The sequence below is a fragment of the Chiloscyllium punctatum genome, chromosome 37, assembly GCF_047496795.1.
Source record: "Chiloscyllium punctatum isolate Juve2018m chromosome 37, sChiPun1.3, whole genome shotgun sequence".
Taxonomy (NCBI): domain Eukaryota; kingdom Metazoa; phylum Chordata; class Chondrichthyes; order Orectolobiformes; family Hemiscylliidae; genus Chiloscyllium; species Chiloscyllium punctatum.
In genome coordinates this window covers 67,092,245-67,164,333 of record NC_092775.1, presented here as the reverse complement: position 1 = coordinate 67,164,333, position 72,089 = coordinate 67,092,245, and positions in this window count along the sequence as shown.

Sequence of the window (72,089 nt, the reverse complement as noted above, 5' to 3'; positions counted from 1 at the left end):
CATGTCTCATTGGACATTTTGGCAAAGAACACAAAACATAGAAGTGTGCAGCATAGGAATGGGCCAAACCACGATGTTGTAGCGAATAAGATGCCAAATTAAGCTTGGTTCATATCCCTCCATTTCTAGTATATTCATGTGCTTACCTAAAAGCCCCTTCAATGTCCTTATCGTATCTGCCTCTACCACCAGCCCTGGCAGCACATTCCAGACACCCAACACTGCGTAAAATAAACTTGCTTTGAATATTCCCCCATAACCTTAAATGCATGCCCTCCAGTATAAGACATTTCAACTCTGGGAAAAAGATTCTGACTGTTAACCCTATCTATGCATCTCATAATTTTATAGACTTCTACCAAGTTTTCACTCAGTCTGTACCACTCCAGAGAAAACAATCCTAGTTTTTCTAGCTTTCCTTATAGCTCTAATCCAAGCAGCATCCTGAATACTGAGATGTTCTAGGCTTTGGAATGGTAATTGATTGGATGCTGAATTGGCCAATCAAGGGTAGGTCACCAAACACAAAGAATGCTAGTGAAAGATAAAAAAAAATTCTGACTGAGTTTTGAAGCCAAGAATGCGTTTTTAAAAAGGTCTGTATTGTGTTGTGACACTCTCTCTGTTTGGTTTCCATTGAAGTTGTTGCTTTGTTCGTTATTCTGATAAGAAAATACATCTCTGTAAGAAGTTACTGAATAATCCTGGAAGGCTACTGAACCCATTTGTGCAAATGGCTGACATTAGAATTCAAGCAAGACCTACTTACTTACCTGTGAACCATTCCATTAACCAAAGATTTCTGAAGGTCTGAAACCCATCATAAAACCCATCATATTTCACTGAAAACTGCAATTTCTTTTTCTTCTTTTAATTTACCCCCTTCACTGTGTCTGTTGGTCAATGTATGGTTGAGAGTTCTGGGTAAAGAACATTGGGCTTAGATCACAGATATTAAGTAGATTGCCTTGTTATTTATCTATGTTCTACTGAAGTTACATTATCACTAGTAAATAGTTAATTTCTGTTTAACTTATGAACTTGATGTCTAGTATTTGTTATTCTTGAAATCTGCTTGGGAACAATTGAGTAATTTTGAGGATCATTGAATATTTTAATTTCACTCTGTTGTGAATCCAGTATTAGTGAGTCTGATCCAGTCTGGCTTGCTATCCTTGTATCACAAGAGAAAGGTCACCCAGCATTCTACTGTCAATACTGTTACTTATGCCATGTGTCATTCACCTTTCTTGCTCTATTCTTAATGATTTACATTAACTTTTAGGCAAGAAATGGCTCAATTCTCAAATTTGCATCCTTGTTATAAATAACCTTTGTAGCCTCCTTAGTTCTCTTCTCACCCCATCTGGATTCAATTAATTCCAGATTCTTGGGCATCTATGATCATAATCATTCCACCATCAGAGGTTATGCCTTCACTGGTTAGTCCCTAAACTCTGGAATTTATTCTCTAAGCCTTTCCACTTTATTTTGCTTTTCACCTTTAAGACCAAATGTTTAATTATCTGCTCTGATGTCACCTCAGGGGGTTCAGTATTTAGCTTTGCTTTATATGAACCATCTTGGGACATTTTATTACATCAAAATAGTATGGAGGGGATGGTGTAATATTAATATCACAGCACTGGTAGTTCAGAGTTCTAGGTCAATGCTGTGGAGATACAGGCTCAAATACCACCACATAAACAGCTAAATCTGATTAACAAGTCTGGGATATAAAGCTAATAACATTTATTCTTGATTTTTGTAGCCATAACACCTATTCTTGATTTTTGTAAAAACTCATCGTTGTTCACAATGTAATTTTGGGAAGGAAACCTGCCTTTTGTATCCAGTCTGACCTGCATGTGACTCCAGGCCAAATCAATGTAGTTCTCTGTGAGCCATTGAGCTCAAGCAGAATGAGGAATGGACAACAAATGGTGGCTCTGCTGGTGAAGACCACATCTCATGTAAGAAGAAAGAATGTTCTTTTAAGTGCTTATCCGCATGCTCTATAGATAAAGAGGAGCCTGCAGATGTACTGTACTTGGATTGCTGCTAGGCATTTGATGAAGTGCTGCATGAACATTTATTGTGGGGGATGTGGTGGGATTAATGTACCAACATGAATAGAGACTGACTGACTGGCAGAAAATGGAGAGTAGGCATAGGTGAATCTTTGTCAGATTGACAAGATGTGCTGTGGCCTCAATGTTTTACAATTTACATCAATGATGTAGAGAAGAGGAGTGAAGGCATGCTATTTAAATTCACAGAAGCTACCAAGATAAGAAGGAAAGCATGTTGTGAAAACTTCATGGAATTATAAGAGGACACGTTGAGTGAGTAGGGAAAAAGATCTGGCACATGGAATGTAATGTGGGAAAGTGTGAAGTTTTTCACTTTGGGAGGAAGACTGAAAAGTACATTGATAACGTGGAGAATAACTACAGAATTTTGAGGTGCAGATGGATTCAGATGTTCTGTGCATGAGTCATGAAAAGTTTGCATACATGTATAGCACATGATCATGAACGCTCATGGAATTTTTTTTATTGTGAGAAGAACTTAATCTAAACTAAGGACCTTATGCTTCAGTTGTGCAAAACATTGGTGAGACCACATTTTGAATACTGTATGCAGTTTTGATCTCCTTATTTTAGGAAAGAAGTAAATACATCAAAGATGGTTAACAGGAAGTTCACTAGATTATTACCTGGAATGAATGCGTTGGCTTATGAGAATATACCTGACCATTTAGACTTGTTTGCATTGGACTTTACTGAAGTTACTTATTTGAAGTTTATAGAATCCTGAATGGTCTTTAAAAAAATGGTCCATTTGTGGTTCACTCCAGAACTAGAAACCACTATGTTAAAATTCAGGGTTGCACTTTCAGGATCAGAGATGAGGAGAATTTATATCTCACAGAAGGTTTTGTGATTATGGAACTCTGTCTTAGAATGCAGTCAAGATGGGGTCATAGAATATTTCTAAAGCAGGGGAGAATGGGTTCATAAACAAACAAAACCAGAAGAGTCACTGGACTGGAAACATTAACTCTGCTGTCTTTGCAAATACTAGCGGGCATGCTGAGTTTCTCCAGCAATTTCTGTTTCAGATCTCCAGCATCCACAGTTATTTATTCTATTTTAGTGTTTAATTCACTGCTACATCTCTTCCAGAAATGCCCACTCTGCTCCTCTTTCTAATAGGATTTCCATAGCACTGAAGAAGGGTCACTGGAAACATTAACTCTGTGTTCTCTTCACAGATGCTACCAGACCTGCTGAATTTCTCCAGCAATTTCTGTTTTTGTTTGTTTCAGATCTCCAGCATCTTCTTTGTTTTACTTCAGGAGTGATATTCTTGTCAGGGAGACATATGAAGGGTCTTTCAGGGTATATTGTAACGTGGAATTCAAAGCACAAATAGCTCAGACGAGCTCCTTTTGAGCATGGGGCAAGTTCAAATATGGAATACTTATGCTCTTATTTTGCATGTTCACAAAGTAATCATGTTGGTTTCCTATGGTAAATAGCAAGCAACTGTATGCAAAAAGGAGTAGAGGCATGGAAGGATTCTGCCCATTTCCACCAGGCATTCCAATTTCACAGTGAATTTTAAGTAACTAATTAAAATTCCTGATAGCTGCTGTTGTGGAAGCTACATAAATAATATATAAACTTATGGAACGTAATCTGTGCTCTGTGGAATGTGTGATGCACTAAAACTGCCCAGTGAAAAAAAAACATCAATTACAGTCTACTGCTGTTAATTCTGAATTGGTTGCATAGAAAAATATCCAGTGCTTCAAATTAAGCTATGTAATTAGAACTAGATTGACTATTCTATGTTAGAAAAAAAACACCTCTATTAATGGATCTTTGGAATTAAGTGACTGAAGTAAAAGGACTAGACTGCAGATATTCAATTACAAAGAAATTTAATGCAAATCATCTGAAGAGGTATCATCATCTTAATAGTAAATTGTCAAATAGGACTAATTTCTAGCATGGTCTCTATGAAAATAAGCCTTGATTGCAATTTTAACTGACTGTACTAGATCAGGTGGAGCTGGAATTGCTAACATTTTCCTTGAGGTTTCAATTTGCTTTCAACTGTCTTTCCCTGTCAAGCAGCTTTTTCCCTTGTCTTGGATATTTTTACAATCAACAAACAAAACACAGCCACCTGGAGAGCAGATCTTTTGTAATCTCTTCCAACAATGAGGTAACTTCAAACAAAGAAGGACAATGTCTTATTACAACGTTTCGAACACCATAATTTTAGTGACAATTCATACTAAATCCGGAGTGAGATTGTCTACTGGTTCCACCTCAACACAGACAGGATAGAGATGAACAATCCCTTTCTCAGAAAACAGAAACAACAGCTGAAATATATGTTTCACTGTTACTCCGGACACATATTGGTTAAAAGTTGGTGTCATACAACAGAGCGAGGTATTGGACAGTTTGATCAACATAATGGATTTTAGACAAGTTCTTAATAGAAAACAGGAAAGTGGAGAAGCTGAGAGGTTTTGTGATGGAATTCTAGAACATACACTGCAAAACTAGTGGCTACTGGTGGGGTATACAAAACACAAGAATTGAAAGAGACTGCTGAAGCATTGGAGCTGATTTTTGTAGAAAAGAGATAAAAGCTCTGAAAGATTTGAAATAAAAAAGGATGAAAACATTAAACAAGGAGACTGGGAGTGATGGATGTTTTAGATTTGATATAGGGTGAGGACATGGGGAACAGCAGTTTGGATGATCATTATGTGGCACCGAGGATAGGAGACTGGGCAATGGAGCAATGAAATATTCAAACCTTGCAGTAAGTTGACCTCTTGAACTCAGTCCTCAACTACTACTCTTGGCTAGAACCTCAAGCCTGGACTTAACGAGGCTTCTGATATGTTCAGTCCCAATAATGGCCCACCATGCTTCTCTAGAAACTCATTCCAAGAAAAGTGTGGAAGTATCACCTTAAAGGAATTAATGCTACCTCTGGCAGTAAATTATTGAGGGTCAGCCACCAGTGCAATGCATGGTTCAACTATCACCCTGGATGTTTTAGATTGTTGAGAACCATGGTCTTCTGCACATTCTAGTGCTCAGGTATATAAGTCAGCCATTCAGCCCCCTCTAAGCTTGATTTTCTGCTGCGTTGCAATCTCATACAGATCTCATACAACTCATCTTTTATCTGAAGGAAGGGAGCTCTACATTTGTGTGAAGAAATTCTGCTGAAGGCTCCCTCTGAAATTTGGAGCTGTATTTCTTTTGCAGCACAGAATTGTCAGCGGATATATCATTTTGTGGCCTGTCAACTTTCATCTGATAATGGTGCTGTGAAACTGCTTTTGGAAATTCTTCCCATGTTAAGTATGCTAAATAAATGTATCAAGACAAATTCTACTCCAGGGTTGTGTATCTAGTTCCCCAGAGTTCTACTATAGGAGATGCCATACCAGTCAATACACATTTATGATTTTTAAACATTATCATATTTACTACAAACATTTTCAAAGTGCACATCTCCAGATCCACAATTACACATTTCAAGGTTCTTTAGATATGATCAAATGATGTTGTGAAAGGCAGTGACACAGATAGCAATCTTACTATGTACGCAGACAGTGTCAGGTCACAGTTACTGGCCTTGAGAGCCGAGGCATTTAAATCCTGCCCTTCTTCTGTCATTTTCAATTACACTTCGGAACAGCCATTTCATACTTCTCATGAATCTGGCTTGATAAATCCTCCAAGTATTTGTGGTGGGGCATTCAGGTGATGCAGAGAATGATACAAGTTACTGCGAGTAGCTGGATTTTGAATTCCACATTGAAAAGTAATGTATTCGTACAATGAGGAAATCCATATTAAAGATGATCTGCCCAAGTGTTACTGAGAATCTTAGAATTATTGTGGTGCAGAATGCAGGCTATTCATCCTGATGTGTCTGAACTAGCTCTCTGAGCATTTTGGGTTAGTGCCAATCTCCTTTCTTTTCCCCAAACCCTGCATATTGTTTTTATTTAAATAATTATCTGATGCCTTGTTTGAATTGAAATGCAATCCTGTAGAAGTGTTCTTCTCAGTCTGAATTGGTCATGTGACATCTACCATGAATCACACACATGGTAAGCAGACCCCAGAAAGCTCTTGTGTTGATTTTGTGTACACTTGAAACACGGTAAAGTAGGACTCACATGAACGTTGCAGAGTTGGAAGAAAGCACAGTTACTGACAAGGAAATATGGGTGCGTGTAGAGCTGTGAGATAAACACTGAGATAAACAAAGCCTCAGTCAAAGCACTGACAAAAGAGAAAATAGCTGCAACTTTCTCCCGCCAGTTCCTGTTCAAAAGGTAAGAGAATATGAAGCAAAATATCTTCTAAGGTCAATGGGAAAATTATGAAATAGCAATGGATTTGTTTAGTAAATCAGTTACATGGCACTGTTGGGAAGAGACTGTTTTCAAAATATATTCCATCCTAAATCTCTCTGAAGAGCAGAAAATGCATATAACTGAAACTTCAAAGGCTTTAGAGGCACCCTTTGAGCCCCAAGTGAATGTTATAATTTAATGGCATGTATTCAATATTCAGAAAATAAGTGAAAGGTCCATTGATCGATACATAACATCATTAATTCAGCTTGCAAAAACCTGTGAATTAGCACAATTAAAGAATGATATCATCAAAGACAGGTTTAGTAAGAGGCGTAATGACTGAGAAGTGAAAGTATACCTGGAGTCATAGAGTCATAGAGATGTACAGCATGCAAACAGACCCTTCAGTCCAACCTGTCCACGCCGACCAGATATCCCAACCCAATCTACTCACACCTGCCAGCACCCGGCCCATATCCCTCCAAACCATTCCTATTCATATACCTATCCAAATGCCTCAAATATTACAATTGTACCAGCCTCCACCACATTCTCTGGCAGCTCATTTCATACACGTACCACCCTCTGCGTGAAAAAGTTGCCCCTTAGGTCTCTTTTATATCTTTCCCCTCTCACCCTAAACCTATGCCCTCTAGTTCTGGACTCCCCGATACCAGGTAAAAGAATTTGTCTATTTATCCTATCCATGCCCCTCATGATTTTGTAAATGTCTGTAAGGTCACCCATCAGCCTCCGATTCTCCCAGGAAAACAGCCCCAGCCTGTTCAGCCTCTCTCTATAGCTCATATCCTGCAACCCTGGCAACATCCTTATAAATCTTTTCTGAACCCTTTCAAGTTTCAAAACATCTTTCCGATAGGAAGGAGACCAAAATTGCACGCAATATTCCAACGGTGGCCTAACCAATGTCCTGTACAGCCCCAACATGATCTCCCAACTCCTGTACTCAATACTCTGACCAATAAAGGAAAGCATACCAAACGCCTTCTTCACTATCCTATCTACCTGCGACTCCACTTTCAAGGAGCTATGAACCTGCATTCCAATTTCTCTTTGTTCAGCAACACTCCCTGGGACCTTACCATTAAGTGTATAAGTCCTGCTAAGATTTGTTTTCCCAAAATGCAGCACCTCGCATTTATCTGAATTAAACTCCATCTGCCACGTCTCAGCCAATTGGCCCATCTGGTGCAGATCCTGTTGTAATCTGATGTAATCCTCTTCACTGTCCACTACACCTCCAATTTTGGTGTCATCTGCAAACTTTCTTACTGTATCTCTTATGCTCACATCCAAACCATTTGTGTAAATGACAAAAAGTAGAGGGCCCAGCACCGATCCTTGTGGCACTCCACTGGTCACAGCCCTCCAGTCTGAAAAACAACCCTCCACCAGCACCTTCTGCCTTCTACCTTTGAGCCAGTTCTGTATCCAAATGGCTAGTTCTCCCTGTATTCCATGAGATCTAACCTTGTCGATCGCTTTACTGAAGTCCATATAGATCACATCTACTGCTCTGCCCTCCTCAATCCTCTTTGTTACTTCTTCACAAAACTCAATCATGTTTGTGAGACATGATTTCCCACACACAAAGCCATGTTGACTATCCCTAATCAGTCTTTGCCTTTCCAAATACATGTACATCCTGTCCCTCAGGAATCCCTCCAACAACTTGCCCACCACTGAGATCAGGCTCACTGGTCTATAGTTCCTTGGCCTGTCTTTACCGCCCTTCTTAAACAGTGGCACCACGTTTACCAACCTCCAGTCTTCCGGCACCTCACCTGTGACTATCGATGATACAAATATCTCAGCAAGAGGCCCAGCAATCACTTCTCTTCCCACAGAGGTCTCGGGTTCACCTGTTCAGGTCTTGGGGATTTATCCACCTTTCACTGTTTCAATGTACAAAGATGTTGCCAGGGTTGGACAGTTTGAACGGTTGGACGGTTGGACGGGAGAGGCTGAATAGGCTGGGGATGTTTTCCCTGGAGTGTTAGAGGCTGAGGGGTGACTTTATAGAGGTTTCTAAAATCATGCAATCACTTCCCAGAGTTCTCAGGTATACCTGATCGGGTCCTGGGGATTTATCCGTCTTTAACCATTTCAAGACATCCAGCACTTCCTCCTCTGTAATCTGGACATTTTGCAAGATGTGACCATCTATTTCCCTACAGTCTATATCTTCCATATCCTTTTCCACAGTAAATACTGATGCAAAATATTCATTTAGTATCTCCCCCATTTTCTGTGGCTCCACACATAGGCCGCCTTGCTGATCTTTGAGGGGCCCTATTCTCTCCCTAGTTACCCTTTTGTCCTTAATATATTTGTAAAAACAAATTGGATTCTCCTGAATTCTATTTGCCAAAGCTATCTCATGTCCCCATTTTGCCCTCCTGATTTCCCTCTTAAGTATACTCCTACTTCCTTTATACTCTTCGAAGGATTCACTCGATCTATCCTGTCTATACCTGACATACCTTCTTTTTCTTCACCAAACCCTCAATTTCTTTAGTCATCCAGCGTTCCCTATACCTACCAGCCTTATTTATCTGGTATAACAACAGGAATATACTTTCTCTGGATTCTTGTTATCTCATTTCTGAAGGCTTCCCATTTTCCAGCCGTCCCTTTACCTGCGAACATCTGCCACCAATCAGCTTTTGAAAGTTCTTGCCTAATATCGTCAAAATTGGCCTTTCTCCAATTTTGAACTTCAACTTTTAGATCTGGTCTATCCTTTTCCATCACTATTTTAAAACGAATAGAATTATGGTCGCTGGCCCCAAAGTGCTCCCCCACTGACACCTCAGTCACCTGCCCTGCCTTATTTCCCAAGAATAGGTCAAGGTTTGCACTATCTCTAGTAGGTACCTCCACATACTGAATCAGAAAATTGTCTTGTACGCACTTAAGAAATTCCTCTCCATCTAAACCTTTAACACTAAACCTTTAATTGGCAGTCCCAGTCAATGTTTGGAAAGTTAAAATCCCTGATCATAACCACCCTATTATTCTTACAGATAGCTGAGATCTCCTTACAAGTTTGTTTCTCAATTTCTTTCTGACTATGAGGAGGTCTATAATACAGTCCCAATAAGGTGATCATCCCTTTCTTATTTCTCAGTTCCACCCAAATAACTTCCTTGGATGTATTTCTGGGAATATTCTCCCTCAGCACAGCTGTAATGCTATCCCTTATCAAAAATGCCACTCCCCCTCCTCTCTTGCCTCCCTTTCTATCCTTCCTGTAGCATTTGTATCCTGCAACATTAAGCTGCCAGTCCTGCTCATCCCTGAGCCATGTTTCTGTAATTGCTATGATATCCCAGTCCCATATTCCTAACCATGCCCTGAGTTCATCTGCCTTCCCGGTTAGGTCCCTTGCATTGAAATAAATGCAGTTTAATTTATTAGTCCTACCTTGTCCCTGCCTCCTCTGATGTTTGATTCACTTCTGTTCTCAAGTGTACCAGTCTCAGATCGATCTCTTTCCTCACTATCTCCCTGGGTCCCCCCCCCCCCCCCCCACCTTACTAGTTTAAATCCTCCTGAGTAGTTCTAGCAAATTTCCCTGCCAGTATATTAGTCCCCTTACAATTTAGGTGCAATCTGTCCTTCAAGTACATGTCATTTCTACCCCAAAAGAGATTCCAATGATCCAAAAATGTGAATCCTTCTCCCATACACCAACTCCTCAGCCATGCATTCATCTGCTCTATCTTCCCATTCCTGCCCTCACTAGCTCGTAGCACTGGGAGTAATACAGATACTACTACCCTTGAGGACCTCCTTTTTAAACTTCTGCCTAACTCTCTGTAATCTCCCTTCAGAGTCTCAACCTTTTCCCTTCCCATATCGTTGGTTCCAATGTGGACAATGACCTCTTGCTGGCCCTTCTCCCCTGTCAGAAATTTCTGTACCCTCTCTGAGACATCATTGATCCTGGCACCAGGGAAACAACACACCATTCTGCTTTTTCTGTGCTGGCCACAGAAACATCTGCCTGTACCTCTGACTACAGAATCCCCAAACACAATTGATCTCTTGGAAGCCGACGTACCCCTCGTTGCATTAGAGCCAGTCTCAATACCAGAAACTTGGCTGGTCGTGCTGCGTTCCCCTGAGAAACCATCACCCCCTACATTTTCCAAAAAAGCATACCTGTTTGAAATAGGTATATCCACAAAAGACTTCTCTCTAGGTGCCAACCTCTCTTACCCTTCCTGGAGTTAACCCACCTATGTGACTGTATCTGAGACTTTTCCCCCCTTCCTATAACTGCCATACTGTTGCTGTTGCAAATTCCTCATCGCTTCTATCTGTCTCTCCAATCGATCTACTCGATCTGATAAGTTTCACATCCAACAGCATTTATGGCAGATATAATCCGCAGTAACCCTTAAACTCTCTTTAAACTCCCACATCTGACAAGAAGCACATATCACCATAAAGGCCATTTTTGCTCCTTCACAATCTACAGACCCAGAAAATAACACCGTCTTATTCCTCTACAAAACACTGCACCAGGTTTAATTAATAGTAATGGCTTATATTTTAAGTTTAATCAAGTGACTTATCTCCAAAAACATAATCAAGAACGAACCCACTGTACTCACTAATACAGCCTTTCTCTTGGACAGACTTAAAACAACAATTAACTTATCTGATTCTGTGTTGTGAACTTCGCCCAAACCAGATCCTCCAAGATTAGTTGTGAAATTCTCAGTTTGTTAATTTTCCCAGATGCACTCCGGTGTCCAGCAACACATGAATTCAAAAACAGCAAAGACAGTAACTGTGCAGGTGTTTTCTTTCTTTCTTTCTTTCTCTCCCTATGTCTGTCTGTCTGTCTCTCTCTCTCTCCTGCACCATCCTCACTCTGTGCTTCCTTTGTCTGCTCTTCTCCCTTTTAAAACTGCTGTTGTTTTGACTTTTTTTCCAAAGTTCCAGAACAATGCAACAGCATATAAAACAGTAATCGCTGCTCCTGGAATTCAAGAAAAATACCTCCAGCACCTAGAAATACCTCAAAAAAAAGCAGCTCTTACAGCTAGAAATTTTTCCTGTCCTCCATCTTGGATTACCCAGAATCCTCTTCCTGAAAGAATATAACCTTACACTCAGGAGAGCAACTGTCAGGTGAAGAAATGCTAAAGTTGTGAATCAGCAGTTAAGTCGCATTCATGACAGGACAAACCAGGTCTTGCATTTCGCAACATGACGAAGCAACTTGCCATTATCTGGAAGTCATTACTCCAGCAGGTAAGTGTCTTGCTCAAATTATATAAATTACCCAGCAAAATGCTTCTCTCCAGGTGTTGCTAGAAATGGTAACAAGAGGATGGCTCAAGAGGACAACCACCTGATGAAGGAGCAGCACTCCAAAATAAACCTGTTGGACTATAACCTGGTGTCGTGTGATTTTTTTAACTAGGGACTAGACCATTTGACATCAATGATTACTGCTGAGATTGACTAATGCCGAAAAGCACACTTCAGCCGTTCTGGTATTCCCAAAGTTGTCATGAGTGACAAATGCCATCAGTTCATGAGTGAAGAATTCAGTTGCTTCATGAAAGATTGAGAAATCCAACACCACTCGTTCAATCATCTCTACTCTATCCTGGGTCAAACAGTAAAGCTGAAGAAGCAGTGAAAAGGAACGATAAAGAAATAAAACAAATCTCACACAGATGTACACAAAGCAATGCTCGAGTGGAGAAACATATCTATTAAAGATGATGTGGTCACTTGGATAACTCAAAATGTAGACAGCAATACTTCTTCCTACTTTTGCATAAAAAACGTTGTTTGATTGAAATGTGATCATGTGCAAATATTCCTTCTCATCTGCCATAGTTATGTGACCTCTACCAAGAAGCTCATATATTGCAAGCAGATATCTTAAGTTCACTTCAATAAAGTCCTCACATTGAACACACTTGTGTTTTGCACACTTGAAACAGCCCTCTTCAATGCTGCAATTGAATCTGCATCCATCACACTTTCAGGCATTGCATTCTGTACCTTAACCACTTGCTTTGTGATTTTGCTTTCTGTCACTTCCCATTTGTTTTCTTCTTTGCAACTGTGGTCTCTGGCTCGAGAGCCATTCACAAGTGGGAGCAGATTTTCCCTATCAATTCTGCCCACACCCTTCATGATTTTGAATACTTCTTTCAAATCTCTTTTAAACCTTCTCCTCTCTAAGGAAAACAGCCCCAACTTGTTCAAACATTTTTCATAACAGAAGTGTCTCATCACTGGAACCATTCTTTTGATCTCTTCTGCCTTTCAATGCATTCACATCCATCCTATAGTATGCCTCTCAGAGCTGTACACAATATTTCAGCTGAGACTTAATCAGTATCTTATATGATTTCAATATAACCTCACTGCTATTGTTTTCTATGCCACTATTAAGGAAGGCTAGAATACTGTCTGCCTTCTTAAAAAGTCTCTCTACCTGTCCTAGGAGATGGTGAGGACTGCAGCTGCTGGACAAGTCAGAGTCGATAAATTATGGTGCTAGAAGAAAAGCACAACATATCAAGGAAGCATCTGAGGAGCAACAGAGTTGGCATATTGGCCATAACTCTTCATCAGGACTGGGAAGGGGAAAGGGGGTGCCAAGAAATAAATAGGGGGTGGTGGGGTGGGGCTAAGGTAAAGGTAGGTGGAATGGTGATAGGTGGGCAAAGGTAGGAAATGATTGTGATAGGTCAGGTCGGGGGGGGCGGAGCTGAGTTGGAGATTTGAATCTGGGATAGGGTGGGGGAGGGGAGATTTGGAAACTGGTGATTTCAAAGTTGAGGCCGTGTGGTTGTAGGGTCCCAAGGGAAGATGAGGTGTTCCTCCTCCAGTTTGCGGGTATCCTTGTGTAGGCAGTGGACGAGGCCCAGAATGGATATGACCTTGGGGAAGTGGGAGTGAGAGTTGAAATGGATGGCCAGAGGAAGGTGGGGTTGGTTGGTGCTCACAGACCAGAGATGTTCCCTGAACCGTTCCGTGAGTTTTCACTCAGTCTCTCCAATGTAGAGGAGATCACATTGAGAGCAATGGATGCAGTAAATGAAGTTTGAGGATGTACGGGTAAATCTCTGCTAGATATGGAATGATCCTTAGGGGTACTGGATGGATGCGAGGGGGTTAGGGGCATGAGCACAGGTTTTGCACCTCCATCTTTATCTGTAGACTCTGTGATTTTGCTTCTTATGGCTACAAATAGTATGAAACTGGCTGATGACAGTGTGATAATTTTATTTTCTAATAAACAGTTAGATTAATTTGCTCAACACGTCAACCAAACATTTTGGACATTGTCACCTACAGGAGGGTTCTATCAGTTGCAAACAAGTTCAATCCCCCTTTGGTACATTCCTTGAAGCAATTCCTAAAAGTACCAGCATCAAGTCCTCATCTCCTCTCAATTCTTCAGTCACACTAGAAAAGTGTTGCCCTAAACTTTGCTTGAATTTACCTCTTAAGTTTGAGATCACTGACCATTTAAGAGCTTCGTATGTATCCAGACCCCTCATTATCACTGATTCACTGCAAGCAGTCGAATTTGCTTGAGAATTGGGAAGCATTTTTCAAGTAAGTTGACATCCAGATGGGGCAGCAGTGCTAATCACTGAGCCACCATGGTATCCATTGATATACCAGCTGGATGCCACATAATTGTCTAAAATGTATGTCTAGTACAATTAGAATCAGAATTTGCAAGCTAGTAAGTAATTTAATGGAACTTTAATCAAGCTTTTGTTTTTATGAGACTTCTGAATCTTATGTATGTCATAATTGTAAAAAGGCACACATTAAACAAATGGATATATTGAAATGCTATCACCACAAACCATGCACTTTTCTGACATTCTTCACTGGCAGCTTTCACTTTAGAAAATCATGCACTTGTACCAAATCACTGAATATAGAACTCAGCAACTTTGCAATTTCACAATGTCTATTGAGTAAAATGAAGACAAACAAAATCTGACAAGTCCTTTTCTCCTTTTTCTGCCACATTTCTCCCATGAGAATTATTTCTCTCTGCCTTTAGATCTCAGCTCCCTGTGAAGTCTTTCAAAAAGTTAAATATATTCCTGGTGGGTAATTTCCTTTTCATATTACTAAAGCTATCTCTAAGCTCCCTAGGACAAGTGAGCTGGCGGGAAAAAAAAAGGATAGCGAAAGATTTGTCCAATTCTGTTACCAGTCCAAATTTTAAGGTTATCCAATATATCATTTTAAAAAGGATTCATTTCACACATGATGTGTTAGATTAAATGGACCTTTTTTCTCAAGTAGTGTGAATCAGATTTTGCCCAGGAGAGTTAGATGGTTCTTCCTCACTCCCCAGTAGGGGGATTTAGGTGCAAATTTTATTCATGTTAGCTCAGCTGTCAGCTCAAATTTTATTGATGGACTATTCTGTGCTTTATCCATTAAAGAATGGCAACATCTCCTGTAAACTGGAATCTCATTTAGTTGGAGAGCAATAACAAGATAAAAATAGAGAAGCTTTTCTATGTCGCACTAAAGCTGCAAATCAGATACATTCCCACAGGAGGCATGCACTGACTCTATCGTTCTTTCTGTGAGTAAAGAAGCACAAATTAAAATGATTCTTGTAGGGGCATATGACAAACTGAATATTAATATTGCTAAAGTAGAACAAGCTGACTATAAAGGTGATACCTGGAAGCAAAAAGATAAGAATGGATAATGGGAAACTGAAGAAAAGTGGCCAGAAAGCAAAGGGAAAAGTACTAAAGGATTTTGATAACTCTTAAAATGGAAGAAATTACAGTGTAAACTACATTAGAAGAGAGATTCTGCAGAGGACAAATGAATGGTCTTGATACTAAATTAATATTTTGCCTTTGTTTTTACAGATAACTGTAGAAGTGGAAATGACAGAGCATAAGAGTAGGAGCGGTAATCAAATCATGATATAGCAAGAAAAGAAATTATTAGAACTCAGAGATAAAATGCACTGAAGACCTAAACATATATGTCATAATAAATTGATCTCAGAAACCCAAGTGAGGTGTATTAACACAATGATAGCATCAAAGAGCTGATCAAGGCAAAGAGAAAACAACAGCATACAAACTAGATAAAACGTTTCAAACAAGAAAGCAAAGTGTCAGACCAAGGCACACTAGTACACAGCAATGCCATAGTCAACAATCAGATTTCATTCAATTCAATAAGGGGTCTGTCTGAAGGATGGTCTTTAGTTCATCATCTGCTGATTCCTGCATCCCAAGCAATTTTTCTCATGGCAGCTTTTGTCAGTCATGCTTTTGTCATTGCCTCCACTCTTAGGGCAGCTCGGTATAAGAGGCAGGTCCCAGGTCTACCTCAACCAAAATGGCAATCATACCTGTTGCTGTTTTCCTAAACCATATTCTAGCCATCTAAGCTGACCAGCACTCCAGAGTAGTCTGATAGTTGATGTGATAAGACAGAAACAGCTGACCTGAACTGGTACGGAAAGAACACTGATATAACATGATGAGTATGTAAGAATTAGCTCTCAGCTATAGAATGAAGATGGAAAACAATTATCTAAAGCACCATAAATTAATGGCATATTAATGTATGCAGGACTTTTTAAAACACCAGCAGTATGGGGTAATGTTATAGAATTTATAGGTAAATGCAACAAGAACTCACACAGCATCTTTAGTGAAATGCACTATGCAGAAATGTACTCAGGCATTTCATAGGAGCATTAACTATCAGGTAAAATTTACATAAGCTACTTAAGTAAGTAACTTAATTTTATATACGTTACATAAGTTACATAAGGAGCCATTTGGACTTACAGCTAAAGATTTTGTCAACAGAGTTGATTTTCAGATGTTGTTTATGTGGACTTTCAGAAAGCTTTTGACAAATTCTGAGACTGTTAGCTAAGGTGGAAGCCCAAAACATTGAGGCTGAATTATTGACATAGATAGGAAATTGATTGAAAGGCAGAAAACCAAGAGTTGGAATAATGGGTGAACGTTTAAATTGGCAGGATGTGACTAGTCGTGTCCCACAGGGGTCTGTGTTGGTGACTCAAACAAACTTGGATAATGGCTTTAAAAAGTCAAAGACCCAAATTTGCTGATGACACAAAATTGGGCAGCATTGTCTACAATCTATGGCGATGTTGACAGCATAAAATTACAGTAGGACAGTGATAGATTAGATGAATGGTCAAAGCTTTGGCAGATGGATTTTAATATAAACAAATTAGACATAATTTATTTTGGACCAACAAAGGATAGATCAGGGTGTCTTTTAGAATACAAAAAGTTAAGTACAGTGGATGTCCCCAATAAGATTTGGGGTTCAGGTGCATAGCTCTTTAAAATGGCACAGCCAAGTACAGAAAATAGTCAGAAAAGCTAACGGATTGCTATCATTTGTTTCTAAAGGGCTGCAGTATAGGGATGTAGATGTTATGCTGCAATTATACAAAACCCTAATTAGACCCCACTTAGAGTACTATGAGCAAACCTGGGTACCACATCTTTGGAAGAGATGAGAATTTCCATCAATTTTTTGTTGAGAGGTTTCAAGTTCAGAGTCTAGGCAGATGAGGGGACAACCACCAGTAAGCTCCTTCATCCAAATGTAGCGTTGTGATCAGTTAACCTATCTAGGTTTAGATTCCAAAGTCCAATTGTGCTATACTAGCCAATGTTTCAAAATAAAATTATTGCTAATCTTCATTAAACTCAGCAGCAATAGACTAGTTTTACAACATTTATAAATACTCTGCAAAGAGTTTAAAACTTTTTACAGTTTTGCTGACAAGCAAAATCTAACAGATGAGGTGTATCATGAGGTACACACAGGGGGTTTATAAAGATATATTTATATGTTGAATTTTCTGGAGATTTGCTGATGTTACAGTTGTACCAAAGTAGATTCAACCATATATGCAAGTTTTGCTAGTTTCAGGAGCTTGTTCAGCTGAGAAGACAGATATTTTAAGTTATTTTAATGTCAATGTAATTTCACGCTCAGTCAACATGAGGCCACTTGGAGTAATCTGTTGGGGATAGGGAAACAGATTTGATCTTCACTCTCCTTTTAGAAGGATTACTGTGACACTGTCTCTTTTGCTTTTTGGCCTGATTTACATTGTGAAATTTGCATGATAAGTTGCCCAGGTTAATTGCCCATACATTGCACTAATTACAGTTTAAAAGGGAGCAAAATTGTAGCTGTTCATCCTATTAAGATGTTTTCAGTTTCTCTTCTCCTTATTTCCCAGGTGGGAACTGATTAAACTCATCAATGTGTGGTTGCAAAATTCAAGAATCAGACATTTAGCTGCAGCTACCATTTTGTGCCTTAACCTGAATGTTGCTGGTAATGTCACAACAATTTTTGTTTAAATGAGAGCACTTAGTCTTAGATGAATTTTGAACATTGTTCCTGCATTTAGAATACTAGACATTCCAATAACCATACACAGAGGAGTCATTCATTCGAAATGTCAGTTAGATGATTTCAGAACTCCTTCAGAAATCAGTTTAAATAATTAAGCAGAAATTCACCTGAGGTCCTTCGACAATAACTTCAATACCTCCTTTGTCTAGGAGGACACAGGGAACAGATACAAGATAACCCCGCCACTCACATGAGCCCTCCAATGCACACACCACCCTGACTTTAAAATATATTGCTGTTCCTTCAGTGTCATTGGATCTAAATCTTGGAATTCCCTCCATAATGACAGAATTCCCACAGTATGGAAGCAGGCCAACTGGCCCATTGAGTCCATACCAGCCCTCTAAAGTGCATCCCATCCACTAAAGCTGTCCAAATGTCCCTGAAAATCTTTTATATCTTCCTCACAATGCACCATCCTGCTTACCTTTGTATCAAATGTAAATTTAGAAATACCATAGTTAGTTCACAAGTCCAAACCATCAAAACACAAATTGAAGCACCAAGTACTTGTGGTATCCTATTAGTCTCAATCTGCCACAGTGAGAATGGCCAATTTATTCTGACTATTTTCTGTCCATTAACCAATCCTTCATATGTATCAGTATATTACTGCCCACCTTGTGCTTAACTTTGCTAAACAATCCCCTGTGAGAGACCTTATCCAAAGCCTTCTGAAAATCCAGTTATACTGACTCCTCTTTATCAAATTATCAATAATATTTTCAAAATATTCCAACAAGCTTGTCATAGAGTCATTGAGATGTACAGCACAGAAACAGACCCTTTGGTCCAACTTGTCCATGCTGACCATATATCTGAATCTAATCTGGTCCCATTTGCCAGCACTTGGCCGATATGTCCTATCCACTGTCCTGTACAGCCACAATATGACCTCCCAACTCCTATACTGAATGCTCTCTCCAATAAAGGAAAGCATACTAAATGTCTTCTTCACTATCCTATCTACCTGCGACTCCAGTTGCAAGGAACTATGCACCTGCACTCGAAAGTGTCTTTGTTCAGCAAAACACCCCAGGATCTTTCAGTAAGTGTATAAGCCCTGCTCTGAGTTGCTTTTCCAAAATGTAGCACCTCACATTTATCTAAATTAAACTCCATCTGCCACTCCTCAGCCCATTGGCCTATCTGGTCAAGATCCCATGGTATTCTGAGGTAACCTTCTTCGCTGTGCTCTACATTTCCAATTTTGGAGTCCTCTGCAAACTTACTAACTATGCCTCTTATGTCACATCCAAGTCATTTACATAAATGATGAAAAGCAGTGGACCCAGCACTGGTCTTTCTGGCACTCCACTAATCACAGGCCTCCAGGTCTGAAAAACAATCCTCCACCACCACCCTCTGTCTTCTACCTTCATGCCAGTTCTGTATCCAAATGGCAGTTCTCCATGTATTCCATGAGATCAAACCTTGTTTACCAGTCTACCATGAGGAACCTTGTCAAATGTTTTACTGAACTCCATATAGATCAAATCCACCACTCTGCCCTCATCAATCCTCTTCGTTACTTCTTCAAAAAATGTAATCAAGTTCGTGAGAGATGATTTCCCATGCACAAAGCCATGTTGACTATCCCTAATCAGTCCTTGCCCATATAAATTCATGTAAATCCTGTCTCTCAGGATTCCTTCCAACAACTTGCCCACCACCGATATCAGGCTAACTGACCTATAGTTCCCTTACTTTTCCTTACCACCTTTCTTAAATAGCGGCACTACGTTAGCCAACCTCCAGTCTTCCTTCACCTCACCTGTGACTACCAATAATGCAAATATCTCAGCAAGTGGCCCAGCAATTACTTCCCCAGTTTCCCACAGAGTTTTAGTGTACACCTGCTCAGGTCCTGATGATTCCACTTCCATGTGTTTTAAGACAAACAGCACCTCTTCCATTGTAATATGGACATTTTTTTTGATGTCACCATCTATTTTCCCACATTCTATATCTTCTACGTCCTTCTCCACAGTAAATACTGATGTAAAATACTGGTGTAGTATTTCCCCCATCTCCTGTGGCTCCACACACATAGACAGCCTTGCTGATCTTTAAGGGGCCCCATTCTCTCCCTCATTATCCTTTTGTCCTTAAAATATTTATAAAATTCCTTTAGATTCTCCTTAACTCGATTTGCTAAAGTTATCTCATGTCCACTTTTTGTCCTCCTGATTTCCCTCTTAATTATGCTCCTACTGCCTTTATACTCTTCTCAGGAGTCACACGATCTCTGCTGTCTATACCTGATCTATGCTTCCTTCTTTTTCTTAACCAAAACCTCAATCTCTCTAGTCCAACAAGATTTGCTATTTGTAAATCCATGCTGACAATGCCCAGTCAGATCATTTTTATCCAGTGTCCCTTTATCACATCGCTGATGATATAACACAAAAGCATATGAATTAGAAGCAAGAGTAGGCCATTCAGCCCCAAGCCTCTCACTACATGCTATAAGGTCATGGCTGATCTGCTACAGGTCGCAGCTCCCTTTGGCCCTCAATTCCTCAACATTTCAAAAATCTAACTACCTCCTCATTCAGTGATCCAGTCTCTATAACTTTCCATTCCTGACATTCAGTACTCTCAGAGATTAGGTTCCTTTGCAGCTAATGAGGCGTCCTATTCTATAACTATGCCCCTGAGTTTGAGATTTCCTTCATTAGTGGAAATATCTTTCCAACATCTATCTTGAAAATCTTTTATGTTTCAGTAAGATCACCCTTCATTATTCTAAACCATATTAAATAAGCCCTAATAAATTTTGCCTTCTTGACAAGTCATGGTCATCGAGTCATAGAGATGTGCAGCATGGAAACAGACCCTTCGGTCCAACCCATCCATGCTGACCAGATATCCCAACCCAAGCTAGTCCCACCTGCCAGCACTTGGCCCATATCCCTCCAAACCCTTCCTATTCATGAACCCATCCAAATGCCTCTTAAATGTTGCAATTGTACCAGCCTCCATCACTTCCTCTGGCAGCTCATTCCATGCACATCTTATTCTTCTATAAACACTGCCCCAGGTTAAATTAATAGTTATGGCTTATATTTTAAGTTTAATCAAGAAACATATCCCAAAAACATATAATCAAGAAAGAACCCACTCTACTCATTACTGCAGATTCTCTGTCGGCCACACTTAAAACAATGATTAACTTATCTGACTCTGTGCTGTTTTGTGTTCCTCCAAAATCAATTGTGAATTTGTTAATTTTCCCAGATGCACTCCAATGTCCAGTGATACATGAATTCAAACAGCAAAGGTAGTGACTGTGCAGGTTCTCGTCAACCCTTTCATCCCAGGTGTCAGTTTGTTGAACCTCTAACTGCCTCCAATGTCAATATATTTTTTCCCAATAGGGGAACCACAGCTGTATATAGTACTCAAGGTGTGGCCTCGCCAACACCTTGTAAGAAAGGCCAGCTTTCGATTCCAACATCTCATCAATGAAGACCAAAATTCCATTTACCTTCTTGATTATTTATGGGACCTGCATACTAACCGTTTGTGTTTATGAACAAGAACATCAAGGTCCTTTTGTGTTGCACTTTTTGGAGGTTCTTTCTATTTAAATATTGCTTTTTGGGGGGAGATTCTTCCTATCAAAGAACAGGCACAAGGAAACAGGGCTAGTTTAAATTGTGAAAACTAGGCAGAAAGGACAAGTTGGGCTGAAGGGCCTGATTTCATGCTGTAGACATTTATGAACTCTAAGTGCATGAACTCACACTTTGTCACAGTAAAATCTATTTACCAAGTTTTTGCTCAGCCACCCAAACTATATCCCACAGCAGATTCCTTATTTCCTCATCAGAACATGCCCTCCCACTTATATCTGCGTCTTTAATAAATTTAGATACATTATGCTTTGCCCCATCCTCCACATTAACAACACACATGGTAAAGAATTGAGGTCTTAAGACGCATCATTGCAGCACTTTATTGGTTATGTCTTTCCAGGCTGAAAAATCCAGATTTCTCTTGACTCAGTGTCTTCGGTGTCTTAATTAAATCCTCAATTCTTGCAAATAATCACCCTCATTATTGTGAACTCTCATCTGACGTACTAACCTTTTATATAGAACCTTACTGAATACCTTTGGAAAATCCAAAAACATTATATCTATTCATTCTCTTTTATTAATTCTGATTGTTATATCCTCAAAGAGCTCTATCAAATTTGTCAAACATGATTTCCCTTTCTCAATGCCTTGTTGATGCAATTTGATTCGGTAAGCTTTTCTAAATGCCCTGTTGTTTATGCCTTAGTATAGAACTCAGTATTTTCCTGCTTTCTGTCTCCCTCCTTTTTGAATTAGGGCATCACATTTGCACTTCTCCAATGCAATGGAACCTCCTGGAATCTATTGAGTTTTAGAAACTTTGACACATGCTCCATTATCTCTTCAGCCATTTCCTTTAAAACACTTGGATATATGCCTTCTGGTCCTGGTGACTTATTTCCCTTTTAGTTCACTTCTGTGTAAAATACTTTGTCTTTTGTGATAGAACCTGTTACAAGGTCTTTCCTGTCATTCACTTATTGCTTAACCATTCTCTTCGGGATGTTGAAAATGTCCTTCACTGTGAATGCTGATGCAAAATATTGGCTGATATAATCTACCATTATCGTCTCCCCAGTTACATGTTCCAAAGTTCCCTCTCATACTTTAGCTAATCCCTTTCTTGTTATATGTTTGTAGGTGATCTTCCTGTCTGGTTTTACATTGTTTACCGATTTACTTTAGTTATTAATTTTCTCCCTCTTTATTAGCTTTTATGTCATCTACTGCAGATTCCTCAAAAAATCCCAAACTTCTGGCCAACCATAAGTATTTGTCTCTTCGTTTTCCTTTGTGTTGAATAGATACTCTCTTTGAATGCCTTCATTAAACACAGGTGGTTCATCCTTCTAACTGAGTCCTTCTTTCCAACCAGAATAAATTTGTGCTGAGCATAGTGGAGTACACGCTTAAATATCTTCCTCTGTGCATCTCCTGAATTTCTCCTCAGTCTATTTTCCCAGCCCTCTTTAGCTAACCCCTTCTTCTATCTCTCTCATTGCCCTTGTTTAGATTTAATTCAGAGAACACTGGTTTGAGGCTCCAGTAGCTCTCACTCAAATGGAATCTGGAATCCCACCATGTTGTGATTGCTACCCTGTAATGCATCCTTAACTGTGAGAACTCTTATTAATCTGATCTCATTACACATTACTAGATCTAAAATAACCTGTTCCTAGGTAGATTGTGCATCATACTACCCTAAGAAGCAATCCCTGATGCACTCGACATATTTTTTTCCCCTGTTACCCTTGTCCAACTGTTTTGTCCAATCAATATGCAAATTAAAATAATCCATGAAAATTGTAGTGCCCTTCCTACATTCCTCCATCCTTTATACTTTTCCTACAGTGACTTGATGCCCCAGTTGATTTGGGGCCTGTAGTCAACTTCTACCCATGATGCCTTTCCCTTGCTATTCCTTAATTCCACTCAAACTGATTCCAAATCACAATCTATTGATTCAGCGCTCACTACTGCACAGGAACCTTCTTTTATTAACAAAGTTGCCCATTTCAATCATACCAATCCTTGAGCAACACGTTTACCTCTCTAATCTTATTTACCCGATGTCAACTTGCATGTGACTCAGGTGGTAAACCTGTGTGGGGTTGCTACCTTTGTGGTTCTGCATTTTAATTTAGTCCTGAGCTGTCCTTTCTCCTAGTTCTATGTAAGTTATTGTTGCATATATGGTTCATGAAAACTGAATCCTTCCTCTCCCACTCCGTGTTACTCACCAGCCCAGAAGCAACGTCCTGTGCCTTGACACTAGGAAAGCAACACAACCTTTGGGACACTCTGATTCTCTGTCATCCTGCCTCTGAGTTCCAAAATCTGGAACACTAGAACACAAGCTCTAATGTGTGCTGCACAGTTGGAGGCCAGTACTGTTTTTCATATTAAATATTAAATAGAGGCCCTTGCCTTCACACAGATGACACAAATATACCAACCACTATCTAGAAGAAAATAAATGTTCTTCCTGTTATAAAAATAGAAATTGCTAGAAATGCTTTTCATTGTGGAGACAGAAACAGAGTTAGTACATCAAGATAATGACATTTCATTGCAACTGGTCTTCCAGCCAATACTTATCAATCAACTAACATCTGTAAAACCAGAATATTAGGCTATTAAAACATTGGTGTCTGTGGTACCTTGGTGGGCTGTTATGCAACAGTGATTGAATTTCAAAAATGCATCATTTTTGTTTTGATATCTGTACTAGTTGTGAAAAGTATTATACAAATCAAAGTCTTGCTGTCACTCTCCTTACAGAGACTTTGCTTCTCAAAACAAGTGCTGCTATTCAATTGATAAAGAAAGTGAAGCAACAAGTTTAGATGTATGTGGAGTATGGAATCTGGGCTGAAATCCAGTCGAGACCTTTAGGATGAAAGTTTTCTCTCACTGACGATTGTTGAAAGCAATCCCATTGCAGTCCCTAATGGGAATGTAATTTGTACTGAAGGTACTACACTTCAAAATTCAATCAGAGATAATGGAGGTTAATTATTCTGAGAAACTGAATGAAGACACTTGGGCCACACTTGGTTTTTTTCAATATTTAATGAGAGAAAAATTCATCTAGCTGAGGATAGTGGATTTCCAGCACGATAATTTAGACACAGCAGAAGAATCATAGTAGTGCTGAGGTAGTTCTGGGTGTCATCATATGTGAATTCCAATGCTTTCAAATAATGTCAATGAAGAGTAGCTTGCAGGTAATAAGTAGGAGGGAGTCAAAAATAGATCCTTGGGAGAAAACAAGGGAACTTGCTGGATGCAAAGAAACACCATTTCATAAGACTGGAGCCAGTTGAGAGCAGTCTTACCAACTGGATGCCAACTGGTAGAGGGTGATGTGATCAAACATGTCAAGGTTGCAGACAGGTTGGGAAGAATAAGGGGGAATGACATAAGGTGCCATTTGTGACTTTGATAAAAACCGTGTTGGTGCTGTGGCAGAAAATCTAAAAGAAGCAGCTAGTTAGGCTGGGGAGTATGAGATAAGATGTTTATATTTAGCGCTCCCCCATGAATCTTTTTGGCCTAGAGACAGTTATTCTTGGACAAGTAGAGAGAAAGCCCCAACGTCCTAACTCTAACTCACAACTACTACTGTTACTACAAGCAACAGAAAAGTGTTAAATTCTCCTGGTTAGGTATATCTAACCCAGAAATGGAGATACTTTCAGATCAGCCAAAGCAGAGTCTTTCGGGAAGAAGTTGGTAACTCTCAGACACAGGTGGGAGAATTATGTACATGTTCAACCTGAACCTGTTAATGTCACAAGCATTAGGTTGGTGTACCAGCTCATTCACATTTAATTTTAATGTAGCTTGTGTTTTTCATTGGCTGCATCTATGAGCTTGATATCATGACAACTTATTGCTACTTGAAGTAGCCTATACCTTTAAAGGAGAAATAAAGGATGGTTTTCTAAAGGAAGTTTGAACTTTGAACAACCTTTGAACAGGCAAAAGAATGTACGCCATTTTGTTTCTAATGACGAACCGGAGATCTTAATGAAGAGTTGGAAAGAAGAATCATCTTGTATTCACAATAAAGGAGGCAGCCCTCCAGACAGCTACTCCGGTGGTAGTGCAGATAATATTGCTGGAAGTGAATCCGAGGAGTGCTGTGAGAATACACTGTAGAAAGAAGTTCAATGATCTCACACAAGGGGAGTTCATCCTCAATTGGCAAAGCCTTCCATAAGACCATTGTTTTCAGCCATTGGTCAAATGGCTACACCCTTATCACTCATGCACCTACAATCTCTTCAATCTGTACTCAACTCTAAACTTCATACAATTTACCTCATACTGGTTTTACAGGCCTCACACCTACAAATCATAGCTCACACAGACCATTCAAAGGGGTTTCCCAAACAACTTTGCTGTCCATCAATTTAACCTCCAATAGAATATTAAGGTGATGCGCCAACCCCAAATTCATAACAACTATTAGGAAACAGGCAGGCAAGTACTTGCCTTATTCACTTCCTGTGTTCGCATTCCAGCTTATCATTGAGGGAATAGAATCCCTTTCCATACATGAAAATGGCAGAGTTCATATAAGGTGCACACATGGTGTGATGGCTGCAATTAAAGATAAACTGTGTTGAAAGGCAATCTTGCAATCCATAAACATTGTTGTCCTCACTCTGTATGCTTGTCTCTGCAAAGGAGCAATGAGACAGAACTATTTTGTGTGTGTGAGCATTAGTACATATGGTCTCTTTTTAAATTTCTTAACTCCTTCCCCCATTCTCACTCTTCTAGCGGTTTGTCCAGACTTATGTGCTTTTTCTTCCTTCTCCAGTTGCGAAAGGAAGTGTTACCTGACCACGCCTGTCCGAGACTGACTTGTTTCAGCACTAACTTTTCAGTTAAAGAAAACTTCTTCAGAATGAATGAGTCAGGACGGAGCTGTTTTTGTTGAATCGCACTGCTCAGATGTGTTATGACACACCTCTGGAACAAGTTGGGCTTGAAGCCAGCCCCTTAGTGCCAGATTAGATTAAATTACTTACAGTGTGGAAACAGGCCCTTCAGCCCAACACATCCACACCGACCCGCTGAAGCGCAACCCACCCAGACCCATTCCCCTACATTTACCCCTTCGCCTAACACTAAGGGCAATGAGACAGAGGGAGAGATGATAAGATGTAGGGATACTACCTGCAATAGAGTTAGGGTAACCCTAACCACAAGAGCCTTCGAATCAGAGACTGAAACCAGCACTATTGGTAAGGAGAAAAGGTAGCTTAATTAGTTGTATTAAATATTGTGTTCAGCTGAGCAAGATTAAGACTGGGCATCAGCTGGAGAGCGTGGTTTTCAAAAACAACAGTGTTGGCATTATGTTGGCCCTGTATACTAATTGATGTGATAATCTGCTGCTCTGCATGCTGCCAGTGGCTATGCCAACATGGTAACACACACACTTCCCATTTGAAGTGTGCATACATCTTAGCCACCCCTTTTTTTGAACATTAGAGGACTATGTAGAAAATATAAAGACGGTACGTTCCAGTTTCCGCCAGAGTGACACCAGTGTTATGTCTGAAGAAATGAAATCAACTTTAAGTAAAATTAAACCTGCAAAAATCACACAAGAAGTTATCAGGTAGACATTGTAGTCAGTAATAGCAATCCTTTTGTTATCCTGATGCATTGTACTTGCATTCACGAAAATATAGGCACTAGAAAACTAAAGCAAACTTAACAGGAGACTGATGACAAACGTTTGACCTATAAAATGATTGTGAAAATAAATCTTCCAGAATCATAGTCTTAAATAGAGAAAAAGGAACATGCATTTTGTATTGTGCCTTTCACAAACAAAGGGTGCCCTGAAGCATTTCACAGTCAGTAAAATGTGGTAATTTTCTAATGTAGGCAACACAGAAGGTAATTTGTGCACACCAAGGTTACACAAAAAACAATGGGATGACAACAAGATAATCTATTTCTAGTGTAGTTTGAGAGCTAAAATTTGGTCAGGATACCAGGGAGAACTCCTTTCCCCTTGAAAGCAGTGCCATGGGATCTTTTGGTTAACATACCAGTTATAGATAAGATTTATATAGCAAGTCATTGAAAAAATCATATTTCTGCAGCAGTACCAGTAACAACTCTGAATAGTGAGAACTCTTTTAATTCCCTTCTGTCACATAAACAGCAAGTGACAGATGAATCTTCATATTGCAATGCCGAGGGGAGATGAAATATTCAGGGCATCTCCATTTTATCTGGCTTTGTCTACTCCACTTAATTTCTAATATACTTTGGATCATTCTGGCCCAATTCCATCAGCCTTCTTGCTGGATGGGTTTTATTAAATGTCTGTGGGATAGAATCAACCTGTATTAAGCTTTTTGGTGTTTGATCAAATCGGCATTTTTAACAGTTATGTTTCAATCCATTAACCCAATAAAAATGGTTTGAGGCATTTTGAGTAGTAGTTAAATTAGAGACCATTCTGTGAAGACCTGTGAAGTGATATTTTCCTTCTTTTCTTCTGAAGGCTGGTGCTCTGTTTTCGTTTTATGGGTATGTCAACCTGCAGTATCTTTACAAAGAAATATTTTTCATCTGTTTGCCTAAACAGTCTGTATTTGACCATGGTAGAGTAAGACCAAATTTCTTCATCTAGACATAAATGTTATTCAGCAGGAATCAATCACTTTCAGTTGTACAATTGCTGGTTTGGAAATCAGGAAACTCAGTATAGATTGGAAACAAAAGCTGCTATCTAATAATTTCTTGTCTCAGTATAGCATTGGACGGTAAGTTTATTCACTGGATCAAAGTATTCCATTGAATAACATAGAAACAGCACATTCTCCCAAACAATTTCACTCAATCTGATCACTTTATGAAGTGACTGCATTTTCCCAAAGCCAGGCAATACCTTCCTCATTTGTTGAGTTAAAGGTGAGGTCCTCATCACTGAGTCTGTAAAAAGGATAATGTGCAGCATAGTTTGTGTGTCAGTACCAGCCTATAATGGCCAAAAGAGAAAATGCTGGAAAATCTCAGTAGGTCTGGCAGCATCTGTAAGGAGAGAAAAAAGCTGACGTTTCAGATGCAACAAAGAAATTTAGCTTTGTTATTTAATAAGCTTTAGGGTAAAGATATTTTTTAACATAATCCCTCCAGTCTAGAAACAATGCCATTTGGCCCGAGTCCACACTGACTCTCCAAAGAGCATCCCAGCTAGACCATCCCCCTACCCTATCCCCATATTTCTTATAGCTAACACACCCCACCTACAGATGGGAAACACTGTGGGTAATTTAGCATAGCCAATCTATCTAACTTGCACATCTTTGGGCCTTTTTGCTGAATTTGTTGCATTTGTTCGGTATCTTCCACTTAACTAGAAACATGCAATGCTGTTTATCTAAATTAGTGTCTGCAAATGGGTCATAAGACTTGCCATCATTCAGGACACATAAAAACACACCAATATGGACCTGTCAAACAAATGTAATGAATTTCTCAGGGTGACTTTCTAAAGGCCTTGTTGAGGAAAACAAATATAGTGTAAAATTCAATGTTCTATTCTTGCTGTTTCTCCTGGAGCTAACTGTAAACAACATATCAATGGTTCCACAACCTGTTCTGAAGTCAGAGTGACACTCTGGCAGCAGATCCCGCTTTTGATGATGTGCTAAGCAATTTTGTCAAAGATGTTGCCATTCCAATCTGTTCAGTAAGTTGTTGTTAGGGGCAGCACGGTGGCTCAGTGTTTAGCACTGCTGCCTCACAGCGCCAGGAATCCAGGCTCAATTTTGCCCTCGGATGACTGCACATTCTGCCTGTGGCTGTGTGGGTTTCCTTCAGGTGCTTCAGTTTTCTCCCTTAGTCCAAAGATGTGCAGGTTAGGTGGCTTTGCTATTCTAAATTGCCCAAAGTGTCCAGGGATGTGCAGTCTAGGTGGGTTGGCCACAGAAGGTGCAGGGTTACTGGGATAGGGTAGGAAAGTTGGGTCTGTGTGGGATGCTCTTCAGCGGGTTGGTGTAGATTCAATGGGTCAATTGGCCTACTTCCACACTTTAGGGATTCTATGATTCTTGCGTGCAAGATGTATTATCCCTCTCTTACCTTCCTTATCCCCCTATATCTGTGGAATGTTATGGAAAAGGCAAATACAAAAGGGTTAAAAAGGAAAAACAAAAAAACAATTTTTGTCTCATTTCCTTTGAGGTTTCTCTGTAAGTTTGGTAAATAAAATCACAAAAATTCTGGAAAAACTTTGCAAGGTTTTTATGTGCAATTTGGAGAACCCTCACAGAAATTAAAGGTGTGCATGCTTTACACTAAAATAATCTACTTTGTGCATGGCAGATATAATCTGATCATTGCTATAAACCAGTATCTACTCTGAAATCTTTCATGTGTTGCTGGAAATAATGAATCATTCATTCATATTGGCAATTGAAAGAATTAGAGCTGAAAATGTGTTGCTGGAAAAGCGCAGCAGGTCAGGCAGCATCCAAGGAACAGGAGAATCGACGTTTCAGGCATAAGCCCTTCTTCAGGAATCTGATCTCCAGCATCTGCAGTCCTCACTTTCTCCTCAATTGAAAGAATTAACACAGTATAGTTTATAATGTTTATTAGTCTTTGCTCTTCATAAAACTTTACACGGTTGTTGGCTTTTGAAACCAGTTTCTGAAAATCAGCCATTGACAGCCTGGATTTTTGCACCTCATTTTCAATAAATAAGAATGTCTGCTGCTTCAATTAAAAGCTATAAAAAGTACACACAGTCCTCAGGAAGCTGCTAACTTTGCTTCTTAATGTTTTTTCCCTTCACGTATCTCCCATATTTTTCTGCTGGTGTTTTGCTGCCTTAATTGGCTCTTTTGTCCTTCAGGATGTGGTTCCCAAAGGACATGGTTGCTGCCGGCTCAACCTTATCTACCTCCCTATTGAAGCAGGGATAGCTGAGAGCACAAGCTCTGCACAGATAAGTTTGAATTAATGACATTGGGTGTGCGGAAGATGTACATCAAACGGGCAGAGAAAAGGACCTGCTGCAGAGTCTCCAAAGCATTACATGAGCTTGGTGTGACAGATAACATGAACACCTGCACTGCCACTGGAGATTCTAACCCCGAGTGTGCTTCATTAAGGAACACACCTCATCCTATTAATTAGCTTATATCTACTGTGAACAATGATAGAGGACGTAGGTAAAGACTTTGGGGTGACTTAAATTCCACATGGACCCAAGCAATACAATTATTTCTTTTCACCACATGTATGAAAATAAATGAACAATGGAAATGAGTTCTTTGTTGCTTTTAGCGCAAATGAGGTTTTATTGTTTTTGGAACTTTAATTATTTCCGCCATCAGTAAAATCATCGGAATTATTGCAGAGTGTGGGGAAATGTTTTTTTGTAAAAGGATGTGGAAAGATTAACACACAGTGAACTCATTTTTGCTTAATTCATCTGGACTGTGCAAAGCAAGTTTCGTAATTTGCAGAATAGAGGTAAAAATAGAACAATAAAATTCTGATAATTACAACTAGGAGCTGCAATTTCCATTCCACGATATGTACAAACTGTTCATATCTTCTCTGAAATGATCCTTTATTTTTATCATATCGGATGATAAACATCGGTTTGCTAAAATACACTTTCAGCCAGGGCACAAACATGTAGATATATTCACTTATTTTTATGGAGCTTTGCAAACTATCTATTCTCTCTTTTCCAAGTCCCTTTTTAAAATGTGCTCCACAATATTCTCCAGCAAGATAGTGGGAGTGAGTTGGCACTTTGTTTGAGGAATATTAGGTGGCCTTTTCATTTGGGCACTACAATTCTGCTCCAGAACCAGCCACTAAGAGGGACAATGGAATTCTTCTGATGTGAAATAAAAAGACAAACTGCTGGAACATGAAAGCAAAATCCTGTGGATGCTGGAAATTTGAAACATACACAGGGAATGCTGGAGAAACACAACAGATTTGGCAGCATCTGTGGAGAGAGAAACAAAGTTAACGTTTCTTCAGTCATTTGACTCGAAACATTAATCCTGCTTCCCTCTCCACTGATGCTGCCAGACCTGCTGAGTTTTCAGCATTCTCTGTGTTTGTTAGTAATGCTCATCAGGTGAGGCAGTAAGTATGGAGAAAGGAAGAGAAGCCTGAATGTTTTAGATTGATAACAGATTTAAAAAGAAGGATCAATGACTGGAAATCTTTGTCCTATCTTCTGTTCTCTACACTTCCTGTCAGACCTGCTGGAAGTTTCCAGTATTTATTGTGCGTGACCTTTTGTTGTTCTGTTGAGAGGATACAAAGTACCTATGGTTTCTCAGCTGGGATCAGAAACAAATATAGCAGATTATTAATTTGTGAAACAAGACTTATCCCTCTGGGATTCACTAGGAACTTCACTGCTTAATTTCTGAGATTTCCACCAACAGATTCTTCGCTAATTCTTCAAAATTTTGAATGGTTGCTGTAATACTCATGAAAATTATAAAATGAATTCCAATTGGTCATTTACCATAACTGGAGCCAAGATTCTCATCACTGCCCCAAAAGTGACAAATATATTGGAAATTAAGTGACTCAGGCATATTATATTTTTGCTAATTTCTTCTGGACATTCTGCACCTATACCCTTCAATTTTCCTGTCCCTAAACTAGAGTCATAGAGTCATAGAGATGTACAGCATGTAAACAGACCCTTCGGTCCAACCTGTCCATGCCAACCACATATCCCAACCCAATTTAGTCCCACCTGTCAGCACCCAGCCCATATCCTTCCAAAACCTTCCTATTCATATACCCATCCAAATGCCTCTTAAATGTTGCAATTGTACCTGCCTCCACCACTTCCCCTGACAGCTCATTCCATACACGTACCACCCTTTGCGTGAAAAAGTTGCCCCTTAGGTCTCTTTTATATCTTTCCCCTCTCACCCTAAACCTATGCCCTCTAGTTCTGGACTCCCCGATCCCAGGGAAAAGACTTTGTCTATTTATCCTATCTATGCCTCTCATAATTTTGTAAACCTCTAAAAGGTCACCCATCAGCCTCCGACACTCCAGGGAAAACAGCCCCAGCCTGTTCAGCCTCTCCCTATAGCTCAAATCCTCCAACCCTGGCAACGTCCTTATAACTCTTTTCTGAACCCTTTCAAGTTTCACAACATCTTTCTGATAGGAAGGAGACCAGAATTGCACGCAATATTCCAACAGTGGCCTAACCAATGTCCTGTACAGCCCCAACATGATCTTCCAACTCCTGTACTCAATACTCTGACCAATAAAGGAAAGCATACCAAACGCCTTCTTCACTATCCTATCTACCTGTGACTCCACTTTCAAGGAGCTATGAACCTGCACTCCAAGGTCTCTTTGTTCAGCAACACTCCCTGGGACCTTACCATTACGTGTATAAGTCCTGCTAAGATTTGCTTTCCCAAAATGCAGCACCTCGCATTTATCTGAATTAAACTCCATCTGCTACTTCTCAGCCCATTGGCCCATCTGGTCCAGATCCTGTTGTAATCGGAGGTAACCCTTTTCACTGTCCACTACACCTCCAATTTTGGTGTCATCTGCAAACCTACTAACTGTATCTCTTATGCTCGCATCCAAATCACTTATATAAGTGACAAAAAGTAGAGGGCCCAGCACCGATCCTTGAGGCACTCCACTGGTCACAGGCCTCCAGTCTGAAAAACAACCCTCCACGACCACCCTCTGTGTTCTACCTTTGAGCCAGTTCTGTATCCAAGTGGCTAGTTCTCCCTGTATTCCATAAGATCTAACCTTGTTAATCTGTCTCCCATGGGAAACCTTGTCAAACGCCTTACTGAAATCTATATAGATCACATCTACTGCTCTGCCCTCATCAATCTTCTTTGTTACTTCTTCAAAAAACTCAATCAAGTTTGTGAGACATGATTTCCCAAGCACAAAGCCATGTTGACTATTGCTAAATAGTCCTTGCTGTTCCAAATACATGTACATCCTGTCCCTCAGGATTCCCTCCAACAACTTGCCAACCACTGAGGTCAGGCTCACTGGCCTATAGTTCCCTGGCTTGTCTTTACCGCCCTTCTTAAACAGTGGTAGCATGTTTGCCAACCTCCAGTCTTCCGGCACCTCACCTGTAACTATCGATGATACAAATATCTTAGAAAGAGGCCCAGCAATCACTTCTCTAGCTTCCCACAGAGTTCTCGGGTACACCTGATCAGGTCCTGGGGATTTATCCACCTTTAACCATTTCATGACATCCAGCACTTCCTCCTCTGTAATCTGGACATTTTGCAAGATGGCACAGTGGTTAGCACTGCTGCCTCACAGCGCCAGAGACCCGGGTTCAATTCCCACCTCAGGCGACTGTCTGTGTGGAGTTTGCACATTCTCCCTGTGTCTGTGTGGGTTTCCTCCAGGTGCTCCGGTTTCCTCTCACAGTCCAAAGATGTGCAGGTCAGGTGAATTGGCCATGCTAAATTGCCCATAGTGTTAGGTAAGGGGTAGATGTAGGGGTATGGGTGGGTTGCGCTTCGGCGGGGCGGTGTGGACTTGTTGGGCCGAAGGGCCTATTTCCACACTGTAAGTAATCTAATCTAATCTATTTCCCTACAGTCTATCTTCCATATCCTTTTCCACAGTAAATACTGATGCAAAATATTCATTTGTATGTGAAATACAGAACAGGACTGTCCCAGCAGTTTATCCATTTTCTTACGTCCTCTGCCATATTGCGTCATTCCTTCTCTTTTTAACATTTGTTGAGCACACCCTCCTATGTTCCTCCAGCATTTCTGTTTTCTCTTCTGATCTTTAGCATCCATAGTTCTTTGATTTATTGAAAGGCATTAACTTGCTTTTGGTTCATAATAGTCTAGGATTGATATTATCTTAAAAAAAAACCCAGAGCCTGAAAGCTTTTTGGCTGTTTTGGAGGAGACCTGACTGTTCAGAAACAAATACAATTTCTCTCCCAGAATGTAAAGGGCAGTTCAAGAAAAGCCCAGTTACTGGAGATAAAAGTTTAGCTTGTGAAACTGAGTGAGAGATTAGAAGTGGGCACATCATTAACAGACAGAGAAAACCGCATTCACTTTCCAGGGAAAGTGGAACCTGTTCAAGAAGAGGGATCAAGTGTGGAAAGGTGTGAGAAGTTGAATCCAGAAGAAAAAGCATCAAAGCACGTTAATGGTAAGGGAAGTGATTACCAGAGTATGGTGGGAAGCAACAGAGCATGCAAACCTAGCGGTGTGCCAATAAATGAGGCAAGAGCTTATAAAAATAGTAAAAATACTAAGAACTAAGGGTTTTATATTTTAATGTACAGCACATTTGTAACAAAATAAATTGACAACGCAAATAGAAATAAATATGTACAACCTGGTAGCCATTAAGGAAACAGGCTTGCCTGATGACAAAGACTGGAAACTGAAGATTCAACAGTACATGAGATTTGGCAATGACATGTAGTGAACAAAAGATGGGGAGGCAACTCTGTTAGTTGAGTACAATAGAGAGAGGTGACTATGATTCCAGAGTTCAAGGTGTAGAGTCGGTTTTGGTAGAGATGAGAAATTGTAAAGTTAGAAGTTGCTTATGGGATTGGGAGTTAGGCCATCTGGCAGTAATCACATTATAGAAAAGGGAGTATGGAAAGGAATAATGGGGTATTGTCAATTTGTAGCAATAAGCACGGATAATTATAACATACATATGAATTGTATGAATCAGATTGGCAAATGTAAGCTGGGCAATGAATTCATGGAGCATTTTCAGGATAAATTACTACAGCTGCATATTCCAAAGTCACATAGGCAATAGGCTCTGCCAACAATAGCAGAAAGTGCTGGAGAAACATAGCAGGTCTGCAACATTTATAGAGAAATATCGAGTTAATGTTTGCAAGTCCAGTGACCCTTTATGTGAAGGGCAATGGGGATGGGCAATAATTTCCAACCTTTTCAACAATCCCAGGAAGGTATTTAAAAAGTCACTGAAATAGATGATTTTGTTGCTGTTGGTGGCAGCTTACTGTTCACTTATATTTTACTTTTCACCAGTGTTAAACTGTGACAGCATGTTATGTTTTATATCCAACATTTTTCTAATTGTGAAAATTACCAGTTTAAAACAAATAATAAATTTGCATTTCACAAGCTATAGCACATTACAGTCAAGGAAATATATAATCATCTCACAAGTTGATAATTTCCTGCTCTCATGGTTTCAAACAAAATCACATAAAAGGAGCTTGTGAATACCTCGATAAACCTTTGACAAAGGGCAGTTTATTCAACAGTAATTTCATTGAGTTAGGTGGAGATACATATTTATTTTTGAGTCTGTTTGGTGATGAAATTCAAACAGGTCCACTCACCTGAATGCCTTGGACTCTCTTTATTCCAGTTAAGTATGGGAAAAGTTCAGAGATTTAGGATTTCTTAAATCTGGGCACTCAGTGGCATTTCCTAATGGTGTAGCAGTAAAGGACTCACCCGATGATTCAATACAAAACCATTGACATGTCATGTAGCCTCAAATAAGTCAGAATTGTCCGAGGTTTGATCGTTATTTCCTCACTGCTCTCACCCAAGGTCAGTTGCACGGGTGATATAATTACCTCTGTTTTGTGTGGACTGGGAAATGAAGAAAAATGCAGGTCTGGTTGTCCTTTCTCCTCTCTATTTAATGACCTCTACTGGAATGAATAGGTGTGCGACACTGAACCAAGAAGAATGTGAGACTTTATTTTAAATAGATTGCTTTCCTAGCACTAAACTCTGCTCATGAGTTATCAAGTCTTGCCATTCATAGTATACAATCATATATTATCTGGCAGCATCAGACAGCTCAATAACATTATCTCATTACAGATCACAGCAGTCGAGCGTTATTCATTTTATACATTTGGAAATAATAAGCTTATGTCTCAAACCACTTCACAAAAGATCACAATCCAATCCATAATACAGCTCGGTTTTGCGAAATATAAACATATTCATCGGGGTCAGGGACGTACTTTTCCAGCAGATGCTAATGGCTCAAAATAAATAAAAGAGTCCAACTTAATATACGATAATTCAAATGGTTTTAAAACATGGAATATGCTCTTTAAATAATTTCTGTTCTGTTCTAATGAAGGATGATGCTTGAAACTAATAGATTTGCTGTCTATTTCCAACATGCTGTTTGGAATCTTACCAGCTGCATAGAGGCAATTTTGAAGATGGGAGGGTGGGAAATTTTTTTAATGTTCCAGTTGGGACTTCTAACGAAGATGATCCCAACTTTGAGTGATCTTGTTAATGGAAAGGTGATACAAGCATCAGTTTCCTAACCATTAATGACATGATCATAATGTAAAATCACTACAGTCCGAGCAGACCAAAGGGCTTATTAGAGAGACAGATGACTGGTGGTGGTTTAACCAAGGGTCATCAGGCCTCAGGTGAGGGAAGACACTGAGAAGGAGAGTCCTTCATAATAACCTCAGTCGGTGTGGGAATTGAGCCTGCTCTGTTGACATTACTCTGTGCTGCAAATCAGTTGTCCAGCCAATTGAGCTAACTGGCACACCTCATGAGAAGCACAATGATAACCAATTTCAGCCTATTTGGGGGCAAAAATGGTGATGTTTCTGAGTCTTGCACGAGATGGGCCTAACATCATTGGGTCTAAAGCCTGGTAGATGACTGGAGGTGACCTGCCAATGGCAGGTGAGGCCAGTGAAGCCTCCTTTAACCCTATATTTTCCCCAGAGTCAAGGTCATCACAATAAAGGGGCCTTCTCAGGAAGGATCCCCCTCCACAATGAAGGTGTGGAACCTTGTGAAGCTCCCATAAGTGGGATATGACACATGTAGGGGATTCACATTTGAGCAGGAAGCATAACGTCAGTTTTCAGATGGCCAGATAAATTCTGGGCATAATTTTAGCATGTCAAACATACTCATCTCATTGTAAATTCACCAGAACTAAGTGCAGGAAAGTAGGCAGGAAACAAATAACAAGTGCCTTTAGATTTATGACATTTTAAAGTCTTAAAACAGGTGAGGTGATCCTCCTGGTGAATTTGAACCAAACAGGACTTGCTTCTCAAGAAACGTAGAGCATGTCTGAACCTGGGCAGAGAAGGCATTGCTGACTAAGGTTGGGTAGTGACTTGGAAAGTGTTGTCCAATGCGTAAACCCATTCCTTAATTGGTTACACAGCAATTTTACAAAGAGGCACTAAGAAGATAAACACAACCTTTGTCTGGTAATGTAGGGCATGTCCACACTGCTATTTGAACAAAGACTTGTTCCCTATACCTGTTCCCTCCTCTTGATCCAAGAGTTCTACTTTCCCCCTTGTCCTATTGGCTCCAGCATTTGGTTCTTCATCTGCCGAATCACATGGTAGTTCTACATTAACTCACTTTTCATTGTTCTAGAACAATTTGACAAAGAGGGCATAATTGGACCGTGTGAGAAAGACAAATCATTCAGAGCATGTCCATGATCATATGCTCAAACTGTAGGCCAAGCTCTGACCACCCTCGCTGCTCTCTGCCATGGTAGAGGTCTTGTGAATTTTTCTTCAACAAGTATGAACATCAGGAGACCTAGTTGGTATTTTATCTGATTTGCTGGTGATTAAACATGACAAACTGCATTACATTAATTGTTTGTAAAATATTCACTTGTTTGGTAAAACTGAAAGCCAATTTGATCTCTGGATGTAGCAAAGAGCAGTAGAAATAAATGTTATTTATATATTTTCAACTGATAAATCATCTATTATCTAATATATGTCTATAATATTATTTGTATATCAATAAAAGATTCTGACAGGAACAAATGATTAATGTTATGAAATCCACATCTGCACAAGTGCATCAAGTAAATTTAATTTTCAAATGCACTTTTACAAAGGGGCACTAAGAAGCCAACACAACCTTTGTCTGGTAATGTAGGGCATTGTTAATGACTTATGAGGTGCTTGGCTCATTAATAGGATCAATCATTGGGGTTTGAATTCTGTTACACTTAGAATATGAAAATGTTAAAAGTACTACCCTAATGGTAGAGCGGTCCTTAATGGACATGCAACACAAATCTCCTGATGAAGGGCTTATGCCAGAAATGTCGACTATGCTGCTCCTGGGATGCTGCCTGACCTGCTGTGACTTTCCAGAGCCACACTTTTTGACTCTGATCTCCAGCATCTGCAGTCCTCACTTTCTCATAAATCTCACGAGCACTGGTGAGCTGTAATATGTAAACTGTTTGGATTTTAGCAGGACTCCTACTCCCATTTGGCTACTCCTGTAGGCCAACAGCTTGCCAACTTAGGGAAAAATCCTCTGCATAGATGCAGACCACAGTATCTGTCATGAAGGACATCAGGCAAAAGGACAGTCTAATTCAATATTTCAGCAATTTGAGCTGACAGTTACTGAAATCAGTGTTTGATTTTAACATGCCTCTTATAATTGACTAACAACAAAAAATCTTGCTGCTCTATTTTTAGAAAAGGGGATTCAAACCTGAAGAAATTCAAAATTTATTTAAGATGATCTGAAGTTAAAGGATGATTTGTACTATTGTGATTATCCTTTGCTATTTAAAAATCACACAAAAGATATTTTACTTTGGCCATCTTATAATATGTGAAATCATATTGCAGTATAGGAAAATCTCATCTGAGAAAGGTAGCGTTAATCAGATCTGAAATTCTCATCACTGACTTTGCCCTGAAGCTATTGAGTCAAATGAAAAACATTATATACTTTAATCATCGCCCAATTGAAACTGCAACTTTGTCAGACAGGTAACTGATTAAGAGTGCGCAGTATAGTCCTCCGTCCATTTCTCTTTTATGATCTGCTTTTATTGTCTAATTGCCCACAGTTTAGTTTAAAGATTTAATGAAATTGTTGATTGAACCGCAGAAATGTCCAAAGAAGAGTGTACCAATTTGTACAGGCAATTCAAGTAAGTCTCCCAACACATCGCCATATTAGACAATGGGGTTGATTATACAGCTGCAATAACGTGGAATTGATCATTACGAAAGTGAATACAGAATAGATTGCAGGTAAAATTTAATGGTCATTCTCTGTGTTAATGGTGACTTTCAGAATTGTCCTCTGTTTACATTTAATTGCTCCCATTGGAAGGAGATTACTCTCTTTTTCTGTTATTGTTATTCTAATGATAACTTTAATGGGCTTAGTTGTGACCATTTATAATCTAAATTATTTATCAAAATGTGCAGAGGAAAATTACTTGCATATTCATATTTTAATCTCAAGTATGGCCTGTAGTCTGCCTGGTATGACAACACTTAATAAAAATGTTGCTCAGCATGCTAATTAAAATATCAGTAGCTAAATGTGACAATGAAATGTAGATATATCTATCCTTTTGTTTAATGACAAAAAAGTCATTACTATGTGTTTAAGCACAGCTCTTGTACTTAGGAAGTCTAAAAGTCATCTCAGTTCAAATCTTCTAATAAGTTTATACTGCTACAGTGGACTGAACTATGTTGGCAGCAATGAAGGTGTTCATTGCTGACTTCACAACAAAACTGCCTGCACAGATTTATTAATTTAAAAATAAATAATGTTTAATTGTATGCAAATTTTATGATTGATTCACATGTCTCAATAATTATCGTTTCAAAGATTATCAAGAAGTGTGACACTATGTCGAACAAAGGGTTCCACTTGCTGACCATCTACTCATCTAAATACATATCCAATCTACCAGGGCACACTATCTACAGCAACTCTCCCATATTTTTTAAATCTTTCACGGCACGTAGGGAACTAGGCATTTAAAACTCAATTGCATTGTTATGGGTCTAGAGTTACATAAAGGCCAGATGAGTTAAGGATGGCAAATTCCTTCTCGAAAGGACTTGAGTCAACAATCTGAGTTTTCCACAACAATGGCCAATAGTTTCAAGATCATCAATGAGCACTTAGTTCCAGATTTGTTTTTAATTATTGAATTCACACTCCATTTGAACAGAGGTCCTAAAAAAAAAATTGCCTGGTTTTCTGGTTTAATAGTCTATTGTTACTACCTGTAGGCCATGGTTTTCTAATTTGCTGTCAGCACTTTCCAAACACGTAACCTCTATCAAATAAGGAGAACATTAAGTGGAGAAAGTGCAGAGGAATGTCATCATTCTAAGCTCCCTTCCAAGTCACACACTATCTGACTTAGATATATATTATGGTTGCTTCATCATGACTGGATCAAAATTCCGTAACTCCTTTATATCAGCATTACAGGAGCACTATTGCTGATGTATGTGCTGCAAAGGCAAACACTATCAAATAATAATTGGTTTAGAGAGCAGCCATCATTTCCCTTTTTTAGCCATTTTCTAATCAAACTATACACCTCTGCAATACGGTATGACTTGAACCCGGTCCTCCTGGCTCAGAGATAGAACATAGCTTTCTCACTTAATCATTCAGGAGGGTGATGCTCCTCACTTGCACCACTCTATCCACCAGGATCCCCAGGTCCTTGTTGGAGAAACACAGTGCCATTTTCCCCTTCTCCACCATGCTCCAGCTTGATCTGTCAACAAGCAGGAATCTTCAGGATGCCTGCGATTGTCTGGGTACACCGTGGCCTTTTACAGATAGCTGAGAGAGAAGGGACGCCGCTCTTTGGGTGAGTATCCACAGAGTGATTTGTTGTTGTGGGAACGGTGCATAGCAAGGTGTGGCTGATATTGATATTGAGAGGTGTGATGGATGGGGGAGGTAATTAATGAAGCAGGTTTGATAAAGCAGGGTGAGAAAGTTTGCCAGGCCTCCTGATAAAAAAAAACTCTCTAAAAACCGCAATGCAATTTGTGACCACAGAGTGAGGCGATGTCCTTCCAATATATACAGGACATCCTGTAGAAACTCTCGGGTGCCATGTTTGAGAACCTGTACACTTCCCTTGGTTTTAACCCTGAACCCTTCTGAATGTGTCACTGGGTGTGCACCAGTGCATACCACACCTCCAGTGTAATGAGGTGCAGGGACCTACTTATGCTCTACTGTGAACATTATAATTAAGCAGCACACTTGCAAAACATGCAGAAATCTCCAATAAACCTAAAATAGCTTTGAGGTCTCTGCTCAACAGTTTACAACTGACAGGCAGCATCCAAAGAGCAGGAGAATTGATGGTTCAGGCATAAGCCCTTCATCATAATTTAATATTTATTAATAATATAATAATCAATAAAAATAATTGATGAAGGGCTTATGCCCGAAACATCGGTTCTCCTGTTCCTCGGATGCTGGCTGACCAGCTGTGCTTTTCCAGCTCTGAGCTCCAGCATCTGCAGTTCTCACTTTCTCTTAGTTTACAACTGACTGCACAGTTCAAAACTGCTTTCATATTTAGCCAAATAAGTAGGTTTCAGCCCTTCAGTTCTACATATTTCAAGGAAACCATTCCTCCCATCTCTCCCAAAACATAATGAATTATTGAACTAGGTAAATATATTATTCTTCATAGGTATTTCATTTATTATGTAACAGCCTTTTTGTATTCATGTGCAGTACAAAACTAATTGCCTTTTGATTATAATTTATCCCCATAATATGCAAACATATTCGCCTAGAAATCTGCCTACTTTTCTTGTCTGTGATCAGCTTGCATTAACCTTGACTATCTTCAGAAATGTCTAAAGATTACATTTTTGAAGTAATAATGAAATAATGGCTGTACTTAATACCTTACAATTTAACCAGAAATAAAACAAAGGGCTTGCAAATCTAAGGTCGATGATGAGGAAACAAAGCTCCATGAACATTCTCATCTTGAACTGTGATGGAGCCTAGCATGAAAGTTAAAAGTAACTGAATTGTCTGAAAGCATCTTAATCCAAAAGAAAAGTCAAGTGGATGAGCTTCCTTGGTTTCCTACTGAGTTCCCTGTCATCAAGGAATTAGTGTGCAGTCAATTTAGTTCACTCCATGTGGTCATTAAGAGTAACTGAACACAACAGACATGTAAAAGCTGATGCCCCTGACTGAATCCTGGCTGCATGTTCTGAAAAATTCTCCAGCTAAACCCTATCCTTACAAAGTAATAAGACATTGTGCACTATGTGAATAGGAGCTGTTTAAAATAGATAATGCTTTCTACTCAAGTAACACAGTAATGCAATTATCATTTTTCTCTTGTAATTAGTAGTTTAAATACTATATATATCAGGTCTTACCGACATTTGTATAAACATGACAACTGTTATCATCATGAAATCAGCTTTGAACTCTGGAGTCAATTGCCATCTACTGAGTGGATAATCCAAAGGGACTTTATGAGCGATTCCTACATGTTTTGTACTTATGCTGCTTAATTGCAATGTTGATAACGGAGTATAATTTGGCTCCTTGCACCTCATTACATTGAAGTTGCGGAGTTCACCGATTCACAACACATTGCAGGATGGTTCAGGGTTTAAGGGGGCGAATGTACAGATTCTCAAACATGGCATTGCAGTTCCTACTGGAGAAAGGATGTCCTTTTTTTTGGAAAGCTCACCACCTCAATCTGCAGTCCCTTTTTTTGCTGCAGAAGTTGGTGTCACTCTGACTGGCCTCACATTGGTTTCCTATTCCTGATCCAGACCATGGAGCTTCCCTTCAAAGAACATAACCACTATCTCCTGATGACTCCAAGGAGGTGTTCAATGACATGACTTATTCTTTTTAGGAGAGGTCTTTAATGATTTTCACAATAAATATTGTTAGATCTGGTGAAGTGTCCCAGAAAATCACCCACTGTAATTTCAGAGTTCCTGTTCACTGCTCCAGTGGCAAGTGAACATGAAATGATAAGTATTGCTTGAAGTCGTGCTTGAAATCTACATCAATGTCTTGTTTACTCCCAGTTAGATGATTGCTGTGAGGAAAGGGTATTAGGTCAAGAGCTAACCATCAAAATGCCAAGCAACCTCCTTAATGAGCACCAGCAGGCAATTTAAGTGGCAATCAGCTACTTAACAATCCTCTGGGTAGCCATTCTGAGCACAAGCTTTAACTCCTTTATTGGTGTTGCAGTTTTCTAGCCCATGTTCCCCACCTTGGAGACACTTTCATGTCAATGCTGTCTGGGAAAAAAAAATCACTGCTTTGGTTTCTGAAAATAGATACTCAGCTGAAGAGAAATCTCTGTAAATTCAAAGGAACTGATAAATGCCTCAATCCCAAAATTGGCATTGTTGGATAACACCTCCATCACATTTTTCCTCTTCAGCATACCCTTCCAAAGCTCCTTGAGTGGAGAATTATGACAATGATCTAATTGCTACTTATGCTTTTAATGCTGTACTCTGTTTGAAGTGTCATCACCTGACCATATTGTCTGTCATTGAGATATCACAGGATTTTGTTTTTCACAGCTCCAGTTTCTTCCTACGTACACAAAAAAACTTAGCCAAGCCCAAAATATCTGAAGTACTCTAAAACTTGAATAGCTCTACTTCCAACTAATTTACAATTGGTTCTATATTCATTTAGCCTTTCCCTGTCAGATGATATATAGACTTCAATTAGAATCACTCCTGAAATTGCCTCCACTTTTCCCAAACAGTCCAACCCAATTACTGCAAACCGATTCAAATATTTTTCTCCATTCCTGTTGAAGTCTTTCCATTCCCTGGCTGCCAATGAAGTCAACTTGAGCGATGTTTGTAGAAAGGCCTACATGATCCTTTGAATCATGCTGCCAGTTTAGAATCTTGCTTGTGGACATAAGGAGGGCCTATGAAAAGAGTGGGGGATATTTCTAGTCATATTCAAATGGAATCTGTTACATAATTCAAAGAAAAGCTACCAGGCTTTTCTTTATTGCAGAGGAATAAAGAATCCAAAAAAAAAATCTCAAAATACTTTTATGGGTAAAATGTCAAGTATTGTAAAACACATGATTAATTTTCTGTCTGTGGACAGTGGCTATCCGTATTTTTCTATTTGGTGTTAGATATTTTCTACATTTATCTAGAATAATGTATTTTACTGTCTTCTTTTGTCCTCTAATCTTTACTGAGTTTTCTATGCTGTGCATTTCACCTGTCTCAATGCTTCTGCCCTGTTTTATTTCATCTATTGTATCCTCACTGACAAGATTCTCATTAGCTTCCTCACAGTGTTGGTCGCACCAAGACAGTTTTAGCCATTTTCAATCAAAGTTATCTCACCTGCTTCGCAATGAGGGACGAGAAGATTTATAATGAGCTCCTTTGCAAGCTGAATTTCATTTTCTGCTTTCAAACCTCACTGAATTGTTCTCACCATGGCTGAGGAACTAAAAGCACTGTTGTGTATGATAGTGATGGCACTAAACTGAAAAATCCATGAAAATGCAATTGGTGATCACAATTTGCAATGTTAACAACACAGGGAAAATGACATCATCATGATGTCTGCTTTTTTGAATGACCTCTGCATTCAGTCAGCACTAACCATGTTGGTCATTGACCAGAGACTTTAACTGGGGGCCAATACTGTGTGCAGCAAACACAGATTAAAGATAACCCTTCCTCTTAAAGGGGCAACAAGTGCAGAGAGATGTTCTTGTAAAGAATATGGTCTGTAAAAGACTGACTGAGCTGAGGAGAATATTGCCTGCAAAGCTTTTGACTGCTGCACTGGAGTTCTCTGTGGAAGAAATTGAAAGGGAGGGAAATGTCCTTGTATATGCAAAGAGAACCACAAAGTCAAAAAGCAATAGAACAGATGACCATGGGAGTTAATGTCAGGAGTGAAGTCCTGAGGATCTCGGTGCTGAGCCACAAAATATTCAATCATACCACTTGTGCATCCTTGAAAACTATAAAATTTACATACTGCTTATCTCTGCCAGGACTCATGCAGACTGATCTGGAATCACAATGCCTGCATCCAAGTCACAGCACAATCCAATTTGTCACTCCCCAATCTTTCGTCTGTTGAAAATTCATTTCAAATCAAATTTTCAGTCAATTAAAATCTATAAGTATAACAATACAAGATGTGCAGGTGCAGCATGAAGGTCAATCTTTGTCTTATATAAAATATAAAAAAGACTTTGCTCAAAAGTCACCTCAGGACTCAACAAAACTGCAATGAGTGATATATTTTACTATGTCAGAAGGGGGCAAATAGTTTGATCACTTTATACAACTTTACATACTTACCATGTAGGATTAGATTGCTACAGTTTGTAGTTCATACGTGATTGTTATATTGGATGCATTTGCCCAATAATGGACCTGCAGCTGGAAAACATAAACCTGCAAATGGCCACATTGTAGTTGGCTCATGTAGAAAAGTAATTTGGGCTCATTTTAGACAAATTTTCACAGTCAATGAAATGCAATTTACGTATACTCCATTTCCTTAACCCATTTTTAAATCTTGCCTATTCTTTAGCATGTCACATTTCCCACTGCTTGATGACATCCTCATGTTGCTGTGACCATGGGTGTTAGTATATTGATCTTGCAGGAGTTGTCAATGAGGCCTTGAAATCAATCCTTCCACTTGAGTTTAATGAAACATTGACAGTCTAAAGAAGCTGCTAAGTTAGCAGAAAATTACAAATGAGGTTATGCCCATTTTGTAACCTGATACTAGGTGCCTTGTGAATTCCACTTATTGCTACGCTGCTTCAGTGAATGGCTCTCTTGCCATATTAAAATAGAAAAACCATGTAAGTATGGTGTAGAATAGAATATTATTGACAGATCGATCAATTTTAACACTATTCATAAAATGAAAGGCCAAAGAGTAATTTAATCAATTTCTTCTTAACCCCCTTCTCACTCCCTTCATCACTGATCCAAAAAGGCAGCAAATCAGCCTATCAGAACAGTGTAATGAACTGTATCAAAGAAGCAGAATCATTGAGTTGGGGCAAACATGGTCAAATGTTGTGGTACTAACCACTGGTAGATTAGAGTAGGGATCTTTCTAACACAACTATTATGTTTTATTCAACCTTTTGGGCGATGTTATGACATACCTCTGTAGTAGTTGGGACATATTGGGAACAGACAACTAGGAATAGGAAGACAAGAGAGTTGGATAATTCATGTTTTTGCTTTTTTTTTTCATAATGGGATAATTGGGCTGGACAAGGTGGTAGTAAGCAGTCTTTTCTGAACCTCTGCAGCCCATGATTATCCATGGAGATTTTGATCCAGCAACAGTGATGTTCAAGACGTTGTGTGATCTGAAGGGGAACGTGTAGGTGGCAGTCTTTCCATCTTGTCCGTTTAGATGGTAGTGGCAACAGGTTTGGAATGAATGGTATACACTGTTGCACGGTGCATCATTAGTCAGCAGAGTAAGGATATGAAATGATGGATGGGCTGTCAATCAAATGGGCTTCTTGTCCTAATTGATATCAAGCTTCTTGAATGTTGTTGGAGCACCACTCCCCCCCCAGCCCCCCCCCCCCCCTCCCACCCAAGACAAGTGAAGAAAATTCTATCATACTGCTGACTTGTGCCTTGATGGTGAACAGGCTTTGGGCAGAATTTCTAGCTTTTGACCTGCTCTGTAGCCAGAGTACTTACATAGCTAGTCCAGTTCAGTTTCTGAACAATGGTAACCTCTAGGGATTTTAACAGAGGTAGATTCAATGATGGTGGTGCTATTGAATGCCAAAGGATGATGTTGAGACAAGTTTTGTTGCAGACTGTTATGACAGGCATTTGTATGGTGTGAATGTTACTTGCCCTTATCAGTGAAGCCTGCATGTTGCCTACATCTTGCTACATATGGGCAGCTTCAGTATCTGAGGAGTTGGCAATAGTGCTGACCACTATGAATTTCCACACTTCTGATCTTATCATGGAAAGTAGGTCATGATGAGGAATTGAAGATGGTTGAGCCAAAGGCACCCCCCTAATAAATCTCTGCAGTCATGTCCTGACACTGAGATGATTGACCTCCAACAACCTGCAATTTTTGAGCATGGCAAAATCTCTTGATGCCCTCAAATAACTCACATTTTGCACATCAAAAGTGCTGCACATGTACACTTTGTGAAATAGTAAAACAGTTGGCAGCACCCAAATCAGCACAACAGATATGAGCGATTGGGATACAATGATGTCACCAACAGTACTGGCTGGGGCATTTTCACATGTATACTGAAAGAGTTTTCAACAGGGCCAGAAATTCACTTTGTGCACAGAACATACTTAATCAATTTTCTATATTGTTGGCTAGACACTATCCCTAATTGCCCCAGAGAATGTGATGCTGTGCTGAGTCTAAATGTCTTTCTGACTCTCAATGGCAGGTGATAAACCACCATTGAGGCTTAATGAAAATAGACATTTGTCTTCCACCACAACATATATTTTATCATATGATACTAATAGATATTGATCAATGGGGCATTTACTAGCTCATTGCAAAGACTATCAGGAGCCCTAAATGAAGTATCTGTCTTACTGGAACTTGGTGTCAAATTTCTTCTTCTCCACCCAATGACTTTGTGGCATAATCTGAATAGAGTCGAAGAGTGTGGTGCTGGAAAAGCACAGCCGGCCAGGCAGCATCTGAGGAGCAAGAGAATCGATGTTTCAAGCATAAACCCTTCATCAGGAAGCCCTTCATTCCTGGTGAAGAGCTTATGTTCGAAATGCCGATTCTCCTGCTCCTCGGATGCTGCCTGACCATACTCTCAACTTTGATCTCTGGCATCTGAATTCTTCACTTTTTCCATCATCTGAATGGATAATGCTTTATGCAGCTTCAACATTAACTCCTTCAGAAACATTATCTTAATGGCAATCACAACTACTCACTTTCCTAGGTAGTTAAATCCAATGGCACAGCAAACTACTACTTATCACAGTGTAGACTAAGTTAGTAAGTAGTGAATGAAACAGTCAATGCTAATTCAATTGCTCCTCCAATTATCACTGATATTTCTGAGAAAATGGATCTTAGGAGCAGGAGTAGGCTAATTAGCACTTTGAGCCTACTAACCATTCAATAAGGTCATGACTAATATGATAGAGGACTTAACTTCACTTTTCTGCCAGTTCTTTTGACACCCTTGTCTATAAAAGATCGTTTAACTTTGGTTTGAGGCAATTCAATAACTCAGTCTCCATTTCTATCTCCGAAATAGAATTCCACGGACTAAATGACTCTCAGAAAGAAAAAAAATCCCTTCCTCATTGTTTCAGAAGAGAGACCTCTTACTCTTAAAATGTATCCTCTTGGTCTAGACTCCCTTTCAAGAGGCAACATCCTCTTGGTTACCACCCTTTCAAGTTTCCTTATGGTCCTGTATTTCAATAAGAGCATCTCTCATTCTAAATTCCAGCAAATATATTACCTGCTTGAACAACTGCCCAGTGAGCATTATTACCAGAGATTAACTTCACCTCTGCTTTTGTTTTGTTTCCAAAGCTAGAATAACCTCATAAATTAAGACATCTGTTTGTAATGACAGTGATTAAAAACACCAATCTATACCAGGAGAGTTGAACATTTTAAGTACATACCAAAACACAAATGGTGTGCAAATATATCACTTGTGAAATCAGATCTCAGACTTGTTCATATGTCGTCACTATTCTTTAGGTATTTTAGATTTTCACAAAATGTACGGAAGAGCCTATTTCCTTTTAGCTATTTTCTTGTCATGGATTCCTTTCATTCTTCTGAACACTTTTTCTCAAGACTGGCACTTGACATTGATTTTTTTCTTGGGAGAGTTTAATCCGCTAATACTGGCACAATACTTTATGGCACTTAATAGTGAATATGGAATAGTCAACTTTGAAAAAATAAATTGGAACACCATAACTGCTGTAAGTCTGAAAGAAAAACAAAAAAAACCTCAAAATAGTCAGCAGAGAGGCCTCTGAATTTTACTCTTTCCACAATAACTACCTGATCTTCTGACTGTTGCATTTTATATAATCGAAATGTTATTTCCACCAACAAGACAAGAACAAAACCTATTCCCAGTCCAAATACTGAGAGCTGTGCAAACATGGGAACAATACAAGCAATTCCACAAGAAAATTAATCTCAAGGGTCTCAAAGACCTCACCAAGATAGCTGTTCCCAGTCAGTGACTGCACATTATGTCTACAGTGCCTGGGTGATCCAAAAATTCAGCGTAACACCTAGCTGTGAACATCTCTCTTGGAAATCATGTTTGTACAAAAAGCGTCATGACCAGCTTCTGGATGTTTATGGCAGATGAGGAGTGGAAACCACACTAGTGCAAACTAATTAATATTTTTTCACAGTTTACAAACAGTTCCTTGTTACAGTTAGTGCAGAATCACGTCTAATGTTGCCCATGGTACTCTGAGGCTTGTAAGCACAGGCTGGTTGAGCAGAATCAGTGTGCTGCTCACTGTGAGTGGTCAACAGGACATGTCCTCTCATATGGTTAGCCAGTCACTTAGAAGTATAGCCTGCATTCCTTGTCATACACCAGTCCTTAAGCTCAGAGACATCATTCAGTAGGGCTTCATCAGCAGTTAGGATAAAAGCAAAATACTTTGGATGCTGGAAATCTATTGTACTCCATGCTACTTTCTCCCCACCCCCACCCTCCTCTAGCTTATCTTTCCACCCTTCAGGCTCTCTGCCTTTATTCCTGATGAAGGGCTTTTGCTTGAAACGTCGATTTTGCTGCTCCTCGGATGCTGCCTGAACTGCTGTGCTCTTCCAGCACCACTAATCCAAAATCTGGTTTCCAGCATCTGCAGTCATTGTTTTTACCTAGTTGATTTTAACACTACTGCAAATCCTCTTGCAAGGATGCCTGCCTTGAAGAAGTTTTCCTCCTCTCTCTACAAGAATCTCAGGGAGTCTCTCTCCCACTGCAACTCCCAGGTCATTTCCTCTGCCCTGAAGCTCTTTAACCATGTCCTGAAACAAACTCGCTACCACAGCTACATTTGCTTCCTCAGTGCCTGCCTCATCCCACACGGACTCTGGACCACCTTTAAACCAGCAGAGTTTGGACCTGAACAGGACAAACAGTACAGACTACAGATTCAAAAACGACAGCAACAGTTCTCCTTCAAGATCCTCCACTCCATGCTTGCAGCAATGCGTCGGCACCTAACCTCTCTACAGTCAGCCCTGCCTCAGCTGAGGGCCACACTCTCTCAGAATTGCAAAGGACCCACTCTGTACTACATCGTCAGGAGAATTCATACTCTCAACAAACAATATTTCAACTCCATCTCAAACGTCAAAAACTGTAAGTACAACAAACTTTTATCTACCCACCTCCATAACCAGCGCTCCTCAAATATTCCAGAAGATTCCCCCAGCCTCTGGAACTACTTGGGACTCCATTAGCCATGCGGCTGGTGCAGCTGGTGCAGCTGCCACCCCCACACTGATTGATGATATCACGGCCAACCCCACAACCACTTCCACCCCTCACGATGCCTAGACATCACATGTGACATCACTTCCGCCCCTCACATCATCACTGATGTCACACGCTCAGTGACTTCCGCCACCCCTATTGCCATGTCTGCCACCACTTCCGCCCCCATCAACGACACTCACCTGCATTCTGCTGACACAACCCCACATATCCCACTGTCACCATTCCCGGCCCCCAGAACCCCGAGGGGAACACTACCCTTGCTCATGACTCCAACCCCATTCACCCCACCATCACACCCACTCCAGTTACTGGCTTCGCCCCCACTCCCAGCTCCATACCCACACCAGATTCCAGCTCCCAGCCCTGCCGAGTTTTCACCATCCCTCTGGACCTTCCCCTCACTGAGGATGAACGATCAGTCCTCAGCAAAGGTCTCACCTTTATCCCCTTCTGTCCACGCATCAATGAAGTTAATACACACTGTGATGTCGAACACTTCTTCCGCCGCCTCTGAGCTTACTTTCACAATCAGGACTCCCGCCCACCTTCCGAGGACCCCTTCGCCCACCTCCAACACACTGCATCCACCTGGACACCCCGTGCTGGCCTATTACCTGCCCTTGACCTCTTCATTTCCAACTGCTGCCGGGACATTAACCGCCTCAACCTGTCTACCTCCCTCCCCCACTCCAACCTCTCACCCTCACAACACGCAGCCCTCCAATCCCTCTGCTCCAATCCCAACCTCACCATCAAGCCAGCAGACAAAGGGGGTGCAGTGGTAGTCTGGCGCACTAACCTCTACACCGCTGAAGTCAAACGCCAACTCGAGGACACCTCTTCTTACCGCCCCCTCGACCATGACCCCACCCCCCATCACCAAACCATCATCTCCCAGACCATACAGAACCTCATCACCTCAGGAGATCTCCCACCCACAGCTTCCAACCTCATAGTCCGGGAACCCCGCACTGCCCGGTTCTACCTCCTTCCCAAGATCCACAAGCCTGACCACGCTGGCCGACCCATTGTCTCAGCATGCTCCTGCCCCACTGAACTCATCTCTACCTACCTCGACACTGTCCTATCCTCCCTAGTCCAGGAACTCCCCACATACATGCGAGACCCCACCCACACCCTCCACCTCCTCCAAGACTTCCGTTTCCCCGGCCCCCAACGCCTCATCTCCACCATGGATATCCAATCCCTCTACACCTCCATCCGCCATGACCAGGGCCTCCAAGCCCTCCGTTTTTTTCCTCTCCAGACGTCCCCAACAGTACCCTTCCACCGACACGCTCATTCGTTTGGCCGAACTGGTCCTCACCCTTAACGATTTTTCCTTCGAATCCTCCCACTTTCTCCAGACCAAAGAAGTAGCCATGGGCACCCATATGGGCCCCAACTATGCCTGTCTCTTTGTTTGCTACATAGAACAGTCGATCTTCCGTAACTACACCGACACCACTCCCCACCTCTTCCTACGCTACATTGATGACTGCATTGGCGCCACCTCATGCTCCCGCGAGGAGGTTGAGCAATTCATCAACTTCACCAACACATTGCACCCTGACCTTAAATTTACCTGGACCATCTCTGACACCTCCCTCCCCTTCCTGGACCTCTCCATCTCCATTAATGACAACCAACTTGACACTGACATTTTTTACAAACCCACCGACTCCCACAGCTACCAGGATTACACCTCTTCCCACCCTACCTCTTGCAAAAATGCCATCCTGTACTCCCAATTCATCTGCCTCCACCGTATCTGCTCCCAGGAGGACCAGTTTCACCACAGAACACCACAGATGGCCTCCTTCTTTAGAGACCGCAATTTCCCTTCCCACGTGGTTAAAGATGCCCTCCAATGCATCTCGTCCACATCCCGCACCTCCGCCCTCAGACCCCAGCCCCCAACCGTAACAAGGACAGAACGCCCCTTGTGCTCACCTTCCACCCTACCAACCTTCGTATAAACCAAATCATCCGCCGACATTTCCGCCACCTCCAAAAAGACCCCACCACCAGGGATATGTTTCCCTCCCCACACCTTTCCACCTTCCGCAAAGACCGTTCCCTCCGTGACTACATGGTCAGGTCCACACCCCCCTACGACCCACCCTCCCATTCTGGCACTTTCCCCTGCCACCGCAGGAACTGTAAAACCTGTGCCCACACCTCCTCCCTCACCTCTATCCAAGGCCCTAAAGGAGCCTTCCACATCCATCAAAGTTTTACCTGCACATCCACTAATATCATTTATTGTATCCGTTGCTCCCGATGTGGTCTCCTCTACATTGGGGAGACTGGACCCCTCCTAGCAGAGCGCTTTAGGGAACATCTCTGGGACACCCGGACCAATCAACTACACCGCCCTATGGCCCAACATTTCAACTCCCCCTCCCATTCTGCCGAGGACATGGAGGTCCTGGGCCTCCTTCATCGCCGCTCCCTCACCACCAGACGCCTGGAGGAAGAATGCCTCATCTTCTGCCTCGGAACACTTCAACCCCAGGGCATCAATGTGGACTTCAACAGTTTCCTCATTTCCTCTTCCCCCACCTCATCCCAGTTCAAAACTTCCAGCTCAGCACTGTCCCCATGACTTGTCTTACCTGCCTATCTTCTTTTTCATCTATCCACTCCACCCTCCTTCCTGACCTATCACCTTCATCCCCTTCCCCACTCACCTATTGTACTCTATGCTACTTTGTCCCCACGTCCACCCTCCTCTAGCTTATCTCTCCACGCTTCAGGCTCTCTGCCTTTATTCCTGATGAAGGGCTTTTGCCCAAAACGTCGATTTTGCTGCTCCTCGGATGCTGCTTGAACTGCTGTGCTCTTCCAGCACCACTAATCCAAAAACAGCTATAAATTAATTTTGCCATGAGGACTAAATGATGTGTGGAAAGTGTGCAGGAAGCCTATATAGATGGTTTCTTCAGGAGCATCAAGGCACTCAGGCACACACCAAGCACGGAAGGGAGTTGATCCCAGACCGGGAAACAAACAGTGATCACATGGAGAGAAGGTTGTGAAGTATTCCTCACCCAAGATTCTCTGGACTTGAATGCCCTCAATTCCTCAGTAATCCACCAAGTGCCACCACTGTCTGGAACAAAAGCCATATAACAGTCGAAAGCTAATGCCTCAGAGACTGCAGTTTATTGATAGTCAGCCATACCCAAGGTACGTGTCAATTTAACAGGAGCATGTGTGAATGTCCAGTTAACTCATACAATCTGAACAGTAGTAAACTCATGGTTAATATCCAATTAACTTTTCTGTATATCTCAGAAGCCTTGACATATCTAAAGAAACTAGAGACCTTTAAAATATATATCTAAAAACATCTATTAAAATTTCCATATACTGACCCAAAGACAAATTAAATGTTATTTGAAATTGTAAGGGAATAAAGAACTCTAAAAAAGTGATGTTCAGGAAAGAAAATGTCATTATTTTAGCAATTACATCAGAGCTAAAAAGATATAGAGACCTCCTCTCGAGTGGAAAGTGAGGGCAGGAGAAAGAAGTCTTGACCTCGGCACAATTGAATGACAGTTTGACAGAGAGTGGTTGCAGGTGAACTACAGTCCATCTGTAATTATGGCACCAGACAGTAGAGTGGGGCATGCCATGACAGCAGCTCTCCTGCTAGGAGTGACTACAAACAGGTGCTGCAACAAATGGCACCACTAATCTCACACATTTTTCAATGTATTGTTCAAGAATTTCTGGCAAATAGTACATGCACCTCACATTCAGAAGCAGCACCTCAATTTATCATTCTAGCTCCTTGGCCACAGTCATGAAATAAAAGCCAGCACAAATCAACTCATCCATGCCAACTTTATCAAATCCAAGTTGCCAATGATAGATATGCACATAAATGGTCACCTGCTTTCACTGAGTGCCTATCAGCTACAACTGCTGCGCATCTCATCGATTCAGGTACTGCCAGCTGTTCATCAAAGACAAGTGCATCAGTAAATTACAGTACACTCCCTGATACTCTTCCTTCTGTCTTGTAGGAAAGGTCGCACATAACAGAAAGGAGTATCAAAAGGATGAGGTGGTGTCAGGCACATCTTCAGGTCCTCTTCTTTGGTGAATATTTGATTGACCAAGTTTCAGTGTGTTGCAGCAAGTATAATGGAATAAACCAGGGATGTACATCATTTCGCAGCAGAGAGCGGCGGGAGCTGGGCGGAAGTTCAGACGGAGCGCAAAGCCGGTCGGGTAGGTAAGTGATTGTTATATAAAGAACTTACCTCGACGCCAACGGTCTTTTCGCAGCAGAGAGCGGCGGGAGCTGGGCGGAAGTTCAGACGGAGCGCAAAGCCGGTCGGGTAGGTAAGTGATTGTTATATAAAGAACTTACCTCGACGCCAACGGTCTTTTCGCAGCAGAGAGCGGCGGGAGCTGGGCGGAAGTTCAGACGGAGCGCAAAGCCGGTCGGGTAGGTAAGTGATTGTTATATAAAGAACTTACCTCGACGCCAACGGTCTTTTCGCAGCAGAGAGCGGCGGGAGCTGGGCGGAAGTTCAGACGGAGCGCAAAGCCGGTCGGGTAGGTAAGTGATTGTTATATAAAGAACTTACCTCGACGCCAACGGTCTTTTCGCAGCAGAGAGCGGCGGGAGCTGGGCGGAAGTTCAGACGGAGCGCAAAGCCGGTCGGGTAGGTAAGTGATTGTTATATAAAGAACTTACCTCGACGCCAACGGTCTTTTCGCAGCAGAGAGCGGCGGGAGCTGGGCGGAAGTTCAGACGGAGCGCAAAGCCGGTCGGGTAGGTAAGTGATTGTTATATAAAGAACTTACCTCGACGCCAACGGTCTTTTCGCAGCAGAGAGCGGCGGGAGCTGGGCGGAAGTTCAGACGGAGCGCAAAGCCGGTCGGGTAGGTAAGTGATTGTTATATAAAGAACTTACCTCGACGCCAACGGTCTTTTCGCAGCAGAGAGCGGCGGGAGCTGGGCGGAAGTTCAGACGGAGCGCAAAGCCGGTCGGGTAGGTAAGTGATTGTTATATAAAGAACTTACCTCGACGCCAACGGTCTTTTCGCAGCAGAGAGCGGCGGGAGCTGGGCGGAAGTTCAGACGGAGCGCAAAGCCGGTCGGGTAGGTAAGTGATTGTTATATAAAGAACTTACCTCGACGCCAACGGTCTTTTCGCAGCAGAGAGCGGCGGGAGCTGGGCGGAAGTTCAGACGGAGCGCAAAGCCGGTCGGGTAGGTAAGTGATTGTTATATAAAGAACTTACCTCGACGCCAACGGTCTTTTCGCAGCAGAGAGCGGCGGGAGCTGGGCGGAAGTTCAGACGGAGCGCAAAGCCGGTCGGGTAGGTAAGTGATTGTTATTAGAGTGGGTGTGTTCTAAACCCCAGACCCTACAAAGTAGGGTCTCCCTCCCTCCCTCCTCCTCTAACCTTAATTAAGAGTCCACAGAGTTGCCATAGGAAGACGGTCTAAGGAAGTTTAGATCGAAGAGTGAGGCTTCAGCTCAGGAATCTTGATAAAGAGGTTGAGTAAAGAGATTACACCACAGTTGAAGAGGGTGAAGACATGACTGCTCAGCTGGTTCAGTGCGCTACGTGTTTGATGTGGCAAGTCAATGACTCTGGTGTGTCTGGCTCGTATATGTGTGGAAAGTGTGCGCACATTCAGCAATTGACCGAGCATATTGCAGCACTGACGAAAGAACTCGAAGACCTTAGGCTCATCCGAGAGAACGAGATCTTTCTGGACAAGACCTTCAGTGATGTTATTACACCAATCATGCCAGAAGAGAGCAGAAGAGTGCAGACGATGAGGAAGGCAGAGAGGAGACAGGTGCAAGAGACGCCGGGAGAAGTACCTGTCAGGAACAAGTTGAAGCTTTTGGAAACAGTAGAGTCTGATGACACTACCAGTTCGCAAGGCGGCCATGTTTGTCCATCAAAAGTTGCCGCAGAAGCAGAGCGGAAGAGTCGGACATCACATAGAGCCGTGGTAATAGGGGACTCCATCGTGAGAGGAACTGACCGGGGTTTTTGTGGCAGCAGACGGGATTTAAGGATGGTGTGTTGCTTTCCTGGTGCTAGAGTGAAAGACATCGCGGACAGAGTGCAGGACATCCTCAAGGACGAGGGTGAAGAGCCCGAGGTGGTGGTACACGTCGGCACAAATGATGTCGGGAAGAAGAGGAGGAACATACTACAGCGAGACTTCGCAGAACTAGGAAGAAGGCTAAAAAGCAGGACGTCCAAGGTGGTTATCTCCAGTTTGCTTCCAGTTCCTCGGGCTAGTGTGGCCAGAAACCAGGAGATAATGGACTTGAACGTGTGGTTGGGGAACTGGTGCAGGAAGCAAGGTTTCAAGTTCTTGGATCACTGGGGTATATTTTATGGTAACCATAAATTCTACAAGAGAGATGGCTTGCACCTTAATAGAACAGGGATCGGCATTCTGGCAGGCAGGTTTTCTGCTGCAACACCGCTACATTTAAACTAAGTAGCGGGGGGGAGGGGACAAGCTGGATGTTTAAAAAGGAAATTGAAGGGGTAGTTAGAACAAGAGAAGTCAAGAAAGACAACTGTATCAAGGAGGCAGAAAACTGGAAAAGGCATCATGCTGTAAAGTTGAGTGAAATAAGGGTTGAGGGGAAGGGTGAGAGCAGTAACAAATTAAAAATTCTATATATGAATGCACGAAGCATTAGACACAAGGTGGATGAGCTTGAGGCTCTTTTGGAAATTGGCAGATACGATATTGTGGGGATAACTGAGACGTGGCTTCATGGGGACAGGGCCTGGGAAATGAATATTCAAGGCTACATGTGTTATCGTAAGGATAGACTGACGGGCAGAGGGGGTGGGGTGGCCTTGTTGGTAAGGGAGGATATTCAGTCCCTTGCGCGGGCGGACCTAGAGTCAGGGGATGTAGAGTCAGTGTGGATAGAGCTTCGAAACACTAAGGGTAAAAAGACCCTCATGGGAGTCATCTACAGGCCCCCAAACAGTAGTCTGGATGTTGGAGGTAAGTTGAATCAGGAGCTGAAATTGGCTTGTCGCAAAGATGTTACTACAGTTGTTATGGGGGATTTTAACATGCAGGTAGACTGGGAGAATCAGGATGGTATCGGGCCTCAAGAAAGAGACTTTGTGGAGTGCCTCAGAGATGGATTTTTAGTGCAGCTGGTGCTGGAGCCGACCAGGGATAAGGCGATTCTGGATCTGGTATTGTGTAACGAACCAGAATTGGTCAGTGACCTCGAAGTGAAGGAGCCGTTGGGAAGTAGTGACCATAATACAATTAGCTTCAATCTGCAATTTGAGAGGGAGTGGGTACAATCTGAAGTGACAATATTTCAGTTGAATAAAGGGAAATATGGAGCTATGAGGGAGCAACTGGCCAAAGTTCAATGGTATAATACCTTAACAGGGAAGACCGTGGAGGAACAATGGCAGATATTTCTGTGTATAATGCAGAAGATGCAGGATCAGTTCATTCCTAAAAGGAAGAAAGATCCCAGGAGGAGACATGGGCGGCCGTGGCTGACAAGGGAAGTAAAGAAGCATATAAGGTTAAAAGAGAAAAAGTATAACTTAGCGAAGATAAGCGGGAAAACGGAGGACTGGGAAGCTTTTAAAGAACAACAGAGGATTAGTAAGAAGGAAATACGCAGAGAAAAAATGAGGTACGAAGGTAAACTGGCCAAGAATATAAAGGAGGATAGTAAAAGCTTTTTTAGGTATGTCCAAGGCAAAAAAATGGTTAGGACAAAAATTGGGCCCTTGAAGACAGAAGCAGGGGAATATATTACTGGGAACGAAGAAATGGCAGAGGAATTAAATGAGTACTTCAGATCTGTGTTCACTGGGGAAGACACAAGCAATCTCCCTGAGGTAACAGTGGCTGAAGGACCTGAACTTAAGGGAATTTCTATTTGCCAGGATTTGGTGTTGGAGAGACTGTTAGGTCTGAAGGTTGATAAGTCTCCGGGACCTGATGGCCTGCATCCCAGGGTACTGAAGGAGGTGGCTCGGGAAATCGTGGATGCGCTGGTGATTATTTTCCAGAGTTCAATAGAATCGGGGTTGGTTCCTGAGGATTGGAGGGCGGCTAATGTTGTGCCACTTTTTAAGAAGGGTGGGCGGGAGAAAGCAGGAAATTATAGACCAGTTAGTCTGACCTCAGTGGTGGGAAAGATGCTGGAGTCTATTATAAAGGATGAAATTACGGCACATCTGGATAATAGTAACAGGATAGGACAGAGTCAGCATGGATTTATGAAGGGGAAATCATGCTTGACTAATCTTCTTGAATTTTTTGAGGATGTAACTCGGAAGATGGACGAGGGAGATCCAGTGGATGTAGTGTACCTGGACTTTCAGAAAGCTTTTGATAAAGTCCCACACAAGAGGTTAGTGAGTAAAATTAGGGCGCACGGGATTGGGGGCAAAGTACTAGATTGGATAGAGAATTGGTTGGCTAATAGGAAACAAAGGGTAGTGATTAACGGCTCCATTTCGAAATGGCAGGCAGTGACCAGTGGGGTACCGCAGGGATCCGTGCTGGGACCGCAGCTTTTTACAATATATGTAAATGATATAGAAGATGGTATCAGCAATAACATTAGCAAATTTGCTGATGACACAAAGCTAGGTGGTAGGGTGAAATGTGATGAGGATGTTAGGGGATTACAGGGTGACCTGGACAAGTTAGGTGAGTGGGCAGATGCATGGCAGATGCAGTTTAATGTGGATAAATGTCTGGTTATCCACTTTGGTGGCAAGAACAGGAAGGCAGATTACTACCTCAATGGTATCAAATTAGGTAAAGGGGCTGTTCAGAGAGATCTGGGTGTTCTTGTCCACCAGTCAATGAAGGCAAGCATGCAGGTACAGCAGGTCGTGAAGAAGGCTAATAGCATGCTGGCCTTCATAACAAGAGGGATTGAGTATAGAAGCAAAGAGGTGCTTCTGCAGCTGTACAGGGCCCTGGTGAGACCACACCTGGAGTACTGTGTACAGTTCTGGTCTCCAAATTTGAGGAAAGACATTCTGGCTATTGAGGGAGTGCAGCGTAGGTTCACGAGGTCAATTCCTGGAATGGCAGGATTGCCTTACACGGAAAGACTGAAGCGACTGGGCTTGTATACCCTTGAGTTTAGAAGACTGAGAGGGGATCTGATTGAAACGTATAGGCTTATGAAAGGATTGGACACTCTGGCAGGAGGGAACATATTTCCGTTGAAGGGGGAGTGCCGAACCAGAGGACACAACTTAAAAATACGGGGTAGACCATTTAGGACAGAGATGAGGAGAAACTACTTCACCCAGAGAGTGGTGGCTGTGTGGAATGCTCTGCCCCAGAGGGCAGTGGAGGCCCAGTCTCTGGATTCTTTTAAGAAAGAATTGGATAGAGCTCTTAAAGATAGTGGAGTCAAGGGGTACGGAGATAAGGCTGGAACAGGATACTAATTAGGAATGATCAGCCATGATCATATTGAATGGCGGTGCAGGCTCGAAGGGCAGAATGGCCTACTCCTGCATCTATTGTCTATTGTCTATTGTATCTTTCCAAATCTAATTTCACCTTAATTGTGTTATCTGGTTTGAAGTCTACCCTGCAAATTATTCATTCACAGAATGAGGACATTACCGGATAGGCCAGCATTTATTGCCCATTCCTAATTATCCAGAGGACAGTTAAGTGTCAACCACATTGATGTGTGTCTGGGGTCACCTGTAGGCCAGACTAGATAAGGATGACAGATTTCTTTTTCCTTAGTGAACCAGATAGATTTTTCCAACAATTGACAATGGATTCACAGTCATCATTTTTCTCTTAATTCTAGATTTTATTGAATACAAATAGGACCAGCTGCAGTGGTGGGTTTTGAACCCATTCCCCAGCGCATTAGCTGAGTTTTGTGGGATATGTAGTCTTGCAATAACACCACTAGGCCATTGCCTCCCTTTTAAATGATCTAACCACACACTTCTTGATCTCCAGCCATCTCTCCGCTTCAGCTACTCCAACACTATTTTTGTATGGTTATGCTTTCAGAATTTCTCAATTGACCAGTCAGAAGTGTGTGGCAATGAAGAGGGTGAGGAGAAGAGCAGATGTCTTTGGTTCCCTTGATCTGACACTTCCTGACTTCCATCCATGTTGTGACTGTCAAAGGAGCTTTTATGCATCTGGTTTCTACTTGGTACCGGATTTCACACAGAACTTGGAGCCTATTCTTCTGTGAACATAGTCACCAAATGTATACGAACACTTATGTGTGCTGCAACAACAGATGACCTATGTCTCAGCTGCCACGAAAGCACTCAATGTCTAAGTGCAAAACTGGAAGCTCAGACCTATGTCTTGAGATCTCTACTTGTTCAATGCAAGTTTAGCTCAGAGTCCAAAAACCTCAGATTACTGAAAGGCTATGTGTTATCTGCTCCACTGAAACTCAACAGCTTTCCACCAGGCATGCTGTAGTCATTGGAGTGGCACTGAATAGGAGAACCTCCAAGGTATGTGGCTGATAGGCATTCAGTGAAAGCAGGTGACTATTTATGTGCACATCTATCATTGGCAACTTTGTTTTGATAAAGTTGGCATGGATTAGTTGAGTTGTGCTGGCTTTTATTTCATGACTATGGCCAAGGAGCTAGAATGATAATTTGTGACAGATTGATGGTGAAGTGAAGACATGTGGAGGAATGGTAACCTGGAGATTTTTGATGCCCCAACTTCTTATTTCTTCTTGACTCTTTCTGCTCCTCCTGAGATGGCTTCACCCTCACAAATGCTATGTCGTCAAGGCTGCAGTAGACTAAGGTAGAGGCAATGCATTCTAGTGAGGACAGACAGTTTTCTCCCTGTGTAGTCGGGGCAGTGGAATTGTGATTTTGAGAATGCCAGAGGGTCTACTCCACAATGTTCCTGTTTGGCAATATGGCTGTCAATGTAGAGATTATGGAGAATAGGCATTGTCAAGCATTAAGCTCTTCTCATTGAATAACAACTCCCTAGTTTGACATGCTGACTGAAACATGGATGGGAATGGCATCCTGGCACAAGATGTAAGCATTGTGAGAGCTTCCTGAATGAAGGATATTCACTAACATGATGAACTCTGCCTGGCTGCTAATCAACTTCAGGCTCAAGGAGTACTATCCCATTCTGACTGAGTATCTCTGACAGCTCCTCCAACAATGTAGAATAAAGTACTTCCACCAATTCTGTAGCAGGAAAAGAAACCCAAAAGTGCCTCCCATAAAGGTTGGAAGCTGGTATCTATAAGAAGATCTATATGGTTCTTCATGTGCATTGGGTTCAAAACTGCAGGTTGGGTATCAAACCAATGTTAGATGCTCATTGCTGTTGCAATCTGCTAACTCTTTCAGATTCCAGTGCACATATGACACTTTCGTGTTATTACCCTTCTTTGCAATCGTTCTCAGACACGGAAGACATAGTTAGGAATGGATCCACCATCATCTTATTATGCTGGCCTTCAGAACACATGATCCAGTACTGCTACGGAAGCCAATTTTACTGGCTATTATATTTTAAAGTTTCTTGAAACTTTGTCACTAACAAAACCATAAAACTGCATTTTGTTTGAAAAGTCAGTTTAATAAGCATCTAAACATGATTAATATTCAATGGTATCAAAATAACCATGAGTGAAATCCTCAATGCAATTTTTCTTTGGAATCATCAAATAACATTGCATGTTTATACTCATTGTCTAAATAAGATGAAAAAGGTTGCAAATATGATTTATTTAACATAAACTAACTGATAAACAATCTCATATCATAATATTGTGCATACATTGGCAACCCGCAAAATATTCAGCAGATACAAATATAAAAGAACTGTTTAATAAATATAATGGCGTATTAAAAAGCTGCGACATTAATATATTTCAAATCAAATATTTACTAAACAATAATCACATTACATGCACAGTGTTTAAAAAATACGACCCATACGAAAACAATTCAAAATCTATTAAAGCCTACTTTAATATTTTGGAGCTGGAATTTAATCGATTTATCACATATACATCCTGAGGGCTAATCTAATTTCACAGTAAAGTGTTTCACTGTTACCAGCATACTCAAGCTATATCTACTAAATTTCACTCGAATGTTTTTTTTCCATCAGTAATAAACGCAAACAATGCAAAATTCAGACAGAAAGTATGAAACTGATCCTTAATGTGATAAGAGGGACTCAGCAGCTATCGACATATCACCAAGGCAAAAACAAATCTTCACTATGATAGACCTCAGTACAGGGCAACCTCCTTTTCTACTTAAGAATCAGAGGGTTTCCTTTGTTCTTTCATGGGTTGTCAGCGATACTGGCTAGGTCAGCATTTGTTGTCCATCCTTAGTTGCCTTTGAGTAGGGTGGCAATTTGATTTCTTGAACTGCTACAATTCATGTGCTGTCAGGACAATAGACAGTGCTGCTCGTGAGGGAGTTCCCAAATTTTGACCCAGTGACAATTAAGGAACAGCAATATAGATCTAAGTCAGAATAGTGTATATCTTCAAGGGGAAATTAACAGATATTGGTTACATTTTGTTACATATAAGTGCTGCCCTTTTTCCTCCAGGGATACAGTTAACAACAGCCATGGATTCAGAATAGACTTAGCTACCTGAATAGTTAGCACGGAAATTTTTGAGGAATTAAGGAGCAAATTACTCCAGATGTTGGAAACTATACTAAAAACAACAAATGCTGGAGATCACAACTGGTCAGACAGCAGCCATGGAAAGAGAGCAAGCTAACGTTTCGAGTCTAGATGTCTCTTCCTCAGAGCTGAAGTGAAGTGTGGAGGGGTGCACACTTCACTTCAGCTCCCATGCACATTTATGCTATAGTTGGGGCGGGGGGGGTGTTGTTGGCGGTGTTGGGGTAGTGGGTGTATGGTGCTGGTGGCGAAAAGATGTTGATCATTCAGATTAAGCAATCGGAATGTGAGAATTGCAAAACATTGGTCTCCTGCGAGGCTTGAAAGGACAGACAGTCCCCTGGGATTGGGGGAGGGGAGAGAGAACATGATAACAGAATGTAACCAGTGAAAAGAAAGGGAAAAGATGGGAGCTGGTTCACGATTTGAAAATGTTGAACTCAATATTAAGTCCAGAAGGCTGTAAAGTGCCAACTCTAAGGCTGAGTTGTTGTTCCTCCAGTTTGCTCTGTGATTCAGTGGAACACTGCAAAATGCCTAGGGTAGACATGTGGGCATGTGAGCAGGATGCTTTGTTAAAATGACCGACTACAGAAAGTTCAGGGTCCTCCTTGTGCAGGGACTGGAGGTGTTCCGTAAAGTGGTCTCACAGTCTGCGTTTGGTTTCTTTAATGTAGAGTAGGCCACGTTGGGTGCAGCGGATACAGTACACAGGATTGAATGAGGTACAGGTGAAATGCTGCTTCACCTGGGAAGACTATTCAGGCCTTGGTTGGTGAGCAGGGAGGAGGTGAAGGGGCAGGTGTTGCACCTACTGCAATTCTGAGGAATTATACCTGCTCTAACAGCTGAATAGTTACAAAACTGGCCTTCCACCTTCAACTTATCACTGATCCCCTGTCTTCCCTAACTCCCATGCACAAGTGACCCCTGCATTCTCCCAGGACATAGGCCTTTAACATTCAACACCCACAGACACTGCTTAACACCTCTGTGTCCCCACCAACATTATCCTGGATCTGACACCCCTTTACTTGAGCTTGAGCTTGAGCCCAACAGGACTCCAAAGCAACCTCCTGACCCATGATTCTCCCCAATCCTCCACACCCTTAGACTCAATACACCACCCCCAATTACTCACCCTGACTTGACCTGATCTTATAGTCCCAAACTTCCAACACTGACCAAACCCCTTTAAAATTGCACAGTCTTATCTAGAACCTTACCCATTCGCCCACCAGCTATACCACCGGCCCCACCTTCGCACTCTACTCGCTCACCCACTTGCGATATTACCAAGCCCCACCTTTCACCTGTACCCCTCACTTACATTACATGCCAACCTTTGCTCAGCAGCCTAAAGACCTTAAAACCGCAGAATACAGCATCTACTGTTGAGAAAGGAGATGCAGTTTCAACAACAACCCTTCTACTGCTGGCTATGAAGACTCTTGGATTCATGCATGTTGTTTCAGTTAGGAAGGCCCCTGGTCCAGATGTTCACCAAAAAGTCTGCAGCAAGGACAAGTAGGCAATCTTTAGTCCAATCTTGGATGAAAGTTGGGATATCAACTCAGGTCGATGATATGGCCCATTGTTTATTGCGTATTGCATTCAGTAGCACATAGATCATTCAGCACCTAACATAAAAAAGTATTTTGTCCAATCAAATAACTTTTCATTAGCCTGGATCAACTGGAAGTTTCGAGTAGCAAACAAAACACGCTCCTACAATGAACAAGAAGTGCCTTAATTTTAGCAAGGAGCTTTCACAGCATTTTGAAGGCTGTTTTAGAAACCATGACAACATTCCAGCATGTTCCAAATAAAACTGAGCAATGTAAGAGTTTCACAAAATGACGATTAAGATTTCTCTCGAGGTTCAGGTCCAATTCTAAAAAGCTATTGTTGTACAAAGTTGTGAATATGAAATCTCTGACTTGACCTGAAGCTCTAACCACTTTGATATATGTGGCATTGATTGGGTGAGATATTTGATAGTGTGAGTGACGTTAGGGACTCTGGCATGGTTCACTAATGAAGACATGGTCCACATTTCTTGATCTCTTGTTAATAATAGTTAATATACCGAAGAGTTGCTGTAACCTGTTTGTAGTAACTGGGATTTAACAAACCACTTTGTATTATCAAAGACCAAAGCATCTTCTGCTAAGTGTTAATTATTGCTTATTCTGCTGGAAAGCCCCTACATTAGCATAAGAAGATCTAGTAGCAGTTTTGTACCACAGCTAGCACAAGGGACAGACAGACAGCCTCTTCCTCAGAGATGGATTCAGAATGCAGGTATTTTAATGAGGCTGATAGCCTCTGCTTTAATTTCCTTTGCTAGTCCTTGGGAAATCCAATACCTAGGTGGAAATCAGCTCCTTAGAGAAAGTGAGTTTCTTCACAGCACTGTTTCAGTTCCAGGAAGAGCAGGGGTAACTTCCCAAGTTCCATGATTTGGAACTGGACCATTCACAAGATTGAATCCTCTCTGGGATTTGATGCCCCAGAATGCTTTCTGACCACTGTCGCACTCCATCCCAGTCAAACCCCTCTGTGATTGGAACGCCCATCTGTGATAAAATACCGACTCTCACAATCAGAAACCTTGTCTGTGATTATACAATGTACTCCCATTATTAAATCGGCAGCCCCAAGTACTGTTCCAGCACATCCCACCCTGGTTTCCCACACACCCTCATTCAATCAACTTGTTTTAATAAGAACATAAGAAATAGGAACAAGGGTAGACTAGATTATTCAGCCTTGAGCTTGTTCCACCATTCAATAGGATTGTGGCTGATCTGATATTCCTTACATCCACTTTCCTGTGATCCTTGAATCCCTGAAAGATCAAGAATCTGTCTCAGCCTTAAATATACACAAGGACTTCACCCCACTGCTCTCTGTGGCAATGAGCTCTAAAAACTCACAACCCTCTAAGAGAGAAGGAATTCCTCCTCATCTTAGTCTTAAATTGGTGCCACTTTATTCTGAGACAATGCTATCTGGTCCGAGACTCTCCCATGAGGGGGAACATCCACTCATCATTTACCCTGTTAAGCCCCTTAATGTTCCTATATGTTTCAAAGAGATCATCTCTCATTCCTCTAAATTCCAGACAGTAGACTCCCAACCTGTTTAACCTCTGCTCATAAACAATCAATCCATACTGGGGATTATTCCTGATGAAGGGCTTTTGCCTGAAACATCGATTTTCCTGCTCCTCGAATGCTGCCTGACCTGCCGTGCTTTTCCAGGACCACTCTAATCTAGACTCATCCCAGTGAACCTTCTCTGAACTGGCTCCAATGGAATAATATGTTTTCTTAAATAAGGGGACCAAACCTTCTCACAGTATTCAAGGTTATATAGCACTTTGTACAGTTGTAATAAGACTTCCCTACTCTTATACTCCAATCCCTTTGAAATAAGGGCCAACATTCCATTAGCCTTCTAGATTAGCCAAAGTGCCTGTGTACTAGCCTTTTGTGTTTCGTGCCTCCAAGTCACTTTGTGTTTCAGCTTTCTGCAGTTTTTCTCCATTTCAAATAATGCTCTATTCTTTTGTACCCCCTTCCAAAATGAACAATTTTGCACTTTCCCACATTATACTCCATTTGGCAAGTTTTTGCCCCCTTTCTTGACCCAGTTCAAATGCAGCCACAGAATTATCTGCCCGACAGGATTCTAATCTGTCAACCGTGCTGATTAAAGATGGAAACCTACAGAAAACAATTTAAATGCATCCGCCAGTTTCTTGGGGGGGGTTCCCTACCTGTTGGTTTCCTGATCTCGAAACGGACCCCAAATTCCACACTCTTGTCCCACTTGAGGTTAATATCTAGCCCCAACTGTTTTCCCCGTGAGCCAATTACTTCAAATGCATTCCATTACTTTTCATGTGCTCTGAAACTTTAGAGTAACCAATTTACCATTAGCCCTATTTCCATATTCCTTGTTGTCTCAGCAAAGAACATGCAAACATCAGGCATTGAGCAACTGACTGAAAATACCAGCTCTATTGCCTGGAAAGTATGCTAATAAATGCTAAAATAAATCTTTAGAGCTCAAATCTGAAATGGAATGGAGGAGAGTATAAACATATTTTCAGATGGCTTTCCTTAATCGTAGAAACCTCAGCCACAGGCCAGAAGAGATAAGGGACACTCTCTGATAGCAGTTGTACTGTACAACTTGTTTAAGACCTCCTGGCTTCCAGCCTGTAAAAGCAAAAATTCTGCAGTAAAATTGAATTTTGGCATTACGCCAGAGAGCTGAAAACATGGCTCCTGAGATGAAGGTGGAGGAAGATTAAATTATATTCATTTGTGATGCCTTTTTTTAAACTTAGAAATAAAATTGCTCAATAGGAGAAAATGATATCACCTTTTTTGTCTGATTGGAATTGGGACCATGTAGTTCGAATGCAGAATGATCTTCCATTCTGAATACTAGTTACTGCCTACTTAAACAAACATCGTGGTCCATCAATCTATAGGTAGTTCTTCTATAATGTGATGGTTGCGTCCTTGTGCAAACCCGTGTTATAAAAAATCGTGCTTCAAAAACTACGCTTAAAGTGTTGGCGATGTAACTGTATTATAGCCGACGTACGTTTTAAAAGTTTGTGTCCCGAATTTGTCAAAATAGCGAATTTGTGTTAACAAAATGTGCATTATAGTGGAACAACCTTTACTAGGAGCTCAGAAAGGGAGTAAAGGTAACTTTTAGAAGTTGGAAAATCTGGAAAATGAAAAATAATGTCGTTCATACTAAATTACAAAAAATAGGAGACCATTAAATCTTGAATAAACATAAAGACTAAATGGACATTGATCATGGAAAGGTAGCTGGTAGGAAACATTCCCACCTGGACCACAAGCAGGATTGGAAAACATTGTAATGCTTCCTGATCTGCTTGGTTTCCTGACCTCTTGGAATTTGAGTCACTTAATTCACATTACTAATAAAACCTGAAGCACACAGCTTGTTAGAATGTTAGAATTCCAACCTCAACTCTTTAAAACAGGTTCTTCATTCCACATCACCAATTTTCCTCTTTAAATCTAAAGTAAGATTGTTGTTGTGGTTCTGTTCGCCGAGCTGGGAATTTGTGTTGCAGACGTTTCGTCCCCTGTCTAGATGACATCCTCAGTGCTTGGGAGCCTCCTGTGATGTTTCCTCCAGAATTTATAGTGGTTTGTCTCTGCCGCTTCCGGTTGTCAGTTCCAGCTGTCCGTTGCAGTGGCCGGTATATTGAGTCCAGGTCGATGTGCTTATTGATTGAATCTGTGGATGAGTGCCATACCTCTAGGAATTCCCTGGCTGTTCTCTGTTTGGCTTGTCCTATAATAGTAGTGTTGTCCCAGTCGAACTCATGTTGCTTGTCATCTGCGTGTGTGGCTACTAAGGATAGCTGGTCGTGTCATTTTATACACTACTATTATGGGACAAGCCAAACAGAGAACAGCCAGGGAATTCCTAGAGGTATGGCACTCATCCACAGATTCAATCAATAAGCACATCGACCTGGACCCAATATACCGACCACTGCAACGGACAGCTGGAACTGACAACCAGAAGCAGCAGAGACAAATCACTATAAATGCCGGAGGAAAGATCACAGAAGCGCTTCACAGGAGTCTCCCAAGCACTGAGGATGTCACCCAGACAGGGGACGAAACGTCTGCAACACAAATTCCCAGCTCGGCGAACAGAACCACAACAACGAGCACCCGAGCTATAAATCTTCTCACAAACTTTGAAGTAAGGTCATCCATGCCTATCTGGGATCTGGTTTCCCATTTTTAGGAATGTAGTTCCCTCCACTGCCTTCTGATGGTGTGAGGAGTTCCCTCACATTACATTCCCTTCCCCAACCCCCAGCAGATGCCCTCTGAGAGTTCAGCGTGTGAAATAGAGGAAAATAGTATCTTAAATACTGCTGCCTTCCGCACTCTATATAGAAGAAAAACCCTGCAGGCTTGTTCTTTCCCTAAATTAAAAGTGAGTTATTTTTAAAGTCAACATGAGTCATATTTAAATAGGGTCAAGGGATGTCATTAATCTCCCAAAAATTCATTGTCTCCTCATTTGTGCCCCAAATAATTACCACCCTTATATTAATGGCATTAAAAGCTGTTGTGAGTTAGCCCTGAGGCAGACACACCGTGGAGGTCACTACTTATGCTGCTGTTGGCATCTTCTTTTGCCATCTTTGTGACTTCATTTAATACTATGTACGTGGAGTCAGGATTGTCTCTTCTCCGTTGACTCAGTGGTACGTGTACAACAATTTCTAACTGGTAATATCTTTGTTCGGAGGTTATGAAAAGAAATATATCAAAGAGTCTAAGATATACATTAGTATCAATATCTGAGCTGGTGGCTGTGATTGGGAAATCACCTGATGCCATGACTTCAACTTGATAATGTTCTTGGTCTTCCTCCATTGCTTGGCCTGGCAGTTCTTGGCAGTGTTAGATTGTGGTGAGGGGAGAGGGAAATTAAAAGGCAGTAGTTGCACCATCTGAACCTTGTAAATCAGAAGAAAATGTGGAACGAAGTGAAATATAAGACAAGTCATGGATGAGAACAACTGCTCGGTTATAGATTAGAGTTTGCCTTTAATTATAGGATTTTACAACCATGACCCAATGAGGTACAACTGGGAAGGGTGGTTGTACACCAATATATCAAGGAATTGTGTTATGAAATAGATATTTAGGAAATCAACGGGAACATTTGTGCGTTAGTGGATTGTGCAGTATGTGGCTGATGTGGTTCACTTCAGACTGAGCAAAAGAAAATTCAGTATGAGTATATCCTAAAAGGTAAGATTCCTAACACAATAGAGAAAGAGCCAGCTCCAGGCTGAGGATGCACACTGATTTTTCAAAAATGGTAAAGTTGAAAAGTTCTTAAACAAGTAACCAATTGAGTTCCTAAATTGGGAAGGTGATAACAAAGGAGAGGGAAGCACTAAAATCACTAAGAAACGATAAGAACATAATTATACTACCAGCAGACAAAGGCAGAATGACGGTCATCCTGGACAAAGCAGAGTACATGCAAAAAGCACAACAACTACTTGCAGATACCAACACCTACCAAAAGAGGGAGTTTGACCCCACCCCACAGCTCACCAATAGGATAAACAACACACTGAGGAATCTACAAAAAAACGGACAGATAACCAGGTCGGACCTACAAAGAATGAAACCTGAAAGCAACAACACCCCCAGATTCTATGGACTACCCAAAGTGCACAAACCAGACATCCCACTCAGACCCATAGTATCACTACCAGGGACACCATCACACAAACTGGCCAAAGAACTACAGCAGAAACTGAAACACCTGATCAGCGGATCCAGACAATCTATACAATTGACACAGGAATTCTTGGACATTATCAGAAATATACACATAGACAAGGAAGAAACTATGGTCTCATTCGATGTAACGGCACTGTTCACCTCCATCGACAAAACACTAGCCAAAGAAACAATAGCCAACCTGCTGGACAGACATAACAGACAACAGGACGTTGAACCTATCAACAAAGATGGCATACTCAAACTACTGGACTTGTGCCTCACAACACACTTCACATTCAATAACCAAATATACGAACAAATCAATGGAACACCCATGGACTCACTGATCTCTGGACTCATAGCAGAAGCAGTAATGCGAAGGTTAGAACGAACAGTCTTATCACAACTTCAACCCAAACTCTGGGTCAGATACGTGGATGACACCTTTGTAATAATTAAAAACACAGAAATAGAGAACACACACCAGATCATCAACACCACACTCACAGGAATCTGATTCACTAGAGAGGAAGAGAAGGACAACCAACTCCCATTCCTAGACGTGATGGTACAGAGAACACTGAACGGAGAATTCACCACAAAGGTTTACAGGAAAGCCACACACAAAGACCAAGTCCTAAACTAGGAAAGCAACCACCCCAACACACATAAACGAAGTTGCATCAGGACACTATTCAAAAGGGCCACAACACACTGCAGCACACCAGAACTACAAAAAGAGGAAGAGGAACACCTATATAAAATATTCACCAAAAACGGATACCCTCGCAATTTCATCAACAGATGCCTAGGGGAGAGACAACGGAACGAGGACATGCCGCAACCCAAAGGACTAGCCACACTACCATACATCAGGAGCATTTCTGAACTGACAGCCAGACTACTGCGACCACTAGGACTCATAACAGCACACAAACCAACAGCCACGCTCAGACAACAACTCACCAGAACAAAGGACCCGATACCCAACATGAGCAAAACTAATGTAGTGTACAAAATCCCATGAAAGAACTGCACAAAACACTACATCAGACAAACAGGAAGACAGTCAACGATCTGTATACACGAACACCAACTAGCCATGAAACGACACGACCAGCTATCCTTAGTAGCCACACACACAGACGACAAGCAACATGAATTCAACTGGGA